Source organism: Elgaria multicarinata, chromosome 3 (assembly GCF_023053635.1).
Source record: "Elgaria multicarinata webbii isolate HBS135686 ecotype San Diego chromosome 3, rElgMul1.1.pri, whole genome shotgun sequence".
In the NCBI taxonomy this organism is placed as follows: Eukaryota; Metazoa; Chordata; class Lepidosauria; order Squamata; family Anguidae; genus Elgaria; species Elgaria multicarinata.
The window spans coordinates 66,258,076-66,330,164 of record NC_086173.1 but is presented as its reverse complement, the minus strand read 5'-3'; positions in this window follow the sequence as shown (position 1 = coordinate 66,330,164).

Genomic DNA, 72,089 nt, shown 5'->3' with positions numbered 1-72,089 from the left:
TCTGTCTCTCACTTCATCCTTACCTATGGGATGTACTCCATTAAAGGGGTGAACTGAATTCAGTCCTGCATAATTCTGCTTTTAAAAAACTGGACTCCCCCCATGTCCATCTTTACAAAGTACGAGGGTATGCTTAGGAGCTCTTCACAGTTAAGGCAATAACATTAATAACAATAATAATAATAATAAAAATAAAAATAATTCAATTTATGAATTGCTCTTTAGCCAAAGCTGCCAGGTTATATACATAATAAAAGCTGGGTGGGTGGGAACAGTGATAACAACCAATAATAAAACACGTTAAAAAGTATTATTTTAAAAGCATACAACAAAAATTCAGCATTGAAAAGAGAAAAAGCTCAAACCAGAGAATATAAATTTAAAATGCACACGTGCACTTACTAAAAAGAAAGCAAACAGCTGTTTAAAATCCCTGGTGCTGAAAAGTCAACAAAGTAGGTGCCAGGCGGACCCTCTAGGGAGGGCATTCCACCATTTAGGGGCCACTACAGGAACAAAAAATCTGTGAAGTGCTCTTGAGTATACAGTCATGCTTTAGAATATGAAAAGTGTCATGCTAGATCATACCAATTTCAACCAACCCAGCCCTCTGTGCAAGCATCCCACCAACCAGAGGGTGCTAGATGACTCATCATAAACAGGCTAGGGTCCACCAATGGATCTCTGTCCCTGCCTTTCTGCTCTACTGTATTTAGAAGATGGTTTTCTTCAAACTGACTTTCATTAGCAAAGGCAAGGGTATAATAACTAGCACACTATTACATCAGGACTTTGGGATGGAATGTGTTAGATGTTCCAATCACCCAGTCTGTTCGTCCTGCTTATTCAAAATGATATATGCTGTGTCATCACTGTCTTAGTGATGTGAAACTTTTGTCCCTGCTTATCTCACTTTCTTGATCAACTTTAATTTCAGAATTGGGACATCTCTATACTATGTAAAGTGCTATACATATACTGATGCTATCATATAAATAAGTAAGTGGAGATAAGGATAAATATTTGATAGCATTTCTTTGTATTTCCATGTCCAAGATCCATGCACATATGACTAAACTGAAGAACTCTAAAATGTTAATTTGAAAAACAACTTTCTTTGACACTAGCAAAGAGGTCAGAAGCTGTCTTGCAGCCAAAAATATTTTCCCCAAGGTTACTCATTGTCTCCCCCCTTTTATCTTTCTGACCTCCCTGTTTGATTTCCACAAGAAATAATCCACTTTTAAGTAATGCATGATCATCATTTATAGCACGACAAAGATTATAAGCATCCCTTGGGGAGCAGCAAGCTGTGAGTCAGTAGTACGTGGAATCTTAGAGCATAGTTTTGATGGCAAATTTAACTTTGATTTAACTCTGATACATGAACAACTTAAAAGGGATGACCCAATATGAGGCCTTGCATAAGGTCCTTTATATGAGTTTTGAAGATTCTTAGTCATTCTTTTTTAGTAGGAAGAGGGTAGTCCTGCCTGCATCCTGCCCCCTAGGAAATGCTGCATCTATGAACAGACAGGAACCACATTAGAGCCAATGGAGATTGGGGTGGGGGAATAAAATTGGCCACTGTCCTCTCAGTGACATCACTGCATATTTCAGTATGATAGCACCATGATGTCATACTTCTATCAGTAATATTAATACGATAGTACCACATCACATTTGTGTCAGAAATGCCTTAAATTTGTTAAATGATACAGTGAATGTCCAAATTGCAAATGTTGACAACTGTAGGTAAATTTAGTTAATAACTGAAAACCCAGAAAAACACTAGGGAGTATTGACAGTAACCTAAACATAATTGTCAGCATTCACTTCTGTTTGCTCAACATACAGAGATATATTTGTCAATGTTCATTAGATTTGGATATTTACTAAATCCAGATTTAGCCAGAGTAAACCCAGTTAATTCAATGGAAATTAAGTTCGTCATGACTGACTTATTTCCCATTAATTGCAATGGGTTTACTCTGACTAGATCTAGATCCAACCTGTAGTTTCTTTCTGGAATATGCCTTTGCTTCTAGACATCGGGCCACCAAAGACAGTGACTATAAGTAGGATTGCCATTTTTAAGTTGTGGGTGGCCATAAGTTTACTCTGACTAAATCTTGGATCTTAGGCTTGGACTTTACAAAATAATAATAATAAAAATAATGGGTTGCTAAATATCTATCCTGGTCAGTTTGCTCCTCTCCATCATCCCTAAGTTTGCTCATCTCTATATATGATTAGGGTTGGGTTAGAAATTCATTTCAATTTAGTTTTGACGCAAATGGTTGGGAACACCATTTTAGTTGGGAACACCATTTTTTGCATTTTCCCCAAAGAGTAAAAAAAGTCAGTTTTAAAGGGATAACAGCAATTCAGGAGGCTGCAATATTTTAGAGTGAGATGTTTTTGGAAGATGAATCGAATGGTTTGCAAGGCTCCTGTTACACTGAACTGTGCTATAGAAATGTTGACATGAGTTTTTTCACTGACCCCAGAGTGGTTGTTTTTAAATGGATGTCTGCTTTTGTTTGTATATTATGCTTTTTATGGTTTTAAATTTTGTATATTTCTTTTAATGTTCACTGTTTTAAACTTTTGTAAACCCCCCAAAGAGCTTCGGCTATGGGGCGGTATATAAATGTAATAAATAATAATAATAATAATAATAATAATAATAATAATGAACCATGCCAAAAAAAGAACATTTTAATAAAATTGATTTTGATAGTAGAGTTACATACGACTGATTCCCATCACTCATTAAAACCAATAGGCCTCAGAAGTGTATATATATGGCTGAATTGCAGCCACTATGAAGCAGGTTATTAATTTCCACTTTTATACAAATGTATTGAGGAGGATGGGGGACCATGATCGGAATACGTCCTTTGAATGTAAGAAGACAGGGTTAAAAGAAAAAAAGGCTGAAGACAAAGGTCAGTGCTGAAATAGTACAAGTTGAAACTTGGCCCTCATCTATATGACCACTGGATTGCATCTCATTATTTTTTAACCTGCATTTTCCTTGATTCGCTTCTGCTGAAAGAACATCGCACTGCCGCAGCCACGACAGCCCGCCCTTGTCTCAGCTCCTCCACCCACCGCCCCCCCTGCCTGTTCCGAGGCATTCGTTTAAGCACCCAGCACGGGTGCTTAAACGGGGGGGGGGGGAGGAAGGATGAGCCCAGGCACAAATTCAGTGCAGTCCTGCTTGGCGCCCCCAAAGCAAGGCATCTCTTGCTTCCCGGGACGCCGCAGGAGAGATCACCGAGTGGCTGGTTCACAACCGCCTCTCCACCCATTCACTCACTCACTCACTCCATCCTGGACTTCTCTCCTTTAATTTTGCAACCCTAAACTTTCCCTACTTTTACTACATGGGAGGAAACATCACGTAGCAGCTGGAGCGCGCACACGAGCAAAGTGCAAAAGCAGCGGTGGGTGGGACAGAGAAAAGCGAAGCTGGGTTCTGCAACGAGCAAGCTGGGGAAGCCCTTGCTGCTCCTTGGGGGGCATGGGCGTGAATCTTTTTTTTTTTTTTTTTAAGTAAATTATGTGAAACTCATAGGAAGGAATAAAGCCCAGTTCCAGCGGATTGATAAAGATATAATTTAAATTTCAGAGATGGGATAGGTGATCGTTTTATTAAAGTAGAAAGGAAGAGGAAATTGTTACATCAAAGTTCTGCCCATGATGTTGGGGAAGGTGGGAAATGTCAAGCTAAGCCCATATTTTAAAAATCAATTTTAGTCCCCCATGATACATTACCACAATGCGATTTAAAACTAATAAAAGTCTCAATAAGTCAGGAAAGTCGCGGTAAACCCCGTTTACGAATATGCACATTTTAGGGGGATTTAAACTGGCAGAGTGGCGAATGGATGGCTGCGTCATGTGTCGAGCAACACGGAAGTGAGCAGCTCAGGCGAGTTATAGAGCCCGTATAGATGTAGCCCAAGTTAGTGAAACCATATGACCTCTTGTGAACAAGCCTGGCTGTATCTCTTCCTCCAAGTCTCTAAATAGCTCATCTCAGAACCATAACTTGGTAGTTATCAAGACAATGACCTCTTGACATTTTTTTTACAGTTCACTGATAACTAAAGGGAAGCAATTGGCTAAACCGAGCAACGAAGATTAAGTGCTCATGTCATAAATATTACAAGGCTCTTTCAGTGGTTCACTTCCAGAGTATACTATAGAAAGTCATTCTTTAGGCATGCCAATGCTGGGCTTTCCCATTGATCTCTTCAGTCAAGAAACTTTTTGCGAAAAGATAAAGATCATTTAAGCACAGAGATCATTTCAGCTTTAGGAGTTGTTCGCAGAGGCCCTAGAGTGCTGCAGAATTTCGCTATGATAGGAAAGGTATCTTAAGAGGCATTGCCATGGAAACACAGGCTTCAGATTCTGAAACTCTTCAAACACTGAAAAAGAGACTGGGTTTGGTAGAGGAGCATATGGCCCTGCATGCAGAATGTCCCAGGTCGATCCCTGACACCTCCTGCTGAAGGTCATTGGGTAGGTGGGCTGGAGAAGACCTCTTCCAGGAACCTAGTTAGCCATTCCAAAGTAAACAGGACTGACCTACATGGGCTCTGTATAAGGCAGCTGAACTTCAAATGTCCAGATGTGCTTCGAATGCCAACTTCTTTTCTTTTGAGAATGGTCAGTGGATAGGTTTGTGCTTTATGCCAAGAATCCAACTGATTGACATATTTGGGATCATGAAGGAATCTTTTCCCAGAGCAGATGGGCTAGTGAACCTGCAGCTTCCCACCTTTGTGTAGTATATACTTTGGCTTGCTGAAATGAAATTCTTTATTTTCATGAACCCTTCCCTAAAGTCTTCTCTAGCACAAAGCCTTCTGTCATCTCTGCTTGTAACAAAACATGGAGAGAGAGTGTGTTTCTAAATAGGGCTGTGCATACCCCGCAGACTCACATTGGAGCCTCCAAAATGGCCCTGATTCAACTTGGGGCACTGCAGGACTTGGCTGCCTTGCTTCAGCACCAAAGCCAAAGTGAGATTCTAGCCCTTGTAGGTTCTTGGGTGACCTCCGCATGCTTGGTACCCAGAAAAGCCAGAAGCAAGGCCAACAGGGAGGCCATTGGACTCCCCACTTGCTCCCGCTCACTCTCCCACTCACATCTAGGGGAAATGGCCCTTTATGGCCGTTGTAGTTTGCAGTGATAGATCTATTAAAAAAAGAGAGTCCCTGTGATCTTACCTTTAATTCATGGCTCAGCGCTCAGGGAGGAGGACACCTGACAAGTTAAGTCCTGGGGAGGGAGAGGAGGGCAGGGAGGGATAAAGAGCTGAGTCCAGTGAATCCAATGGACTCATGGCAAGCCTTACACCAGCTTTCCCACATGGGGGAGTTGGGGGAGTGGACCACCACCACACCGAATCAACCCAAGGGTACTCCAAGGGTTTCGTTACCAATCCGCTTTGGCCTCAGAGTGCCTCAGCCGACCCAGTACCAGCTTGGATTCGGGCTGAGGCAGACCACATTGACTCTCCTTAGCTTAGATTCAGGAATTTGACCCAAGATGGTGCACAGCCCTACTTCTAAATGTCAATTGTTGGGGGAACTATTGCCTTTGTGAGCTACTTGTGGGCTTCCCGAAAGGATCTAGTTGCCACTGTGGGACATAGGATGTTTTGTTTGCTCCAGCAAGCTTTTCTTATGTTCTTAGGTGGATTCATTTAATTCATAGGGTGCAGACTTTATGTGGTGTGGATGTTCACTGGGGTGTGAAGGGGACTTGGATTTATATATGGAAGATTTCACTCAAAGATGTATCACATACCTTTTGACTAACTGGAAACCATTTTACATGAGTTAATTTGCTAAAACATTTGAAAGGTTTGGGAATGAGGGCACCACTCCTAGCTCAACTATTAGGCAGACATTTCACATTTCATTTACGGTTCCTGATAGGTTATTTTCTCTTTTCCAGACTCCTGCTCATCCTGACCAAAGCTAAAGCTAAATGCATAACAATGATCAACATTTATTTCAGATTGCTTGGAGAGCCCAATGCGGAAACTGTACTTAATGTGGCTTCCAGCGCCGGGTTCCTTTGAACACCCTGCAGCTCAGAACATGGTTTCTAGCTGTTCTCTTTAGCAAATGAGGCAGCAGCTGGGAGAGGTGCAACTGTGAAGAAATGTAAGATCCTGGAATCTGCTCTGTATGAGGTTCACAGTTTGCTCCACTATGAGTGCATAAAAGGGAGCTTGCTTCCTGCGTGGCTGTCTGCTTGATTGCTTCTTTGCTAATAATGCATGGCGGCAGGTGGTGCACAGAAGCACACGTGGCTAGCTATATAGAGTGGGTATGACTCAGTGTATGAGTCAGATCTGCGAGGGTCCTCAAATATGTGGCAGCCAGCAGCAGCATGGAATGGGGTTGAACCTGGACCATAATTCACTTTTCCTTTATCGTCATATGTTCTTTCTAAAATGGTATGTGCGTGTGCTTTGGAACAAAACCTGTCTGTGTGTGTTTCAATGCAATATGAATGATGAGATGAATTCAGGAAAAGTCTTTTTTACAGGACTTTAATACAGGGTGGGAGATAGGGGAAGACCATAAGAGCATTGCAAGTATAGCTAGAATAATGAGATGAGACATGTGTCATTGGGTTAACTAGGGTCACAACTTTATTTAAGTTGCATCTGATGAAATGGACTATGTCCACAAAAGCTTATGCCAGAATAAATTACTCTTTAAGGTGCCACAAGACTCTTTGTTGTTTTAACTTCATTTAACTTTAACATAAAAGGATCTGCAACAATAAGAATGCCATCCATGAGATTAGTAATGCAGGACTTGCTTTACCATGTATTAGGATGAGCCATAACTGGCCAGGAATGGGAGCTAGTGTAATAACTACCTGCTCCCCACTGGGCTGGCTACTCCTCTTCAGGTGTTGGGGAAGTTCTTCCTGAGTCACTTGCCCTCCCCTGGGCCCTGCAATACTAGGTGGGTGAGACAGATTGGCCTCATATTCTGCCCTGAGTGTCTCTCAGCCCAGTGTGGTGAGTCTAAGGAAATCTTCATCACCTTAAAGATGTGTCAAAGTGCTCACCTAGTTTTGTACTTTCCCCCCACACGGTCCTTGTTGACTGTGGAGAGTAGGCCAAAATCCTATCACCTTGTGCCAATCTGGTTAACAGGCAATAAAAGCCTACTCAGCCTCTACACAGCCAGCTATTCCTATACTCTAAACCTATAGGGATGCTGAGATTGCACCAGAAGGAGTGTGTTTTAGGGGCAGGGTGAGCTTAATCAATACTCTTCTTTGGATCACCCCCCACCAAAAGCATCAGGCCAGGTCATGCGTCAACATTTTCCTCTTGTCCATGTGCTCCGTCCCAATCCAGGTTGCCTGCAAATCTGCCCCAGTCCAAATTCATTTGGATGAGGTGCAAGGAGTGTGCATCAATTAGCACAGGAATGAAATTCATCCCAAACTCAGGTCTAAAATATTTGATTGGAAATCTTGGGGCAAGTGGCATTTCTGAAACCTTTGAGCTTGCCTACAGGAGGCTGTTCACTGGCTATTAATCCACTTTCAGTTGTCACACAGATTTGGGATCTGAGCACTACACAAGGATTGTTTCCTTTCCTGCTTTTCCACCACATAACCTCTAGGTGTCATTGTGGTATACTGGAATAGCATAAATACACATGAAAAAAAAATTGTGCTTTCTTTCACTTAATTAAATGACACATTTGCCCTGTTCTGTTTTTTGTTTTTTTTTAAACTTTCCAAAAGTACTGGTTAGACACAGAAATGAAACTGGAGGGTCACATCATTGTTCCCAGAACCCATAAACAACCATGACTAGGGAATGATGAGCACAAAATAAATGTCTCATTTAGAAAAGCTCTTTATCTTTTTTTGTCACTCAGAACTCAAGCTATATTACTGTACTGATATTTGTAACACAGCAGCCCTTTTCACACAGTTCACAATTCACACTGGCTGGATATGTGGATGGAGAACAGGATTATACCTGTTACCCCCACCCCCGCACTCCCAACTTCCAAAGGGCTCTGTAGACTTAGTTGTTCTTTAATTGGCATGTATGTTGGGAATGTGACCCAGAAATATTAGTAATACATATTTTTTTCCTAACGTTTCTTCGTAACACTAGCTAGAAAGTTGTGTTGTTGTTTTTTAAAATGACAGCTTATCCTTTGGATACTATGAAACATCCTGATAAATACCAGGCAATCAGCTCTTTCTCTGACTCTTCTAGTATGTGCCTTGATTTCTAGGTGGAAGTTATGTCCCTACTCTTTAGTCCTTCGCTTCTGTCACTCTCCATTAACTGGCCTTGAGTGGGATGCAGCCTCTGAAAGTGGAGGATCGACATAGCCTGGGGAACAGGGGCAGGGGGGAGTGGAGAACTGGAGGGGGGAGGGAATGGAATGGAGGCTCCTGGAAGAAGGCGTGGCTGACCAGCTGGAATCCTCAACAGAAGCTCTCCACATTGCAACCTTTTGTTGCAGGTCCTACTTGTCATTGACTACTACTAGTTTTCAATGACTACTAGTAGTAACCATGAATCTGTCTAACTCCCTTTCAAACCCAGCTAAGCCAGTTGCTACCATTCTATTCCATAAATTATGTGTTGCATTTCTTTTTGTCTGGCCTGTAGTGTTCAGCCGTCTTTTCTCTAATAATAGAGAATAAGGCCTCATCTACACCATGCAGGACATCATACTATGAAAGCGGTATATAAAAAGCAGGAGCCACACCAAGCAGGATATAGCGGTATGAAGGTGGTTTATGGTATGTGTCAACGGGCCCTAACAGTTGTCAGTGCACTCCAATACTGCTATAAAGCAGTGGTGTGGCTCCTGCCTTTTATATGCTGCTTTCATACCACTTTCATAGTGCAACATCTTGCCTGGTGTAGATGAGGCCTAAGCATCTGATAGGTATTATTGGTATGACTATTGATTGTGGTACTACTAATGAAACTGCCTGAAAATAGTTTACCCTTTATTCCTCCAATGCTGACATGCCTGCCTTTAATGAATAAGACTTCTACTTCATAAGCCATAGAGTACAAAAAAGCTCTTCCAAGTGTTCTATTAGTATTGCTCCTTTTGAATCAAAACCTGTTGCCAAGTGTCATCCTGAGCCATGAAATGCCAGGAATCATGTTTTGCCTTGTCAGATTTGTATCTACTCCGGTGGTGCAGTAGCCATCTTGCTGCTGTTCGTTATCAGGGTTTGGGGGAGGCAGTAGAAATCAACAGGAAACGTTTCAGGAAAATAGCAAGTTAAAAACTGGAGGACTTAAGAAGTGTGGAAACCTATGTTCTGTATCTGACTCAGAAAATAGTGCTTTTGATTATTTTGCAAGTTTCTTTCTCTCTCTTTTTTTTTAAAAAAACGTGTTCGTTTATCAAAGGTTCGCTTAAAGTGGTTCAGGCAATTCAGAAATGTTTTGAAAACTTTTTTTTTTTTAAAAATGGTTTGATAAGCTTTGTGAATTGCCTATGAAGAAAGCAACCTTATAATAAGAGCATAAGGCAAGCCCTGCTAGATCAGACTAAATGTCCACAATCAACAATGCTATCCAGGATAGGGTGACCATATGAAAAGGAGGACAGGGCTCCTGTATCTTTAACAGTTGTATTGAAAAGGAAATTTCAGCAGGTGTCATTTTGTATATATGGGGAATCTGGGGAAATTCCCTCTTCATCACAGGAGTTAAAGCTGCAGGTGCCCTGCCCTCTTTTAAATCTGGTCACTCTAGTATAGCTCCTGCAGCTTTAACTGTTGTGATGAAGAGGGAATTCCACCAGATTCTCCATATATATAAATGACACCTGCTGAAATTCCCTTTTCTATGCAACTCTAAAAGATACAGGAGCCCTGTTCTCCTTTTCATATGGTCACCCTAATCCAGGAAGCCTCCAGGAAGTCAACAGTAGGGCATGATGGCGATAGCCCACCTCCACCACCGGTAACTGATATTCAGTAGCATATTGTGTCCTGGGTAGGGTAGAAGTCCCGGGGAAGGAGCCACAAGCACATTCAGACATGAATGTTTCAGTGTCAGGTAGAAAGGGGTCATGTCCTGTAAAGCAAGGTGACAACAAGGTAAGAGACTGTCAGGAACCTGGGCAGGATACTGTAGAGCAGACCTGGGGAACCTCTAGCCCATGGGGTTTCCCATCTGGCCCACCAGCATCTTTCCCGGGCTCTGCCTTCTCTCCTGGAAGGAAAAAGTTCTTATCTCTGATCAATGGCTTATTGAAAATAAGAGCTTTCCCTTGCTTTTCTCACCACACAGCAGGGGAAGTGCTCTTTTCTCCAATTAGCTGCTGATCAGAAGTAAGAACATTTCCCTGTCAGGGAAGTGGGAGTGGGCCCTGTGGAGGAAGCGGCTAAGTGATTCAGCCTTGCTTACATGTGAGGAATGTCCTGCTTACTTTGGAGTAGACTTGCAGAGGCTTGATAACTGGGATGCCATTTGAATGTGCTGCTGATTGATTTAAGTCCTCATGTTTTCTTCTGAATAGATATGCAGAGGGTTGTCCTGCTTACTTTTCAGTAGGCTTAAAGTCAGTAAGAATCACTTTTGGGGCCAGCATACTCTGCCTTTGGCCATGCCCACAGATGGAATGTGGTCTGCAAGACATTTCCCAAATTGGAGTTTAGCCCTTGGACTGAAAAGGTTTCTTATCCCCACTGTAGGGGCTACTGACTAGAGTGTTCCCTCAAAGAGAGAGCAAGGGACTGCAAACAACTGAGGCCTTAAAAAGGCTGGCTAGTCCAGAATGTTTAGAGGCTGCATCCCCACTGGATGCTAGCTGTAGCCCTTAAAGGGCCTATCATTATTTCTAGCTAGCCTCATGCTCCTACATAGTTGAGGGACAGGAGAACCTGTGTAGCAGTCATCCTCAGGCTTAGAAGGTATGTGAGGAGGTGCACTGCAGGGGGTTGTCCCTGAAGTGGGGCAACCAGTGGCTCATCAGACTCTGGGTCCTCCTTGGGGTTCTGCTGAGCCTTTGGACATGCCTCCCAACATGAAAGTTCTATATAGTTCTTGCAGCTATAAGCCATGGCCAAGGACTGTCATCCATGACTTTGTCTAATCCTTTATAGAATAATGTGCTTTTAATGATGCACTGGTTTTAAACGTTTGAATTAGTTGTATGCATTTTATGGTGTTTATATTTGTGTTGTACCCCGCCTCGATCCAGAGGGATAGGTGGGTAACAAATAAAATAATAATAATGATAATGATAATGATAGTAATAATAATAATAATAATAATAATAATAATAATAATAATAATAATAATAATTGTGAGCTACTGGCCATAATGTCACTGCTAGGCTACCTGGCCCCTCAGGCAATTCAACATGAGACAGTACTTTTTGCATACAAGCTGTTATTTCCATAGATCAGGTTACACAATATGCATTCCATAGACTTGTGAAATAGCTTGCAGCACTTAAATTATGCACAACCACCAGCAGTTGGCTTCATCACAGCAGGGGGCCCTCAACTTGACTCAGGAAACATAATCTTAAGATAAAATCATTTCAGCATCATAGTTCCCAGAAAAAGATTGCCATACATAAACTTGATACTAAATTATCATAAACAGTTACCAAGAGAATTCAGACCTAGAAGATAATATCCAAGCATTAAAGACATCAATCTCTGCGAGGTCTTGTCAGCTAGGGCCTACATTAAATACCAGGGTAAGCCTAGTGAACACCCCTCTTCTGTCCACCATTCCCAACCTGAACATGTAACCTACAAACACAGAGAATGTTGCAGGGAGGGTCACTGATAGGGTGACCATATTTTGGAAACCAAATAGGAGGACAACATGGCTGTCCCCCAAAGGGGCATGCTCACCAAGATGGCCAGCCCCCAGGAGTATGCCCACCCAAACATGGCCTGGGTCACATGTCTAATTTCACAGCACATAATTAAGACAAGTCTGTTCTACATACACAACTATCTATGTTGGGAAATAATTTCCTTCATGACTCAAAATTCCTGATCCCAAGTATGATGACCCAGCAAAGGTTTTCAGAAATCTTGCTCATATTGGCACAGGTTGAGATATTTTGTTGGTCAGAAATGAAAAACCACAAAATCAGCCCATGGAACTCCCATGTTCAGAGTGATTTACATGATATGGGTAGTATCTTCTTTATTGTATTCTAATTTCTGGCTTTGCGGATGTATGGGGGGGATGGCTGTGATCATTTTCATGGAACATGACTTTTCCCATGCTCAGGGGCACTACTGTCTTTATTATTATTCACTCATTTGAGAGCTGAGTTAGGTAGGGCTTTTTGTTTTGTTTTGTTTTAAATGGTCAACTTTTTGCAACTGCCTATTTGGCTATTTGGGGCTGATGATATATTTTTTTTCCCATCACTGACTCACCCCCCAGGAAAGGCTTTACCTGCTGTGCTTCTAGTCCATTGAGAAGGAAAGGCTGGACAAGACCAGTCCACCTCCCTAGCTCACTTCCAGGGCTAGGGTCGCTGCTGTTGTGGCTCCAGGGACAGGCCTTTCTACTAGCCTCCCCTACAAGGCAAATTTTCCAGATTTGGGCCAAATAAAAGATTCCCCCCTGGACCCCAGTTTTGCCCCCCCATTTTCCAGAAATGTCCGGGCAAAACCAGGCAGATGGTCACCATAGTCACTGCTCCTTCCTGTTGATTTGATGTCTCATTTGGGGACATACCTGATTTCCCCCTTCTCCTCAGAATCCTCTTGTTCTCTGGTCCCACCACCTTGGGCAATAAATCAGGAGTGTGACCTGAAGCCTTATCTTGCCGCTGGGCCAGATCTGAAGTTGAACTGCCCCTTGTGATGCTGAGTCACAGGTAGGGGTCTTTCCTAACCCTACTGTCTGGAATCCTTTTATCCTGGACTTCCATGAAGTTGGTTGGTGGGAGATTCAGGGCAAATAAAAAGAAGTACTTCTTCACACAACACATAGTTTTAAATTATGGAATTTAATACCATAAAAGATAGTGATGGCCTCCAATTTGGAAGGCTTTAAAAGGGGGTTGGATATCTTCCTGTTGGAGAAGGATATCATTGACTACTAACCCTGATGGATATGCTCTACTGTAGTAGCAGAGGCAGTAAGCCTATGTACACTAGTTGCTGGGGAATTTTGGTGGGAAAGAGCTGTTGCTTTCATGTCCAGCTTGTGGGTTTTCCATGGTCAACTGTTTGGCCACTGTGTGAACAGAATGCTGGACTAAATGGACCCCTAGAAGAAATGCTTCAACCATCATCCATTTTCAAATAATGCAGTAGATCAGTGGTAATCAGTGGTTTTGTGTTTGGGATAGAGAACATTATCCTTTGCCTGCTACATTGCATCAACCAAGAATTAAATTCCTTCTCTCATTTTAAATAACAGTGTGATCATGAATGATATGGAGAGTGGTAAAATTGTTATCAGACTGTGATAAATTCATAATCCACAAAGCCTCCCTGCTGGCAGCTGCGGCTGAAGAAATCTGTACAAAATGTATCCAAGAGATAAATGATTTCTGTTGATGGTGTTTGTGTCATGATAGGAACTTTCTTATCTGTATCGTGAACTATTTATAAATTTGGGCCGTGAGCTACTCTTTGATCTGTTTAATCCTGTAATTTTATGCTCATAAAATCTGTAACTCCCTGTGGTTTGTGATGACCAATGCTTTTTAACAAAATAAACTTGAGCTTGACATTTCACAGAGGAGAGGGGTGTGTGTGCATGAATGGCAGGCAGGAACTGGGGAGTCAGAGGGCCCTCCAGAACGCACAGTATGAAGCAGCACAGGGCTTGGGGCCACAAAAGAGAATGGGGATCTCGGCCATGTGTGAGCGGGTCTTTGGATTCAAGCTGCAATTAACTACACCATTGGTACAATGCCATTGGTTAAGGATGAATGGAGCCATTTGGTCCCACTCTGAAATGTTTTGGCAAAGGATGGCATGATTACATTTGTATGCCATTTCTCTGGAGGGGTTCGTGGAAGTGGGAATGGATTCTGCAACCCAGACATGCAGAGACAGGCATATTGCACATGCAGAGAGCCCTCAGCTGAGATTACAGGTGATCCACCTCCCTTATTGTGTTGATGGCGCCAGGCATTAGAGGCAGAAAAAGGGCATCCTGGGACATCTGCTTTCACTCTATGCCTATGTCATATGCTATTATTGGAACGGGCTCAGAATATCCTGGAAAACAGTGTCCTCTATTCTAGAAAGGTGTTTGCTGCCCCACTTGTAGATGATGGCTCTGGTCTGGAATTCTGATGAGGGTAGCCATGTGTCCTACTTTGCAGAGTACAGTCCTCTATTTGAAGGTGCTGTCCAGTCCATGTCCAGTTTAAAAATAAAGAACCATTAGAAAGGAGAGCAGGGTCCTTGGAGCTGTCCATCAACATTAGCACCTGGACAACAGACTGAGGAAGCATGCCATATGGGATTCCTGGGCATAATTTTCTCCACTATAGTGAGATGTATTGTAGTTCTATTTTAATTATAGTCATGATTTCTAAATTTGCACATTCATATATAAATTAGCATATGCACACTGTATGCAAATGTCCTCTTTTGTCTTCTTTTTTCTGTTTCTTTTTTTGCAGGTGGGTGATATATCCTTTCCCCCCTCTTTTTTTCTTTTTTGAAGATGTGTAAATGGCTGCCCTAATTCTGGTTGGGGCAGAACCTTATCTCTTCCATGTGTATCATATATATATATATATATATATATATATATATATATATGTGTGTGTGTGTGTGTGTGTGTTGTTGTTGTTGTTGTTGTTGTTGTTGTTGTTAAGCATGCAAAAGGTAATATACAGTATATGTGGAGTATCAATGCTGCTTGTTACAGGGTCTGTGCTTGTGCTGCTATGCTTTCCTCTTTGTTGTGTGTAATGAGGGAAAGACCCACGGCTTCAGCTGGGTTTCTTTCCAACTAATCTCTTAACCAACAGTGCTGTTGTTCCAAGCACGGCATTAAATAAGAACCAAGAAGAGAATTCAAAGTCCGGAGCAACGTTTGCTGGCATGTGCCTCCAAAACAATTCTGCAAAACAATGTAGATAATCCACGGGACTTCTCAGCTGTCCAAATGCAAATACAGTTCTTTAGAACTAAAATATATAGAAGAGAGCTCTGTACTCAGGTCTTTTTCAATCCAGCACCTTGGATCTCACCACTGGGAGCCTTCAGTACAGAGAAGGAATAGTCTGTTCTTTCCTAAGCTGGGTTTTAAGGAAGGCAATCACTTCTGGACACTGATGTTGGATCCATCAGGTGAAATGCCCAGTCCTTCTCACTAGGGGTGTGCACGGACCCCCTGCTCCGCCCCACAGGCCGATCCAAAAATTTCGGATCAGCCCGCTCTGCGCCGCTCCGCCCATACTGCGCTCCTCTTCGCCGCGGAGCTCCGGCTCCGAATCGGAGCTCCGCAGTGGAGGGAAGTGGTGCCAGGTAAGGCCGGGAGAGGAGGGCGGGGGGGTTTACTGGGCCCTGCCGCCGTCATCGCCCGTGCGGCGATGGCGGCAGAGCCTGGTAAGGGACCAAGGGGGAGAGGGGCCTTACCTGCCTCCGTCCACGGTCCGTCGGCTTCTTCAGTTAAGCCCGCGGTTCAGCCAGGAAGTCTGGGCCGCAAGTGTGGCCTAGACTTCCTGGTTGAACCGCGGGCTCAATTGAAGAAGCCGATGGACCGCGGACGGAGGCAGGTAAGGGAGAAGAGGGGGGGTTACCGGGCCCTGCCGCTGTCGCCGCATGGGCGACAGCATAGAATCATAGAATAGCAGAGTTGGAAGGGGCCTACAAGGCCATCGAGTCCAACCCCCTGCTCAATGCAGGAATCCACCCTAAAGCATCCCTGACAGATGGTTGTCTAGCTGCCTCTTGAATGCCTCTAGTGTGGGAGAGCCCACAACCTCCCTAGGTAGCTGATTCCACCGTCGCACTGCTCAAACAGTCAGGAAGTTTTTCCTGATGTCCAGCCGGAATCTGGCTTCCTTTAACTTGAGCCCGTTATTCCGTGTCCTGCACTCTGGGAGGATCGAGAAGAGATCCTGGCCCTCCTCTGTGTGACAACCTTTTAAGTATTTGAAGAGTGCTATCATGTCTCCCCTCCATCTTCTCTTCTCCAGGCTAAACATGCCCAGTTCTTTCAGTCTCTCTTCATAGGGCTTTGTTTCTAGACCTCTGATCATCCTGGTTGCCCTCTTCTGAACACGCTCCAGCTTGTCTGCATCCTTCTTGAATTGTGGAGCCCAGAACTGGACACAATACTCTAGATGAGGCCTAACCAGGGTCGAATAGAGAGGAACCAGTACCTCACGTGATTTGGAAGCTATACTTCTATTAATGCAGCCCAAAATAGCATTTGCCTTTCTTGCAGCCATATCGCACTGTTGGCTCATGTTCAGCTTGTGATCTACAACAATTCCAAGATCTTTCTCTTTTGTAGTATTGCTGAGCCAAGTGTCCCCCATCTTGTAACTGTGCATTTGGTTTCTATTCCCTAAATGTAGAACTTGGCATTTATCCCTATTACATTTCATTCTGTTGTTTTCAGCCCAGCACTCCAGCCTATCAAGATCACTTTGAAGTTTGTTTCTGTCTTCCAGGGTATTAGCTATCCCAACCAATTTTGTGTCATCTGAAAATTTGATCAGCATTCCCTGCACCTCCTCGTCCAAATCATTAATAAAAATGTTGAAGAGCACTGGGCCCAGGACTGAGCCCTGTGGCACCCCACTCGTTGCCTCTCCCCAGTTTGAGAAGGTTCCATTGATAAGTACTCTTTGAGTCTGATTCTGTAGCCAACTGTGGATCCACCTAATAGTTGTTCCATCTAGCCCACTTTTAGCTAGTTTGTTAATCAGAATGTCATGTGGTACTTTGTCAAAAGCCTTGCTGAAGTCAAGATATATGACATCCACAGCATTCCCACAGTCCACAAGGGAGGTTATCCTATCAGCGGCAGGGACCAGTAAACCCCACTTACCTTTCCGGCGGAGCTCCGGATCGAGGCGAAGGATCCACCTTCACCTCGATCCTCTTTGCCATGCTCCGCCGGCCCCACAATCCTCTTCGCCTCCGCCTTAAGGGGAGGCGAGCACCCCGCTCCGCTTCTAATTCACCGGTCTGATTAGAAGCGGAGCACATCCCTACTTCTCACAACACGACCTGACTGAGCTCCTTCCTTCCTGGCCACTGCCCCTTCCCCCATGCTGCTGGATCTTTGTATCCTTTCGGCATGTAGCCATGGGTGCTTTATTCCTGGTTGGCATTTGCTGGCAACTGCAGCTGTGTTTATGAATGAACGCAGCTGTATGCCTCTTGCATGAGATCCCAGGAGTTGCCTGTCAGCTATTTTCTCCAGTAGACTGTGTAGATTGCTAGGACTGGGTTACAAGGAAGAAAGAGCTGGTGCCCCCTCTCCACTACACTGCCCAACTACACTTGTGTTATTTGGTGTACATGGAGCTGACCATGGCAGCTGCTTTGTGAGATGATCCTTTCTATTGTATTGTTATTTCTATTATAAAAATCTTAATTTAGTTTTTCCTTGTTTTTATTTTATGTTTTTTCATGACTGTATATGCATTTCTTGTCTTAAGCAAATAAACAAATGCTGCAGTTCTCTGCATATTGACTTGAAGAGTCAATGAGATTCCCATGTTGGTGGAATTTTCTTCCAACTAAATATGCAGAAGATACGGTAATAAGTGAAATGGTGTGTGTGCTCCATGGGAGAAATATGCTTTCTGCAATTGTGATCCCACACACTTGTGTGTGAAAATCTGAATTCATTAATTATCCTCAGAGCGTATCAGGGCTCAGTTCTGCTACAATCGCTGGTTCTGCATGACCACATACTGTCATCTCCTGAAGTATGTAGTTTTTACTTTCATATCAAGGTTCCTGCTGTTTAGTTCTAGAGTAAGGTGGGAAGAACCTGGGGAGAATCTACACTACTGCTTTATAAAAGTATTGACAACTGTTGGGGCTTAGGACACATACCATGTGTCGTTTTCAAACCACTTTCAAAGTGTTATATCCCGCTTGGTGTAGATCTGGCCCTGGTGTGTATTCCACCTACTTGCATTCATAATCTATTACATACTAATTTGTAACTCACCTACATATCAATTTAATGATAGCTCAGTAGTGCACATCTGCAAGGGGAAACTGATTGATTACATCATTATTAGTAAGTAGTAGAAGATTTCTTATTCAAGAGAAGAAGCTAGGAAACAGTGCCTCTGTTGTTTTCAGTTACATGAATATATTTAGAAAAGCATTGCAGCAGGTTTTTCTTGGCACTTTGATGTGTGTGTGTGTGTGCGCGCGTGCATGTTTTACTCAAATTTCTCACATTGACACTGAATAAATAAAATTCACATGAAACACTGCATTTTACTGCCAATAAGGGGGGGAAATCTATTTCAAAGGATGCTCTCCAAATCATTGGCAGATGCAGCACAACTGAAAAGTGCCTCATGCACATTTATTAGCCATCAAATGCTTCATCAGCGTGCTTACGTAAAATCGGCTTTTCCCCTTGAGGGCTTTCTTTTCTTCTTTTCATTTCTCAAAAGTATAATGATAAAACTTCTTTTTAAAAGAAGAATTATAAGCAAGGAGGACTCATCCTCTCTGATTCTACAGGCTCCCAAAGACATTCATTCCAATAAATTAGCAGCTATTTGCCATGATAGCCCAGCAAAGCAAAATATCTAACTCAGGCACTATAAGACCTAATAAAAATCAGCCGCAATATCAAGAGTTCATTCTGCTGCTCATCTTCCAATGTTCCATCATCTGCAATGCCTTTCTGCATTCTGCATTCTACATAGAATGAATATAGTTCCTACAGAAAATGGGCACAAGCCATAGATGAGAAACGGTGCTATTCACAATACTGTAGGAGAACACGGCATCCTTAAAGAATAACCCTGTTACTGACTTTCAGATGGTCAGTACTTCAAAGAGAAACTCCAGTATGAAACTGTAGAATTGCAAAAAGTCAAGTTCTTTTACATGTGCTTTGACTCAAGATGGGAGTAGAGGTAGAGCAGTAAAATAAAATTGCATTAGTAAAACAGTCTAAAATCACCCCAATAAATCTCCATAACAGTCTCAATGACATCCCCCACGCCCAGAAACAAACATAGCTCTCAATTTTGTCACAGTCAAGCACTTAAAATGATCACAACTTTAATCTTGAAGGTAGAGCCACTCACGTACTGAACTGGCCAGGGGCAATCTTTTCATAATTGTTGGAGCCGGTGAGAGCCGAAAGGAGTCACAATTTCTGTAAAATCTTGTTAAAACAGGGTGAAGAGTTCAGTGATGCTGGGCCTCATCACAACATGTCCTAAAGACATGGGGGGTACATTTGGACATCACTTTAAATCATGATGGGGTTAAATAAATGACTCTGAAGACCATGAGTTATCTGAGTGGATTATGTTAACTGAATAAACCATTTTGGGTTTAAAAAAATCTCCCAACAGGCAACACAATAACCCATGATGGGTTCAATAAGCAGTCATAGGTTATTTAGCCGATCATGGATTATCATGACATCTGAACCCAGGCCGTTCCTAGATGAAGGTATAGCCCAGGCTGATACCCGGGCTCACCCCTGTGCATCCAGATGACACACAGGGGATCCCGGGGTCAGCCCGGGCTAAACCCTCCCTTGCCCTGGGATAACAGACACTGGTTGTGGCCCGGTATTTACGCAGGCCCAGGCTGAGCTCGGGGCTGTGGAAGGTCTAGCCCATTCCACAGCTTTTCCTGGCCACGCGGCTTACTTGCAAGTAGCCGGGAAAAGCTGCTGAGCCCATCGGGCCGGGGGAGGGAGATTGGTGCCGGGGGGGGGGAAATCATGCGGGAGGGAGAGATGGGGGCTGGGGGGGGAAAGAGCAGACCCGGCAGGAGAGATGGGGGGAAGAGCGGAGCCTGGGGACATCGGGGGGGGGGGGAATCACGGCCCAGGGGCGATGGGGGGGATCGGAGATGGTGGGCGGGTGGGGGGGCATTGGACATGGTGGGTGGGCGGGGCATCAGATGACGCGGGGGAAAATTGGGGGCAGGGGGAGTGGGGAACCCTTTTTTTAAAAAAGCCTACTTTCTCGTTGGTGCACTCCTGCGCACATCGCCCCTTTAAGCTAAAAAAAAATGGCTGACGTGACGGGACTTTTCTTTACCCTGTCCCGTGTCCTGTGTGGACAGGAGCGACAGCCCACGCTATTTCTATCATGGGCTGGCCCCTCCACATGCTGGGATTTAAAGGTAGGTCTAGCAAGGCCCCCAGTCAAGGTTGAGTGGAGTGCATTATACAGAACATATTCCTAACTAGGCATCTGTGAATTGAAGAATCCTTTGCTTTTATGGCAAGGACTTAGATCCATTGCAGGATTCTCCTAGTGGAAGAGAGGTAAGACAATTTTCACTGATTCCACATCTTCCTGCAGTCCACCCACCACTGTTTCAAAGTGTTCACCAACCTGCCAAAACAGATTTTTAGGAGCACAGGAGGCTGAAGGGGGAACTGCGGAATTTGCCTTCTCCCTTCTACTGGTGGGAGCATCAGTGAATTGAATGCTCTGCAGGGGACACTCCCACCAGCAGGAACAAACTCAGCATCATGACCCATGTGTTTAAAATGTATCTCATGAGAGAACTGTAATGGGTTGTATATATTAAATGTACTGCAATGCTCATGAAGGAAAATTTGGCTTTGGATTGATGAGTTTGAAATGTGAGCAAAGCAGTCAGTTTTAGGCGTATTATAATGATGATGATGATGATGATGCAACTCTTTTGAACCACCCAGAGAGCTTTGGATATTGGGTGGTATAAAAATGAAATAAATAAATAAATAACTTTTGTGGCTGTTTAGAATCTTATTTGAAATATTCATAAATATTAATGTGATCCACAGGCAGCTTAAAATGGAATCAGTTCAGGTTATCAGGACAAGTGATTTGTGGATCACAGCCTATGCTATTGATGATATTGATGATGATAGGAGTGGGCAACACATGACGAATGCTTCTCCCCCTGCCCAGTGTGACCTCCATGGTGCTAAATATCAGGGCAGGGAAAAAGTAGATTTTAGTACTATGGAATGCTAATAGGGACCAATTACGTTTGTTCTCACATTAAACTCTATGCTTTACACACCTTGTTGTCACAAACCATCATCCCCCCTCCAGGTGCCCTGCAGAGTGTGTGGGGCCATCTGGGTGGCAAAATGGCCCATGGAGACCCAAATTTGCCCAACCCCCAGTCTATGCACACGATCATTGATTTGAAAAAGAGCTTTGGACAACTCAAAAGTATGAGTTACAGTGGATTTCTGTCTGTTTTACCCTGTCACATTTCATGCTTTTGTGGCAAATTTTGAATGCATTTAGGTGGTGGTTGGGGAAATCATTCCTTTGAGGGGTGACACCTGTCAGGTAGCTCTAGAAAGCAGCATGTTGTATGATGCATGAGGTATTAGGATTATTGATATTATATATAAGGAGAAGCTCATCTCTATCCATGAAGGCATTCTAATCATTAAATGACAGCCTGAGCCTCCACTTGGAACCAAATTCTCATTCTGTAATTATAGTCTATTAATATTCCATTACATTCTCTCATTAACTAAAGTTTTCCACCACCAGTTTTTGAGAAGCCTTTGGAAAACATTTTATCTTAATAAGAATAACCCATCATGCAAAGAAAACCAGGAGACTTCTCATTATCGCACTCCGTATACGGGAGTTTATCTCATTGTGGCTGCCACTGCTGAATTCCACACTGTCTGGTTCTGGAAAATATATTGTTTTAATGGGTGAATCTGAGTGACAAAGGCAAAGAGGGGTCACAAAACATGCTAGAATCAGAGCCAATCAAATCAAGATGCGTGATCGGTTAAAGAACTCCCAGGAGCTGCGCACTGAACATTGGCACCTCTGATTGGCATTAACATGAGTTGCCTACTTTGGGGCCTCTTTAAAATGCCATTTGCATTGACGATAGTATTATTGACATTGCTCCCTAAGGAGCACTAATGGATTGTGGAAAGTTGGAGCCTTAGGAAAAGCGTGCATGTTGCGGGAGGTGGCTCTTTTATAATTCCAAGATAATTTGGGGGTTTGGGACTGTTTGGGTCATGCCAATAAATGAGAGAGAAGCAGAAAGACTCTATGTTTTTTTTTCTCCAGCTTTCAAGCAGTGTTTGTGTTAAATTTAATTGGACACCTCATTGCTAATCACCAGCACTCCTTCGTTTTATTGGCTTATGAACTATGTAGTTTTACGTTTTCATTAATTCTCTTAATGTGGCACGCAGTAAATTTTTACAATGGCATGACAGAAAAAGCAAACTGTTAAAGAAGGCCTTCATTATTCCTGCCATGAAAATGCTCAGCTATATTACCACATTAGCATTAGAATCCTGAAGGCCAGATGTCAGTAGCTGCAGACAAACCAATGCCTGATGAGTTTAATTTATTGTTAAGAGATCTGGAGAATAATATAGGAGATTGGAAGCCTGTGAGTAGATGACGTTGACTATCCACTTTCTTACCTGCAATGAAAAGACCAGAGCCTTAAACATATGTTTTATTATTGTGTGAGCTTTCTGTCAGTAGCTACACAGCAAAAGGAGCCAAACTTACCAATGCCTTACAGAAGTTTACCTGAATGTTAATAGTCCTGTCCCTTAGTGGCTACCAAGCTAAGACACTTCTACAGAGTAATCAGTGATGATGTGAAACACTTAGGCAGGGGCGGCTGCCTCCTGCTCTTTTTAAATTGTCCCTATGTCTGAACTATGGGGTTTCTGGTGGTTGACCTTAGAAGGTTGTTATATGGAATATAAGAAAAAATGATGTGAAGTGCAGCACACATACGAAAAACAGCACTCTGTAAATTACTGAGTAATATATATATATATATATATATATATATATATATATATATATATATGTGTGTGTGTGTGTGTGTGTGTGTGTGTGTGTGTGTGTGTGTGTGTGTGTTCATATTCATTTGCAGTATCTTGTTTACTGTGCTGTTGTTGTTTTTCTAGTGACAATGATTTAGGATGTGGAAATTAATTATATCCTTCCAGGACCACAGAGACCCTCTAAATTTGTAAGTGGCATTCTGCAATCTAGTGCAGTGCTTTATTCTTGAAGTCGATGTATAATTCAGATCCCATGTTAAGTGCTAATTTTGGCTCTGCTGCTCATAGGCAGCCATTCAGCCTCTCCACGTACATAGGTGGTCTTTATATGCATCTTTTTGGCAGCCCACTTTAGAGCCGTCTGGGATGCTTCCTGCCACAGCAAATGCCAGTAAGCAGTTCAAACAGGCCATACTCCCCACATTAAGAGTGAAATCCAAGCTCTTGGCATCAGGTAACGTAAAGGCAATGTACTAATGGATGCATTGAACTTTACAACCTTTTTGTTGATGTTTGCCTGCAAATCACATTACAAGTTCAAGCTGTGCTGGCTAACACCAGCACTAGGTAGCCCCCCCATAGGCACTATAGCCCCTCCCCTCCTTAAATAGCACCCACATCTGTAAAATGGGGATACTGCTCTACCCTCCAAGGTTGTCATAAGGTACAAAACTGACATCGACTTATCTCCACTTATTTGTTATTTGATGAGAGTAACTCTTAAGTCCAGCTTCTGTGTTCTCATATTTGTGGATGAAAGCTTTTCATATTACATTGGTTTTAGATAATATTTTATGGTAATTGTTTTTATTTGTATTAATTGTGCTGATTATGGTTTATGTTGATTATACACACACATTATGTTAATAATGGATTTCTGTATTGTGTGTGCAAGTCACTTTGAGACTGCTTTTTGAGGTGTGAAGTGACTGATGAATTTAATAAATAATAGGAATGATGATGATGTCCTAATCTTGGACAGTAGGACTGTCTGTCTCCCAATTCTATGCCTCTTCCCTTTGTTTCTTGGGGTGGGGGAAAAATCTATCAAAATAAATAATATTGCTTTCCGGATAGTTGGCTACGTTTTGCTCACTACATTTTGCCTTTAGCTTGGGCATCATCACTCCTACGTTACAGAGTTCAGGGAGTGATGGCACCCATGTTAAAAATGGCACATGAAGGATCCACACACTGCTCCTGACCTGCTTCCCCTCTCCGCCCACCCCCCAAGTCAAGGAACTCCTCAGGTCCAGATGGAGGGACTTCAGCTACCATGATCTGTGCTTACTCAAGCCTCAGAGCCCTCTTCAGGCACAGGAGAGTATAGGAAAGGGCAACATCACCCTTTCCAATTGGCCATGCCTGGAAAAATGTCGATCTTATTCAGTTGCCTCCATACTGATAAGTCATGCAGACCATTCCAATAATAATGGTCACCTCTTTTGTTTTTGTTTTTTAAAAGCCTCTAGTCAGATTTGTTCAATCGTCATCTTTTCAGCTCCTGGTGAAGACCTTCTTATTTCCTCAGGCGTTTTGGCCTTTTAGTTTCTGATGTTTTAAACCTGATACTGTATTTTCAATCTTTGCACTGCTAGTAGGTTTTATTTGAGTTTGGGTTTTTCATTTTGGTTTTATACTGTAATTTTAAATAAATAAATTATTTTTTTATCAGATTGTATTTTATGGTTTTCGTTGTTGTGAACTGCCCAGAGAGCTTCAGCTGTTGGGTGGTATAGAAATGTAATAAATAAATAAATAAATAAAAATAGGAGGCTAAAGTAAAATTCACTGAGCAAGTGAATCCATCAGTCTAAAAGGCCTATCCTTGGCCTGCCTCTAAGAACAAGTGAATGGAATACTAGTTCAATGTACTCTATCATTCGAAGCACATAGCAACTAGAGGCAGCTAGATAACTAGCAGAAATGGGAAAAGAGACCTGTTAGAAGTAAGTAATTACAACTTATTTCAACAAATGTTGGTGAGACTTTAGCAAAGTGGAGATGGCTTAGTAAGCACTGAAGGTTATATAGTGAAGCACACTCATGGATGGAGCAGAGTGTATTCAGATCTAGCTTTTCCATGAGTCTCACCTATTTCTGGTCAACTCTCAGAAGCCCTTGCCAACATGGCAATGGTGGGATTTAAATTCCAAAACATCTAGCGATCTAACTTCTGCTCACTGCTGAAATCGGAGATGCCTTCAAACAGTCCTCTTGTAGCCCTTTATATAGAAGACTGTCATAGAGGATACATGGCCACCCTAACTCTCCTCCTCCTTGAACTATAAAATGTACAAGTGAGATGTGCAACAAAACATGACAGCATTGATTGTCCTGTTTAGGATCCCAGCCAGCCATGCCGTTTTCCTAGAGATTATTCCATTTCAATTCATTATTTCCATTGCCCCTTCCAACAGTCAGTCACTGTCAGCATTCTGGGGATTGTTAGATTGTTCTGTCCCCACTGAGCTGTTTTTGGATCCATCTCCATTCCGGTGCCCCACCCCCCACCATATTTCATACTCTGCAAACCATGGGGATTCCCTGAGCCTGCTGACATTGCCTTCCTCTTGTACATGAATGGCGATTTAGATACATCGTGACACTTGGAGAACAAGTTCATTATTACTAAGTAATAATGTAGCATAAGTAGCATAAACCAGCATAAACTGCTCAGCAGATCAGGCACTTCTCCTTAGAGACCTTCATATATTGTAACTTTCATCCATGGTAAGCATGCATTTGTCAGACTGTGCAGGATCTTTCTCCAGAGGATGAGACAGGGTTGGGAAATCAAAACTACAAGGAGATAGGAATGCAGATTGGAGGATGGTTGCATCTTGTCACACATCGCATAGCTTTTGCGGATGGTAGGTGAAATAATGAGATGAGACAAGAAGCTGGATTTAAAATAGGGCCACATTTATTTATGAATACCTGCAAAGGAAGATGGAGTCCTAGGCGAGCATTCTGTCTTGGCCAATATCTTGGCCATAATTGGGATTGGGCAATCCATTCATATCCCGACCGGTGATGCTTGTCTATCACCACTCGTCAGGATTCCCCTTTTGGGGTAGGTAGGCCTTCCAATGTCACTTCCCCTCAGCTTTTAAAACTCTGAGTGAGTGAGTAAGTTTGGCCTAAGAGGTAACCCTTATCCCATCATCTAGTGCTGTAGGACTCCCAGCTGAGGGCCTCAGGTATTTACCAATCACCACAACAGTGCCTAAGAATGGTCACCATCCTTATATTTGTCCCGATGCCCGCATGCCAGCCCCCAGTCAAAATGTGACCAAATCCAACCAATTAGTCTAGTTAATACTCCCCTGCTGTCTTACAGTGTGAAGTAGGTGAAAAACTCCCAAAAGAAATGACTGAGAGCAAAAAATTCCTACTTGGCCCCTTTAGGGGCAACCAGCAAACCCACACTGTCTACAGGGAGGGAGCCGCAAAAGACAAAAAACAGGCTGGGGAGGGGGAATGCTCCTTAAATAGGGCATCCTGTCCCCTCCCTGCATTGGTGGCGCAAAAATGGAGGCAGCCTATGGCAAGCCGCCACTCGTCTCTCTCCCCTCCCCCACAATTGCCTCACCATACACAGGCAAGTTGGGCGTGGTTGTAAGGCCTATGGGTTCCTACTAATGTTTAACCACACACATTTAGATATGGGTTAAAATCCTGTTCTTCTGGTTGCATAGCAGCTGGCTTCTGAGTGATGAGTAAGTTTCTCATCATTTAAAAAAGATTATTATATCAAATCCTAAATGTGCAGTGTGGGAGGGAACCTGTTTGAGGAAAAGTTCTTGCCGTACTTTAAGAAATGACAATTATTTAATACTTTTAAAAAGTTTTAAAGATACAGCATCAATTCTAAAGAAAAAATATATATTATTGTTTGCTATGCACAAGTGAGCATGGAGTTACAATGCAACCAGGAATGAATAGGGAAATACATTTTTCTGATTAGGGCTCAGTGCCGGCCCTACCTTTAGGCAGAGTGTAGGGGATTCCTCAGGCTGCTGATTCTGGGTGCCATGAAATCACAACAAGTTGGTGTAGAATCTCCTGGGGTCTTCTGGGGTCTCACTATGCCCTTCTGAAGTTTCAGAGGGGCCATGCCACCACTCCTGCAAACACCAATCATGCTTTCTTAAATTTTGTGCAGATTTTTTTCCCCATTTGAAAAGGTGGAAATGCTTCTCTGCAGGCTTAGTTACTGTCTGTAAGAGTTTTAAGGTACAATATGCTGGTGTTTTTGGCCCTGCCCTCTTTTGCCTTTGTGCCCCCCATTGCTGCAATGCAGCCCCAGAAGAACTTCTCCAAAATAGAGTTTGGCTCTTGAGCTGAAAAATGTTCTGCCCCCAGTCTTTGTTATTATTGGCATGTCTACACTAGGGGAAGGGAGGGGGAGGATCTTGTGATATGCTGATCGCAAGATCCTCTCCCTCAGTCTACATGGGCTATGCGACACCCTGGGCATTGCGCCTGTCAGGGCAGCCATTTTTTTTTCAGACAGAATTGCTGGAGTGCATGAGTGCTCCAGCAAAAATTGCAAGGTAAAAATAATTTAAAAAACCCAACCCTTCTCCCCTCCCCTGATGGGCACAGAGCTCCTGAAGAGCTCCGTGCCCCATGCCTGGTTCCTGGCTCCTCTCGTTTACTCATGAGGAGCTGTGACAAAACTGGGATGGCCAGCCATACCTCCTGCGGTCTCAGGATGATCCAAAGACCGTGGGAAAAATTGGGCTAAAAGCCATCGCGGTAATCCTGGGGAAATGGAGGGATCATCCCTCCCTGCCCCCGGGATCCCCTGTCTCATGTGGATGCACAGGGATGATCCTGGGGCAATCCCCGGGATAAGGCATCATCTAGACATGTGCTATGTGTCTTCAGTTGGGTCAGTCAGGCATTTATTTATTTATTTATTTTATTGCATTTTTATACCGCCCAATAGCCGAAGCTCCCTGGGCGGTTATTGTTCTGCCTGAGGTAGCAAAGTGCCTTCGGCCAGCCCGGCACTATGGATGTTAGTCTGCCAGATTAGCCAACGTTTTCTACTTCACCACCAGTGGAGGTTGTTGGTTCTGATGTTAGTAGGGCTGTGAATTTGCTCTGGGTTTCAGTCAGAACTCTAAAGGAACTATTTAAGGTGCTGAACCCAAGCCCCAAATAGGTTTCAGCATCTTGGGTAGCCCCTTTAGAGTTCTGGCTTATTTTGACTGAAACCAGGAACGGATTCTCAGTCCCATTGACATCTGAGCCACCAGCCTTCACTGCTCATCACATAAAAGGATAGAAAATAAGTGCCCAAGTAGCCTGAGATTATTTGTTCAGTGAGCAGCAATCCAAAGACTTCTTGCCATTTTTCTACAGTCCATAGAGAGAGGCATGCTATACTTCTCTCAAGAAGAAGCATATGGAAGGCTCCCAGGAGCACGTTTCGGGGAGCTCATTGCAAACAAAAAATGTCTAGTGAAAAAGATCTTCCTATCACAACAAGTATTCTTCTTCAAATGTATTTGAAAGCAAAGTTTGTGTCCCTGGATATTTTGTGAGTATCAGGAAAGTCATTCAGAGACTTTTCAGGAGTTCTAGGGGAGAAAAACCAGTCCAAAAATGAAATATTCAGTATAAAAGTGTAGAAGCTGAAAGTCCTTGTCAGTAAAATGGAAGAGATGATAACAGGATTTATTAAAGGCAATTGCTAACAGAGGACAAAGATGTTTGACTTAGGGACATAAAAATAAAAGTGGAAAAGGAAATGGACCAGCAGTTACAAATAAAAGCAAAGAAAACCCATGACAGCCTTTTGAAATGATTTTTTTAAAATCCAAAAAACCCCATAATCTGCTTCTTTTGACTTAGGCACTTTAGTTCTAAACATTCTGTGCTTACACTAAGAGACACCAAGAGCATGTTGACTTTGTGATATAGAAAAGGATGGGGTGGGGGTGGGGTAGGGAGAGAGGAGATGTCTGTGCATGAAAGAAAGCTGAGAGCTAGATAAAAAATCCCAGGAAAAGATCTTGTCAGTTAAAAATGGCCTGATTTTTCATTATCATGGGTAACTTTGTTCAAAGTGTACTAATCTAACTTCTTAATTATGTGGAGCTAGACTGTTTGCTATCTGTGGTGCCTAATTAAAATATGGTGTGGTGGGGGTAGGGATATTTTTTTTACAAACATTTTGTCCTGCCTGAAATATCCTCTTCTTTTCTGTTATTTTTTTTTCATCTCTTTGAAAAAGGATGTCATACTGTCATAGTGTTTGCAAGTAGGATGTTGGGGGGGGGGTAGGATGCTGAGTAGGTGGGAAAGAAGAACACATCCCTGTTGCCAAGGCAAAGATGGGGAGGGAATGTTTAATCCAGAGGTGGCTGAGGACACGTGAGCTCTTGGGAAGAGAAGTGAGTTTGGTGTAGTGAGGAAATTTTCATACCCCAAAATATGGAGCAGGAAAAATGGCTTCTTAGACCTAGTTCCTCTAGACAAACAGCAAATGGGATCTGCACAAAATGTTGCTCTACCCAAACAACAAATAAGAAGGTAAAACTGTTCCTGAACTATACGACAATAGACTGCAGTAGGGGAATTGCATAATTGGAAGCTTCTCCATATTATAAACTCCTTGCGCATAGAAGATTAGATTCAAGCCTAGCCTTTTCTTCCTCACATGCTAGTGTGTTCTGTGTGCTTTGCTGTGTTTCCTGAAACACGCTGGCTGTAAGCAGGCTCAGATGTCTTCATTTCAGAGGGAGGATCTGTTTAAACAGGCTTCAACTTCACCCTGGGAAGTGCAGATTTTTATTTTTTCAAGGGTGTTTCCAGATGAGGTTTTTATTATACCATCAGCCTGCCTCATTCACATAAGTTACAGGGCCCCCAGAAATCAAGCCTTTCTATTGTGCACTCATGAGTAAATGGTAGTTTGTGGGTGCTTTACCTGACGGCATTATCCTCCAGGGCCTCTCCTGTCATTTGCAACTATTATAGTGGTTGTTTTGTTGCTATTGTTGTTTTGTTTTCTAACAAGGGAAGTCTGTTATTTCTGCAAATGGTCGCATGAAACCCTGGGTGTTGGCACAATTCCACTATACCGACTGTGCCATCTAGTAGTTGTGTAAAGGAACATATTGAAAGGCAGAGAAAGAAAAGCTCTGTAATAAAACACATGTAAAGGAGCTGATCTTAATCTTGCAAAGAATCCTGAAGCAGAACCCTTGGAAAGGCTGTGGGTTAAAAGCCTCATTTTGAAAAGCCTGTTGTCTTCCACTCCCAAGTTTTCCCACCTCCCAAAGTTCATTTAGGCAGGAGCAGCTTAAAATGCAAGAATAGCTGAGAAGCAGACCAAAACTCCAGCTTTTGCTGCTGTTTTCCTTTCTTTTCCTGCTTCTGCAAAGGTATTTATTTATTTGACTGATATCATATCTTTCCACCACATAAATGGCACTCAAGCTGGCTAACAGTAACAAAACCAAGATTAAAATAAACTTAATTAAAGCAACCATAAAAATGAATACGCAAAAGCACAATTAAAATACAGAACAATAAAAGAAAAACAGCACCAACCAGGATATAACACTTTGAAAGCAGTTTGAAAATGGTATATGGAATGTGTCCTGAGCCACAATAGTTGTCAATACTATTTCAAACTGTTATAAAGCAATAGTGTAGATCCTGTCTAGCTTTCATGCCAAAGGTCTACTTCAATAAAAACATCTTTGACATAGGCGTGCGCAAGGGGTGTGCCTGGTATACCCAGGCACACCCTAATGTCTTAAGCATTAAGCACCAAACTAAGGGGGGCATTGAGTAGGAATCCAGAGGGGGATCCAGACACAGTGGGAATGGTTCTCTGGCTGCTCTCCAGCGGCTCTGCCACAGCACTGAAGAACTGCTGCCCCTGAGAGAGCACCGTTGCTCCCGGCAGCAGGTGCAAAAAGGAATCTCTCTGCCAGGAACTGCACCACCTCAGCCACTAGGCTTCTGCTGGAGCTTATGATACTTATGACTGAGTATTTATTTATTTATTTATTTATTTATTTATTTATTTATTTATTTCATTTCATTTCATTTCATTTCTATACCTCCCAATAGCCGAAGCTCTCTGGGCAGTTCACAAAAATTAAAACCATGAAGAGCATAATAAAACAACCAACAATTTGTATTCAATAAATGTTCACCTTTAAAAATATTCCTGGGTGCACACCCTAATGAAATGTGCTATTCACGCCCATGCTTAGCCATGGAACCCACTAGTAGCAAGATTGCTAAATGGTGATGTCATTAACAGGTACAACCTGGAGACACACAACACTGTTTTGCAAAAGATGTTGTGCACGTTGTAACAAATGGGCTTTGAAAACCCATGATAGAAAGGGACTCCACATGAAAACAGATGGTCTCTGTTTCAAACTGTTGTTTGGGAACACTTTGAAGAAGAAACCGTTGACACTTTACCAAAACCTGCTGTAGCAAAAATGAAGAAAAGATCTCACACAGCTTCTGGTTTGGAACTGGAACCATACAGGGATAGTTCATGGGGCTTCCAGACAGAGAGCTCCTAGCAGTATCAATCAAAGGCATTGTGCAGCTATTCTGTCTTTTCTCCTTAATGACTTATGGGGGGTGGGGAACAGATGAAGAATTAGTGGGAAAATACATGAGGATTACAAACAGAAGATGACAGCATCTGAAACCCCTGTAAAAGTCAATGAATGATTCAGGGTGACTCACAATAAAAGCTTCATCTGGAAGCACCCCAGAACTATCAAGGAACAGATTTGTACCACAATGATGGCAAAAGATCTGTGATTCTGGATAATTATGAAAATTTCACTGTGCTTGATATTATGTTGATGATGTCACTGGCATTTAAGACAGAGGGATTGGTTGGAATTCCAGTGTTTTGGTGGATAAACTTCTCCAAAAGAAAAGCAGGTAGAAATAGACCAGGGGCCTTGCTAGACCCAGTCGAAAATCTGGGGGAGAGGAGGGGAGAACTTGCGTTATGACTAATGTGAGATCTCGCCCTTATGCACATGTGAGCCACGACGAGCTCTGGAGGAGAGCCGTCGCGGCTGTTATTCTTTTGTTTAAAGTGGCAGCAGCCAGGAAAGGTAAGTAGGGGTTTTCATTTTTTTTAAAAAAAAAATTCTCCCCCCCCCATCCCCGATCTCGTCGCCCTATCCCCCTTCTCCTTCCCCCCATCTCTCCCACTGGGTCTGCTTTCTGCCCCCCGGCCCCTATCTCCCTCCCATGATTCCCCCCCCACCAGCCTGATGGGCACAGTGATCCTATGGAGCACTGCAGTCCATCCGCTGCTTTTCCTGGCTACTCGTGCATAAGTGCGGTAGCCGGGAAAAGCAGTGGACCGGTCCACACGCCCATGGTCCCGGCCTCAGCCCGACCTTCCTAATGCTTGGTGGATTTCACATCTTCCTGGCTTATATGAAAAGTGGAGAGGACAGCTACTCCATCAATAAAAGTCCCTGCATGAGACAGAAGAACCAACATTAGCCGCTGTGACCAGCAGTATGCAATTTGTAGAGTAGAAATTGAACAACCTTCTGATTTCATTGGAGCACTAAGGAATGATAACGTGAAAGAGGCACTGGTGTTGTTTCTAGTGAAAGTACACAAGTCTGATGATTAAATTATTCTTGGTCCAAAGCTATTGCATGGAGCCCTGAAAGAAATGAATTATGATTTCCATACTGTGGATTGTTGTATGCAATGCAGTGAAGGGGGTTCCTTTGAATGTACCCATAAAGAGGCAGATTCCCAAATGTTTTAGTGCTTTGCAGTGTCATGCACCTCACCAGGTGACATTATCATTCACCACACTGACACAGAGGGGTTGATCATTCTGCTGAGAAACATTTTGCACTTAAAAGATGAAGTAAATGTTTGGATGGAAGTAGGCCTGTGGTCAAAGAATAATTTGAGGTACACAGGTGTGAGAAAGCCAGCAGGCTCACTGGGATCATCAATGTGCAAATCTGAAATGGGATTTCATTGCTTCACTGGATGTGACTATATAGCAGCCTTTCCAAGATAGAGGAAGATTCTGAAAAGAAAAAACACAAATCACGTTTTTCTTCCTTAGGGCTTTGGGAGTGGAGTGGGGGTGGGGTGGGGAAAGGAAGCTTGGAATAGGGAGTTTTTGTGGACTTTTCCAGGCGTTGCATGCTAATTGTTTACAGTTTTCATGGTTGAAATAAAATGTATTCTTGTAGCAAAATAATACTTTAATTGATTTTCTTACTAAAATAGTCCATAATTTCAGAATCTATGTATGTAATTCCAATTAAGTATATTGAAAATGGTTATGACTCTGATAATATTAAATGGTCTGATTTGGGGTTTGCCCCACATAAAGCAGTCAGATTGGATATTTTAAGATACAGGAAGGTGATCGCTACCAAATGTTCAGCCATGTACTTTATCATGTAATTAATGGTCCCCAGTTGGGGAAGGTCAGAAAGGGGGGTTAACCCAACAAAGTCAGTCAGATGCGACAGTCTAGAACTATATACACTATCCCCCAACAGATGCTGCTTGTCATCCATGTACCTTATGGTGTAATTATTGGCCCTGGTGCTTCCCCAAAAAAGTCCCACCAGTCACGTATAACACTGGCCATTTTGGAGATGCCACCAGTTTTACAAGATGTCCAGATAGTCAAACCATTGTACCTTATGACATAAGTATTTTGACATGGGTTCTTGGACTATGAGGAGAAATTTGAATGGTTTTTTGGGGGGGAGCTCAACGCCTAATGGCTCAGGGATTTCCAAACTGGAGGAGTTTATTTCTGAACCAGCATGTTTTCATTTTTTCTCTCTCCTCCCTAGTTCAAACAGCTAATCGCCACCTCTATCCCTTGCATCCAGGAATAATTTCATCACCTCATCTGCTGTTTAGACCAGGCCACAGTCCCACTGCTACATAGCAATATCAAGGATGCTCTGAAGCCATATCAGTCCACACTCCTTTCCCTGCTTCTTCCCTTCCTCATCTCTGTTTACTACTCATGAAAGCAAATGAACAGATACTCTACTACCACATGACTAACTGCTTACAGAGGGTAACATGTTTTTACATGGAAGCTTCAGCTCTTTCACATTTACTGATTAAAACAAGTTGAGCATAACAAGTTGTCATATGCAGTATCACAGCCTGGGACCCTAAACTGAACCTAGAAATGTACCGAACAGGTAGAAGGCCCATTGACTAGCAAGCTGGGTGGCTACAGAGACAGTGGAAATCCCACTTTAGCTGTGTAGATGAGTCACTGATTTAGTTGCAGCAGCTCAACTGTAAATAATGTGGAAACAATAGTGAGTCAGTGAGGTGTGATGTCTAGAATATTTGATTTGAATGTGGAAAACTCAGGTTCATAGCCCCATTAAGCCATGAAGTTCATTGGATAACCTTGGGAAAGTCATCATCTTCCAACCATTCAGAGGGTGATTATGAGGACCAAATGAGAGAACCCCATTTCTTTGCTCATGGGAGGAAGAAAAGATGAGCTGGGCAGGGCAGTGGTTTGGGGGGCACTTTTCAGCCTCCCAAGCAGAAAATTTGCCATAACACACCTACTTGTATTAAGAGGAACAAGAAGTCACACCTGCAAGTGTGTGTGTGTGTGATGAGGGTTAGAAAACTAAGGCCTATGAGGAGAGACTGAAAGAACTGGGTATATTTAGCCTCAAGAAGAGAAGACTGAGGAGAGACATTGCACTCTTCAAATACTTGAAAGGTTTTCACACAGAGGAAGGCCAGGATCTCTTCTCGATCTACCCAGAGTGCAGGACATGGACTAATAGGCTGAAGTTACAAGAACTGTCCAGCTAATGTCTGGCTGGACATTAGGAAAAACTTCCTGATTGTTAGAGCAGTACATCAATGGAACCAATTCCCTAGGGAGGTCATGGGCATTCCCATACTAGAGGCATTCAAGATGCAGCTGTCAGGCATGCTTTAATGTGGATTCCTGCATTGAGCAGGGGGTTGGACCTGATGGCTTTATAGGCCCCTTCCAACTCTACTATGAGTCTATGGTAACCTAAAAATAAAAATCAGAACCATACCAGGCTTTATTAATAGTGTTATCAAGGCTAGATCTGACTTTAAATAATGGCAAATTGAATATGAGTGTGTCGGAAGAGAGGGTTTGGAATTACTTTCTGTTACTTTATTTTTTAACTTAATACTGTTTTTATGTGAACTACTCTGAGCTTCTGAAAAGTGTCATGTGGAAATAAATAAAATGCCAATATGTTGTACTTCCTTCCTTATTCTCCTCTCCATTCTAGGCTAACCTCTGTATAGGATGGCCAGGTACTAAAGATAAGCTACATCTTACTGATATGCCCTCTTCTACACAAATATTAAAGGTGTGGGTTCTTTTTTGCATCTTACCTCTGTGGCTTCCTTGAAATAATTTTCTCTAGGGATTTTGGTAGGTCAGAGGTAGGCAACTTCATGCCCTCCAGATGTTTTTGACAGCATGGCCGATGGTCAGAGATTATGGGAGTTATAGCCCAAACATCTGGAGGAAGTCCTGTAGTCAGTGTGGGGCAAATGGGTGTACCACCCAGACCTGTGTTTTACCCTGCCCAGGTTTTTTTTAATTGTCCATTTAATTTGTGAAAAGATCGACAATAAGAGCATGCATTTGAAGAATGACAGCTTGTTTTAAGAACAGGAGGAATTTAAGAATGGGACCATCTGAAAATTCAGTGAATAAGCCAAGCTGAATGTACAACAAAAGCCACCTCTGGAAGAGCCCCCAAGAGTCTGCTCATTCAAGACTTTCCCCGACTGAAGGTGGATTTTTCATGATCACAACCATGCTTCAATTTATTTAAGCGATCCTGAAAAAAAAACAGCTGGTGCAGTAGTATGACCCTTAAAGAGTTGAATATTAGAACTTTGTATTATGGGCTAGAGTTAAACTTTACCCTGGTACTTGATGGCAAAGGATGAAAATGGCCCTAGAGAAACAGAAACACTGCTGTGCAGACTTCAGTTAGCTGGCTGGCTGGCCACCTAGGCTGTAACTCAGGTCTAATTTCTGATTTCCCCAATGTGTGCAGCTCAGCATAAAACCTTTTCAGGGTTTCTGGGTAGAAACAAAAATGCCAGTCACTTAATTCCTGGTGTTCATACTAAATTTTATGTTAATTTGGCTGTTACATAGCCATTAAGTTAGTTAACACACTCTCTGCATAGCAGAGGAGTGAGGGGGAGGGTCTCGCCCCTGGCCTGGCCCTCACATCCTCTCCACTTTGCAAAGAAGCTGGCTCTAGGGCTGTCTGGATGGCATGAGGTTTAAATCCACACATCCTACAGCTGTGGACTAATTGAAAGGATTTTAGTCTGAAATAAACTTGAAATTAGCTTTAACTGAAGCAAAATCAGTGAATGTCCACATCACTCTATTTATTTTTGAAAAGTGCCAATGGGAATATTCCCTCAAAGGATTTCCACAATTGCGTTTGATTTATGGTTGTGAGAAGCCTTAACATGTTCAAGTCTGCTCATTGCTGTTTCTGATTTGTTAGGCTTTTTCTCTGGGGCGAACAGCGAGGCTTGAAAAAAGTCAGCTCTAATCCCATTTCCTTTCTAATCTACTAAATATCATAGGGCAAAACAATGCCAATTTGCTCTTAAAAACAGGTGCAAAAATATCTTGCATCATATTAAGAGGTGCAAATAACATGTGCAATTCCTTCAATAATGTATAACAACATGTGCTTCCATAGGCTTTACCGAAGAATCCTTTCAAAGCCTCATTTTAAAAATGCATGATTTATGGCCCTCAATAACAAGTTGGTGAAACATGTATCTACAGACCATAACCTTTGGATGCATGAATGACTAAACAATGCAGTGACTTCTAAGAAAACAGCTATACAGTTGGATGAAGAACTCTTGGGGATTCTGACCTGCTTAATATTTATATTGAACCTCTAGCATACTTCATCATAATCTTTCTGACAGTTCAGTGCTTTCCAAGAGCAAGCTCAGATGCTGTTTGTATGGGCAGATACTTTCACAAACAACCAATGTGCCTAACAAAGTCTGATATTTCTGACTTGAAGAACAATAGCTGCAAGGACATGGAAATTAGAATTCCTGCTATCCAGAGGTAGCAAATCAAGGTTAATAATCACACATAAAGAGTTAGTGTGCTTTGACTTGTCTCCTAGAGCATGAAATGCGTCTTTATTGAGGGTTTTGTTGCATCATCTGAAATAGCCAAGGTTGTGTCAGGGGTGTACAAAACGAGCAATCCTTGTTTACAGGAATTGAGAATCTGAGGTTAGAGCTACCACTGTGATCCCAGGCTTTATGTGCTTGCAGTGATTTTTATTAGAGCTGGCCTCTACACATGGCCTCTCAAAATTCTCCACCCTACTTTGTGGGTAGAGAAATTGGAGGGCCAATTTCACTGAATTTCTCCAGGGGGAGGAGAAATTCTTCAACAATTTCTCACAGGTAGACATCACCATTGGCATAGGGTTGTAGAACAGCTTCTTTCTTTTCCCCCCTAAGGATTTTTGGGTGGTGGTTTTTTGTTTTTTTGTTTTTTTGCACGGCATCAACTGTGTTGGCAGCCTGGCTCCCATTTTGCATCCTCCACAATGCCCCATATACTTAGCATCACTCCAGGGCATTGAGGGGAGGGAATGCAGGCACTACTTAAAAATAATGGTGAAGAAAATGTGGCAAAAATTCTGAAAAGTGTCCTTTGATTTCTAGGTGGTAAGAACAAAAAATATCTCAGGAATTTCCTGATGCTTTTCTTTCCTCCATGAAAGGGGCTTCCATTTTTCTGCCTAATTTTCAGGGCATTTTATAATTTACTTTGAATGTGTGTTGCTGGTGTTTTAGACCTTACCTAATCACTGTAAGGTGGCTGAGGATACTGCCTATCTTTTTCTATTACACAGGTCACCATTGGTCTACATTGCCCAAGACTGCCTGTACTTTCTAATGTGAAAAGGCCCTTATGGGAGGAATGCATTCATGATGTCTCCCCCTGGGCAGGAAGTGCAGGAAGCCAAGGAGGCTACAGGCTGTCAGAGAGATGACTGTACAATAAAAGACAGGACACTCACACATACTCCTCAGCCATCTCATATGCCAGATAAGCACAAGAAGACTCAACAAAACCCATGAGAATTTCTCCGAAATTTCTTCTCCTTTGAATTTCTTTTCGAAAGCAATTTCTTTTCTATCAGATTGAAAGAGAATGATTGAAATTCTCATGGGAGAAATTTTCAGCTCAGCACTAATTTTTATATTATATGCACACCTCTTCATGCCCGAGATAATGGCCATGTTTGGATTAAAACTGGCTACAGTCCTATGCATGTACTTAGGAGTAAACCCCATTGAACACAGCAAGACACATCTCTATGGGAATATGTATTGCACTGACAGTCACCTGAGCCCAAGATAAGAAGCAAAATCTTCAAGTTCACTAGGAGCTCTCATCATTTTCAGCTTGCTGCAGGCTCCTACTAATACTAAGATAGTACATACAGTTTCAAGATTGCAATAAGATAGGGCCTGGCTATCTACAGATATGTCAGCAAGCCTGAAATACGTACATTGTACCTGATAGCCTTAGGGCCAATGTTTGTCAATGTATGGCTGTTATTTATGGGAGGCCCAAACCAGATCAGGACTGTATCATGGGGTGGCAGTAAATGTTTCTTTAACTCCTTGCCCCCACCGCACATGCTATTTGCAATTGGAAGAAAGCATCAAGCTTTCCTCCCACTGTGGGGGTGGGGGGATTTCAATCAGGACCACGATGGTAAAAAAAAAGGTTTAAATCCCTATCCCACCCCCACCCCCCTGCTACAATCCCCACCTGGCTCAGACACATCCACATTGGCTATTTATTAAAGAAATAACAGCTCTGCATTGGGAAACTGTCAGACTTAGTCAGATCTAGCTTGGCCTTCACATTAGATGTGTTGAAGTAAACAGGTTGTCAATCATGGATCACATGGGCTGTAGCCCACATTTCATCTCCCCTGAGTGATTCTTCTGAAAGCAATGGGAGCATTTGAAGTCATTTTTAAGCTGTGTTCTCATTTTGACTAACGAAGCAGAACATGTGAGTAATACTGGTTCCAATCCAAATACATGTGTACACTGCAGATGTAAGCTTATGGGTGAAATGAGAATCTAGTCTGTTAACTTGATTCAGAATATGAACGCGAATGTGGTGGTGATTTGGATTCATTAATGGGTAATTAATGTAGATCTAAGAGGTGTGAACTTTTGCATAAGGTGAGGTAGAGAACAGTTGTATGTCACCTTCAGGTTATAATTTGCTCAAGGATGTAATTTGCTCTGAATTGTAGATTGTTCATGCACTGAAAACAAAGGCCAGTTTATATGATGATTAAAACATAATTAGTTAAAAGAAAGCATTTCTTTATTCAACTACAATTTTGCATGTTGCTTCCATGGAATAATACTAGGGATGTAATGCAGTGATTCAAGTGAAGCTCAGTTGACTGGAAGGCAGTGTCATTTGCTGAGTCATCCTAGCATTGGTCGTGATCGCACCAAAAAATGGAAAGTACACAGCAGGTCATGTGCTGAAGAACTTGTCTGATTGCTCCATCAAGTTTCAGAATAAAGATGAGCTTTGTCCTTGTTTCTATGGAACTAACCATCTGCTTAAATCAGATCTGGCTATGAAATGAAACAATGAGATGATCGCTTCTTCATGTGGCTAGGTGTAATGCAGACTCCACTGAGTCATTGTGCTGACTTAACGCCACATGCCTAAATTGTAGATTTTTCTTAAGTATAATTTCATGGAAGAAATATATTTGTAAAAGCTTAAAAGAAATATATATATATATATATATATATATATATATATATGAAATTATATTTAAAATTTAAACTGTGCACATTAATAAAAAAGTATAAAGGATATAAGTATGATCTATTTATGTTAATGAGTGCACTTCAAGGCATTTCCTTACCGTTTGGTCTTTTTCATTGTTCTACGGCTTCCTCTGGCCATTTCTCTAGGGGGATGGGGATGGCCTGCTACTGCCATCAAATTCAATGCTGTGGTGGCAGCAAAAACGTCTTTGATTTTGCTTGAAAACAAGGTGCATGGGAAGTGTGCCACTTGCTAAGAAGCAGAAACATACTCCTGGAGGCCTCATATTGTAGGCCACCGGTTGCCCACCTCTGGTCTGCCTGAATACAATGATGTGGTAATGTAGTGGCAGCTGCCTTGAATAATGTGTTACTGTGATTGGTTAGCTTCTTCCTATTCTTTGTCAAAAGCTAGCCTGGGCTTATTTATTTATTTGTAATAGTTATATACTGTCAAATAAAATAGAATTTCTCAGCAGTTCACAACATTAAAATACAATATTAAAATAATAGCTGTAAGAAGCTAGAACCCTTTAGATCAGCCTCTGAGTTAATGGAAAAAAGAACACATACTTCACTAGGTGGAACAGTGTTTCATACCTACAAGACTCTGGGCTCAAACTATAGGTTCTAGTGAAGGCAGTTCACTTTTCCAGACGAGCCAGCTGTTCTCCTTAAAGTAAATAAAGGGGCAAGAAAGGGAAACTACTTTGTTTCCTTCTCTGTGTTGCTGAAGCCTTGGGACATTCACAGTGTGGGCCTTGAACTGTCCCTGGGCCTTGCGCAGCCCAGGGACAGTTCAGGGACCCCACCCCATTCCATCCTAAAGGTGACTGATCCAGTGAAGGAGCACTGTTTTTACCTTCCTCCTCTCACCCAATCGAGATCTTCAGTCATGGGATACACAGACCATTGTGAATCCCACAACTGAAGGCCACTTGTCCTGTGAGCAGTAAATACAAGCACTACACCTTGGACTAATTTATTTTATTTATTTATTTATTGCACTTATATACCGTTCCCATAGCCAGGGCTCTCTAGGCGGTTTACAGAAATTAATCTACACCAAGCAGGATATAGCAGTATGAAAGAGGTATGAAAGCAGTTTATGGTATGTGCCAATGGGCCCCAACAGCTGTCAGTGCATTTCAATACCGCTATAAAGCAGTAGTGTGGCTCCTGCCTTTTATATACTGCTTTCATAGCACAATATCCTGCTTGGTGTAGATTAGGCCTTTGTTGCCTCAAAGGGACATTGGGGGGCTGTCTTTGCAGTGCTGGTTGGCACCGTCTCCCTCAGAAACCCTGCAGTTTCCCTCTCCCAGGGTGGGTAATCCCGATGTCAAGGGTTTTCCTGCAGCCATCCGAGTACCGGAGCTAATAGCCCCCCCCCTCCGCCCTCCTCCTGGTGGAAGGCAACCAATCGCTGGTCACCTTACACCAGGAATTGCTCCCAGGTTGCCCCCTGAGTGACGTCAGACAGCAGAAGAGCCATACTGACCTTGCTCCCATTGAAAAAGTTGGGGTAAGTCCTCAACTTTTTTAATCCGCAGTTTCACGGGAAAGCCTTGTGGTATAATTGATGCAGCGCAGATCCACAGCCACAGATAGCTCCAGGATAGGAAGTCTCATGCAGGCTCTGGACTATGTAACCCCTGACTGAAAGCCTCTGATCCAGCAAGAGGAAGATAAAAGACACTTTTCTTCTCCATCTTGGAGAGCCCTTGAGCAGAGTTCCCTAATACCCTTATAGGCAGATAAAACACATTTGCTTGGAGTTCAGTCTCACTGGAGTCAATGTGACTTGCTTTAGACTGCAGTGTTAATGTGATTGATTACCCAGTACCTATAAGGTAAAAGAGCCTGTCAGCAAAGACTCACACCTTCCTATTGATCCAGTCAGTTCACTTATCACTGATGTTACGCATGCCATTTTCGCTTGAACAATCTTTGTTTCTGTCTGCGGTGATGATAATGATCTTAGAAACAAGTTTCACGCAAGGGCCAGTACTCTAATGAGTGATGTGTGTTAGATGACATTAGCTATGCGTTGAGGGCAATTTGAGAAGAGATCAAATATTTACACAGGCTGCATTTGTCTGGGGGAATAAGCCCATGCAGAAAGGCTTTTAAAAATGCACATATTCTTGACGACATCCATTACTCTACCAGTATGGTGGCAATTACAAACCTCTGCTGAGATTGAAGTGCAAGGCATAGTGCTGTTCAAACAGGAAGCTGCATGATACCAGTTCGGACTATTCATTCATTCAGACCAGGATTGACTATTCTGATTGTCAGCAGCTCTCTGGGGCCTTTTCTAGCAACTGCTACCTGATCCTTTTAATGTAGGACCTTCTACACAAAAGCATGTGCTTTGCCACCACTGAGCAATTATCCCTCCCAACCTACCCTCACTCAGATCCAATGTTTTGCAGGAGAGATAGCAATATGCCCAGTCTCTTGAAGTATTATGGGTGGTAGAGCAATCCTAAATGGGGAGAAATGGAGTGGCAGATCTATTACTTCATCTGACCCTTGCTGGCTTATGCTAGCCAGGGCAGAAGTTGTGTGTGTACGTGTATGTGTGTTCAGCCTGGTGTATCCATATATTTCCCAGTGGAGTCCGGTGGGTCCGATGTCAGTGGGACTGTGAATCTGCTCTGGGTTTCAGTCAGAATGGTAAAGGAACTATCCAAAGTGCTGGATAGTTGGGGGGGGCATAAGCACCTTGGATAGCTCTGTCTGTAACCCAGAACAGATTCACAGCCCCATTGACAATGGACCCACCCCCTCCATTGTTATTTCCAACCTCCTCTCCTCTATTGACCACAGTGCGTGTGAGAATTAGTTACACAAGTGTTCAGTCTGGCATCCTGGAGAGCCCAAATTGACCCCATCTGAGAGAATGAAGTGGCTTTGGATGCAGCAGATTCAAATCCAGCTCCTCCCTCTTCCCACCCTGCCCACAGATCACCCCATTTTAGACCATGCTTCCTGCTGCTGCCAGCACTGGCTTCCTCCCAGACACAGAGGGAGTCTCTGCTACAGTGGAAGCCATAGGGCACCAATGCACCATCTTAACCCACCCACCCCAGCCATCAGCATTTGGGGGTTAGGAATAGGATTGTGCTGTAGGCATTTAAACTATTCCCTAGATTTCCCTTTTCAAAAATTAGTTGGCATGCCCAAATTTTGTTCAGCATGTGCAATGAATTAGTGGTCCAGGCAATACTGCAGTTGGATCTAGGGAGTCAGAGCTTGAAAGTGACAAAAAATCATTTGCAACCAAGGAAATCAGTCTTACTTTTTCAAATGTTACATCATCTAAGGATTATTTTTGTTCTTTTTCCTCCTCCTCCTCCTCCTCCTCCTCCTCCTCCTCCTCCTCCTCCTCCTCCTCCTCCAGTTGAAGGCAGAGGAGTCTGTTATATAGTGTTATATAGTGATGTCCTGTCCCTAACCTTGGGCAACCATCATGGGTTTGACTGTCCACTCTTGCCTACACTCCAGCAGTGACCAGGGGCTGTATAAAATCTTTCAGTTTACCTTGGGATCATATTATTGCGAAAGTAATTCCAAGCGAATTATCTGAACAGTACATAGGGTCTTGGCCACAAGTGGATCAATGGCCGTGTATAGATTTCTCTAGTTTGTTCTTATAGTATTGAAATTCTGAGGGCCAAATGCAGCCCTCTAAGTGGTGCTGAAATTACAGGTGGCGGTAGGAGGGGACAGCGCCCTTACCTTTTCTGTCAGCCCCCTTTGCTAATGTTTTCAGAAGGTTGAGGGAAGAGGGCACGAATTGGCTAAAATAGGGGGAGTCAGGGGGTGGGATGGAGGTTTCATTCAGGGCTCCCCTTCCTATCCCCATAATTCAAATACTGTTCCGAGAGTCACCAGCTGGCTTTTCCATGGTTAATCTGAAAAAAAGAGTATATATGGAGTGAATATAGTGGGTATGTGTGAGAGGACTCAGGCCTTCTAATCTCTTTTTTTTTTTTTATAATAATTTTTATTCATTTTCAACACTATATAAACATAGATAAACATTTCCAAAATATAACTGAAACTAACACAATAAGAAAAAAAAATACATCAAATATCTGCTGCATACATATTGAATAATTGTTGAGTACAAATATCAAAAACTATTACATATGCCTTATCACACTACAACATCTTCATTCTTAACATAAATGTGCACCCCCCACCTCGGGATCATTCTTGAGTCCAAAATCTAATCATTTCTTCTGCTGGTGGTTTCCCACTTCCCTTAGTAAACACAAACACTAGGAACTGTTTCCAGATTCCTTCGAACTCATTTATTTTAGTTACGCCTTTTCTCCACTTAATATTGCATGTCAGTTTATCATTAATGGCTATGTCCCATACTACTTTATACCATTCCTCAATAGAATATTCCCCTTGGATCTTCCAGTTCCTAGCTATCATCAATCGTGCTGCAACCAACAAACTCGATATCAGCTCTATAGTTCCTTTTCCACACTTTATATCTTCAAATAGTGACAGCAATGCTATTTTTGGTGTTTGTTCTATTTTCATTCCCACTATTTCTTCAATTTCTAAAAACACCATCTTCCATAATCTTTGTACATATTTGCATTGCCACCACATATGTAAATACGTTCCTTTTTCCCCACATCCTCTCCAACAATTTGCTGAATGTTGATCACTTATCTTATTCAATCTAACCGGGGTTAGGTACCACCTCCATAAAATTTTAAAATAATTCTCCTTTATTCTTACTGATAAACTTCTCAACACTCTTTGTTTCCATAGTCCCTCCCAGCTCTGTCGCCCTATTTGTATCTTCAAATCTGATTCCCAAATCATTTTCTCTGTATTCTCTCTAAACTCCTTCTCTAACAATATTTTATATATTTCACTCATTAATCCTTTTGAAACTATACTACTTCCTTTTCCTTTCTCCTTACTTACTACTAATTCTTCAAACCTCGTCATCTTTCTGCACATTCTATTATCTTTAATCCACTTTTTATTCCATTGTTCTAATTGACCATATTCTAGCCAAGATAGCTTCTTCTCCTTTAACAAATTTTCCATATCTTCTCTTGTTTTAATATCTCTTACCCAATCCTTTAATTTTATTTTATTTTTCTCTTTTAATATTTTACATAATCTACCCTTTAGATCCTCTGGGAAATTCTTTAACATTATTATCGGTGCTAAGGGAGAGTTGCTCGGAAGCAGCTTCCCTTTAAATTTACTCCAAATTTCCCATTGAGTCCTCAGGAGTGGATTATCTATACTTCCAACCCACTTTCTTCCTCCATCTTTAAAAAAAACATTCTCCAGATTCATCTCTACCTTACTTATGATTTTTTCTTCCATCCAATATAAATCTCCTACTCCCATAATTGCTTCTACAACATGTCTTAATCTATTTGCTACGTAGTATAATTTTATGTTTGGGAGACCCATTCCCCCCTTTTTTTGGCTTAGGTACCAATTATTTTTATTCACTCTTGCTCTCTTTTCTCCATTACAATATTTATTAATAATATTTTGCCAACTTTTTATCTCGGTTTCTGATATTTTTATAGGTAACATCCTAAATACAAAATTAATTTTAGCTAATATCTTCATTTTTATCAAAGCTATTCTCCCAAACCAAGATAAATTTAATCTTTTATATTTTTCCAATTTCTCTAGTACCTCCTTCTTTAACCTCGTTAAATTTTCCCTTTCTAAATTCTCTAGATTTTTTGTAATTTTAATTCCCAAATATTTAATCTCGTTCTTAACTTTCAATTCCATTCCCTTAAATTCCCAATCCTTTTCTTCCTTCTTAGTATAGTTAAACAACATCATCTCTGATTTAGACCAATTTATTTTTAACCCTGTAATTTCCTCAAATTCCCTCAACTGATATTTAATTCTTTCTAATTTTCTTAATGGATTCTTAATGGTCAATAAAGTATCATCCGCAAACATGTTTAGCTTTATTTCCCTTACCTCTCCAATTCCTTCTAATTCTTTATCCTCCCTTAGTGCCTTCGCCAAAACTTCCATAACCATTACAAAAAGGACCGGCGAGAGCGGACATCCTTGTCTTGTTCCTCTGGCTAGTCGTATCTTTTCAGTAAGTCCGTCATTTACCACCACTACCGCCGTATTTTGGGAATATAGCTGTTCTATTACATTTTTAAATTTATTTCCAAATCCCAATTTATCTATAATACTCTTTAGTGCCTGCCAGCTCACACAATCAAAAGCTTTAAAAATATCTAATGCCATAATACCTGCCTTAATATTTGCTTTTTTTATTACATTTATTACATTTAAAACTCTACCCACTAAATTATGCATATGTCTTCCTACCACAAACCCACATTGATCTGCTCCTATATATTCTACCAAAAAGTTATTTAGTCGTTTGGCCATAATAGATGTAAAAATTTTAGCATCCTGATTTATTAAAGAAATAGGTCTATAAGAATCGGGATTAGTCAAATCTTTATCTGGTTTTGGGATCAGAATTATCACTGAATGTTCCCATGATTCGGGTATCTTCTCTCCTGATAATATCCTATTATAAAGTTCCATTAATTTTGGAACTAAACAATCTTTGAAGACCTTATAATATTCTGGACCCAAACCATCTGCTCCTGGTGATTTACCCACTTTTAACTTATCAATAACCTCTTCAACTTCTCTTTGAGTTATTACTGACTCCATTAACTCCTTATATTCTGATTTTATTTCCTTCTTTATAAACCTTCCAATATACTCCTCCACCTTTTCTTGTTGAATTTCTTTACCCTTGTACAATTCCTGATAAAATTCCTGAAAAAATTTTATTTTAGCTTTCATTGCATGACAATAATTCCCTCGGCTATCTTTCAACGTTTCTATCCCATTCCTCCCTTTTTCTTTTTGTGTGAGCTTGGCAAGCAACCTCGAGTTCTTATCACTGTTTTCAAAATATTCCCTTTTCATATACATTAAATTCTTTTGAATCTCTTCTATATTTAAATTTTCTAATTGTTTCTTCTTAGCTTGTATTTCCACTAATTTATATTTATCTTTACTTCGCCAATATCTTTCCTCCAAGTTTTTAATTTCTATCTCTAACTTTTCCTGTTCTGCACGTTGTTGTCTTTTTAAACTACATGTTTCTCTAATACAGATTCCTCTTGCTACAGCCTTCATGGTGTCCCAAATGACTGACCCAGCTGTTCCTCCTTTTTCATTAATTTCCCATGACTCCGACAGTTCCTTCCGAATTTTATCTACTATTTTATTGTATTTCAATATCTTTGTGTTCAACTTCCATCTATATGCCTCTTTATAATCTTTCTTAACTGTAAATTCTAAACTTAACAAGGCATGATCAGTTACTTTTATTACCCCCATTTCCATTTTACAAATCCTCGTTGCAAAGTCTTTTGAAACAAATATATGATCTATCCTGGAGTATGTATGATGAACTGGGGAAAAGTATGAGAATCCAGGCCTATTCCCGTTAAGTAAGCGCCACGAATCTAAATAATCATTTTCTTTTACTAATTTATTCAATATAGTCATATTGTTCCTCTTTTCAGCATTAGTGGGATTTGACCTGTCTCTTTTATTATCCATAACCATATTAAAATCCCCAGCTAATATAGCATACCCCTCCTTAAATTCTTCTATTTCTTTAAACAACTTTATAAAAAACTCTCTATGCCTCTCATTTGGGGCATAAACATTAATCAAAGTATAGACCTTTCCCTCAATTTTACCTTTTAACATAAGATATCTACCCTTATCATCCTTTTTTACCTCTTCTAATGTAAACCCACTTTTTTTTGAAATCAAAGTGGCCACTCCATTTTTTTTTGATGTCCCTAATGACTTTTCATAATAGGCTAGCCACTTTAATTTTATCATATTCGAATTCTCGGAGCCTTGGTGTGTCTCTTGGATCATTATAATATCTGATCCCTCTTTATTAAGCATTTGTTCTATTCTCTTCCTTTTCACGACTGCCCCTAAACCTTTAACATTGAGTGTTGATACCTTTATCTTTTTATCCATAATCACCCTTTTGAAATCTCTTCCGATCCCTTGTGCTCAGCAGTTCAAACTTGCTTACATAAAAACACAAACTCCATACATAAAACCCCCACCCTCCTACCCCAATCCCTCCTCCCCTACCTTCCCCCCCTCCCCACCCCCCCACTCTAATCCCCCCCCATATCCCCGTGAGTCTAGTACTCCAGCCATCTACTTTAAAGGGGGAGGGGGGAGGCAGTGCTGTGCCTGGCCGGCAGGTTTCTATATTAGCATTTTTATTTGCAATTATCTCCAAACATAATTAACAATTCTCTTACTCTCCAGATGTCCCAGCCTCATTCCCTCCCCCACCCACTCCAGCCCCATCTGCTTCCCCATCCAGACCCAGCCTCTTCAGCAAATCTTTACCTTGATCCAATGAGGTTACTCTATGTTCCCTCCTCCCATATGTAAATCTTAAAAAAACCGGGTAACCCCATGCATAAGGAATTTTATTCTTCATTAATGTTTCCGTTATTGGTTTAAGACTACGTCTCCAATTTAATGTACGTTGAGAAAGATCATTGTAAATTTGCACTAGTTTGCCTTTATATTATATCTGATTCTTAAATCTCAATTCTTTCATAATTTGCTCTTTTTTATAATAATTACCAAATTTCACCAAAATGTCTCTTGCCCCTTTGTGGTTTTGCCCCCCCACACGATGGACTCGATCCGGATCCAATCCGTCTATTGATATATCAGGCATCAGCTCCTTGAACCAGTTCACGATGATTTCTCTAAGATCTTCTCCCTGCGACTCCTTTAGCTGCTTTATTCAAAAAATAGATCTACTAGATTAATCTTCCAAGGCAATCGATCACAGTACCCATTCTTTAAATTGTATATTAGTTGATTTCTCAAAAGCCTCTTATTTCTTCTGGTCCAAATCCGCTTTAGCCTCTATCTTTTTGATCTTATCCGAATTTTCCGCCTTTTTATCCGCTAAATACACAATTGATGTCTAAATTCACTCATATGCTGATCCATTTTTTTAAAATATAACAATGTTATTTTCAGCTATAATGGGCCTGATCTCCATCAACGAGGGAGGGTTACTACCACTTTCTCCTCCTTCAGTCATATTTTTTTCTTTATTTGGTATTGTATCCAAAGGGACTGGGTCTTTATCTTCCTCCTCTTGCTCAACTCCAGGGGCTGTCCTTTCCAGGAGGGAGAGGTATGCCAAATTATGATTTGAAAGTTCCTTTTTTTATGATTTGAAGGTTTCTTATTTTATTTTTCTTCTTTTTTTTCTTTTTTTTTTTTCTTTTTCTTTTTTTGTATATTGAGCTTTGCCCAACTTTTGATCTTTCTTTTAACGTTAGGCATGGGACTCTTCTGGGTAGGGCATAAATCTTAGAGTGTAACTCACTTCCTTAGCAACTTATGCTGGCTTCTCTGTTATATATCAAACACTTTTTCCTTCTTCATGAGGGGGGGGGGAATATCCAGTTCACAACAGCATTCACTAGAGGGGATCAGTTTAATCATTCGCAGCCTCTCAGCTTCCCACATCTCCCTCACCGAATGCCGAATGCAGCTTCTTCCACCTTCTCTCCCCCCCTTCTCACCACGCCAATAAATCCAATCAACAACTTCCACCTTACAAAGCCAGCATTTCAATCTTTCCCATGTGAGATAAGAATGAAAGGTTATAACACAAATCAATGTCCAGCAAGCATAAATTCCTTCTTTTTAAACTGCGTCAGTGTTACTTTCGGTTTCGATAGTGTTGCCGTTTACACAGATATTGTATTAAATATCAATCATCTCACCTCCCTTCTTCAAATCTCTCTGCTTTTCCAGCTCCTGTGACTTTTATAATCATTTTCTGTCGTTTGCTCAAAGATTTATGCCCATTAGAAGAGAGATAATTGCTTTTTCCGGCAAACGCCGCTTAGAGCCTCAGAAGAAACCCGCCATTGCTCAGGCGGCCAGCTCCGCCCCCAGGCCTTCTAATCTCTATTCTCTACTCAAAGTGGCTCTTCACTAAAACTAGCTTCTGACCAGGATCTTAGAGTGCCAAATATTTCACCTTTTTCTCTGCAAATGTACTAGCGACCCATTTTTTCTTCCACAGCTGCAAACAAGATACACTTTATGGCTACCACATAAAGAGCTTGGCTATTTCCTAATGGGAAAGAAAAATGTTCTTTTGAGTTTAGGAATGGAAATGGCTGTTGCATTCCTAACACATGAATCTAGTAGCTATCCTTTTCGATTATGTTTATGGCTTAAGAAAAGTAAAAGTAAAATAAAGGACATGCCTCTGCTCCAAGGAGCTTCCATTCTAAAATTTGATCGCAGAGAGGGACCTAAGGAAAGGCAAAGGCAACAAGGGCTGAAGGTGAGCAAATATTCCTAGCAAACAAGACCAAACAACCAGGCATCCGTTAGGCCAAAGTAGGGAGACACTGTGCTTAAGAATAGAAAGTGAGAGGACTGCTGTCAGTGAACACAGAGAATGTAGGAATCTGCCTAATACTGAGTCAAGCCATTTTGTCCGTCTAGCTCAGTATTGTTTACTGACTGGCAATGGTTCTTCAGGGTTTCAGAAATGTCTCTTTCCCAACCCTTCCTGGACATGCAGAGGAAGTGCTCTGCCACTGAAGTGAAACTCTTTCTAAGGTTTCCCATAGTTAACCCATCGGTGTCATATTGGAAGTAGGGAAGGTAGGAAATCCCCAACTTCTGTCTAATTCTGACAGAATGTCAAAATAGTTGAGATTTTTATTTATTTATTTATTTATTTATTGCATTCTTATACCGCCCAACAGCCGAAGCTCCCTGCGTGGTTCACAAAAATTAAAACCATTCAAAGTATAAAACAAACAGTATAAAAACACGATATAAAATACACATTAAAATTGATTAAAAAGATGCCATACATGATTAAAACATCTTTAAAGCATTACAACATCTTTAAAACATTCTAATATCACTTTCTCTACATTTAAATATCACTACTATGCATATTAGCTGTATTGCTCTTAGGTAGCCAGCCTTCTTTTTTCATTAAAACAGCAATGAACCTTGTGCCACCTAACATTTATTCTGGCATAATAATAATAATAATAACAACAACAACAACAACAATTTTATTTCTAACCCACCTCTCCATCCTGATTGAGGCGGGGAACAACAACAGGTATAAAATACATAAAATATTAATCAAAACACATAATACATTGTTAAAACTTTCTAAAAGCATCCTAAAAGCATCCTAAAATGATATCCATTGGGTATCCTGTCCACTTCATCAGAAGCATGAAGCGTAAACCTCAAATTGGCAGATTGATATACACACAGATGAGGGGAATGTAAAGCATGTGGTCAGAGGGAACTGAAATGCAAAAAGTACAGACAGTGATGCTGTTAACCATCTTAAGATTGTCTGTACTTTTTAACAACCTTAAGACAAACAGTTGCCATTCACAAATTGTTAACATAGATATTGTTGCAATGGTGAGCAGATTAACATAAGTAGTGTGATTAAAAACAACAACTTTTGTCCTTCTTCAAACCACAGTAAATAGAGTTGAATTTCTTGATGAATTGTACTTCAACAATTTTGTGTTGATATTTGATATCCCTTGGCTCAAGAATGGCGACCTTAAAGTCATTGATAGAGAGTCCTGAGAGGTTATAGTGTTCTCTTATATTGTCGTTCCAGATGTTGACATTCCCAATCTCAGATTTGTGCCCCTTTATTCTTTTTTGTAGCGACTGGCCTGTTTCTCCTACATAGAATACAGAGGGCATTGCTGGCACATGTAACACATTGGAGGGTGTGAACTCCTGATATTGTGAATGGCATTATTAGGTCCTGTAAAAGTGTTGTCAGTGTAGACATGAGGACAGAGTTAGCATCTGAGACTGTCATAGGGTTTGGTTGCTAGTAAACATTGTCATTGTTATTTATTATGGTCACAGACCAGCAAAATCAACACCAAAATATACAAAGGATAGATAAAAAGTGACATAAAAACAAAAATACAGCTTGGTGAGTTGCTTCTCTCAGAAGGATTGCAATGTTATTTTCCTAATTTGCATTGAGGTCATGCTGTGTCTATGGCCTTAGCTAGACCTAAGGATTATCCCAGGGAAATGGGAGGGGTCGTCCCTGCCTGCTCTTGGTATCCCCTGTGTGTCATACAGGGATGATCCCAGGATGATCCTGAGATATAGGCCTGGTCTAGCCATGGCCTGTATTGCAAGGGCTATTGTTGCTGGTGAGTAGGCTTGGGTAGGTGTCTGTAAGCCAGTACAGGCCTACCACCCAAGGCCTGTGTGTGAGGGAAATGACATTGTCCAGGTTGGCTAGTGGGTCATGAAAGAAAAGCTTGAGTGGCCTTAGCTGAGAATTATAGGTAAAAATGTGGTGCTCTGTGTATTTTTTCTTCTTCTGATCTATGTCTGTTCCTGTAGTAGATTATTCCTGGACACTAACCTGGCTCTGTTGACCATCATGGCAAAAATCTATGCTAAATAAAAATCCTCTTTTTGCTATGCATTTTCCTTTTAAATTATCACCTGCAATTTCTAATTGAGGATTTAACACATGTAGTTTAAAATGTGTACAGATTTTAGGAGAATATCTACAGTTGTCCATTGTACTGAGTTGGTAGTTTCTTATTTATTTATTTATTACATTTATATACCGCTCCACAGCCGAAGCTCTCTGGCCGGTTTACAAAAGTTAAAAACAGTAAACATTAAAAATATACAAAATTTAAAACCATCAAAAACATGAAAACAACAGTATCTATTTAAAGACAACAGTTCTGGGGTTCGTTAAAAAAACAAACTTAGGCCCTTGCTAGACCTGCCGGCTTATGCCGGCAGGGAAGCGGGGCCAAGGCGCGCTACCGTTAGCGCGCCTCCCCCAGGCTTCCACACGTCAGACACGCAGGGACGTCGTGTCCCTGCGGCGTCCGCCATTTTTTTTAAATTTTTTTTTGCTTAAAGGGGCCGGGTGCGGCCCGAAGACTCCGGAGACGGTGAGTGTTTTTTGGGGGGGGGTTGTACGGGGGGGGGGTGAAGGATGGCAGGGTGGGTGGCAAGGGGGGGGCGGGTGACAGAGGGAGCGCCGCACGCTGCCGCCGCCGCTTGCAAGCAGGCGAGCGGTGCTTTTCGCGGCTCCTCGCAAGTAAGCGAGGAGCCGCGAAAAGCCGCGGAAGTCTCCACACTTCCCCCCTGAGGCCGGAGCTGGGGAAAAAGCGCACCATAAGTGCATTCGCTTATGGCGCGTTGGAGGAGGCCTCACGCGGCCTGCCTCCGGATTCCCCTGTGCATCATCTGGACGCACAGCAGGGAAACCGGGTCGGAAGGCGCGCTAAGGCCTCGTCTAGGAAGGCCCTTAGTGTTGTTAAATGCCTGGTTTCTTACACATAGCGATGCTCAAGGCTCCTCCCACTCACCCAAAAAATTGCTCACATGTATTGCTTCCCCTAGCTCACTAGGCTACACTTAGCTACAACAATGCTGATACATAAACATTAATTAATGTTGAGCAAGCTACAGTCTGAGATTTGAATCTGAGGGTCAGAAAACAGAAGCAACAAACCAACCTTAAACACACAATGAAAACTGCAGAAGAATCCTTGCCAGAACAACCAGTTATCTCTTGCATGTACACAGCATGCAAAAGTTTCCTTCTACATGGAAATCATGTGCTCTACCATTGATCAATGTTCTATCAACTGTAAAAAAAAAAGAAAAGAAAAAAAAGGGGGGGAAGCCAAGTTTTATCTCACATGTACAAAATTGTCTTTTTAGTGCATGTGTATTAACTTGCTCCTTCTCTCTTCTCCTCCAGCACTGTCACAGCAGCACTGATTTCTCTCTTGGTTACATAACACTCGTAAAAAGGTGTTGTGATTTAGTTTATTTAGGCCTCCTTGCCATGATATTTCACTGTTTCTGCATAAAGATTGGAAAAACTTCTAGCAGCATTTCTTCAGCATCCAGGTCATCCAGCTTTTACCCAACCACACCTCCCAGTATTTATTACAACATTCAAGGAGAATTAATCAACCTGGAAAATGGTGGTAGTGAAGACAGGAAATGTAGCAAAGAAGACACAATGCTATTGGAATGACTTAGCTTGTATAATAATTATCTGGCAGCATTACAATGCTGACTCCTCTAAACAAAGCACAACATGGCTTTGCAGTTAATCCATTAGATTTATGGCTCTTTTTACATCTATTCTCTCAACAGATTTTAAACTGTTGACATCTGAGCTGAGGCACAGGGTCTTAATTCTGTAGAAGAGAAACCCTTCCTATTTTGTCAGCCAGATACAAGGCCAAAGTAAGCAATTTGAATTTGAGATTTTCATCACCATTAGCAAAATGATGTTGGCCTTTGTCTGCCATTTTTCGTATACAACTCCATAAAGCCAACTGGGAGTTGAGTTCTCAAGGGGAGAGGAGAAGGAGCTGGCACATTTGATTTGGGAGCACCTCAAGGATGCATAATGACATGGAAATCTGGACAACAGAAAAGCATTTGGAAGAAAACAAAACAAATGTGTCACATTTTAAACTTCCTGAATTTAAATCTATGCCAAATTTCTCTGCCATGCCTACCATAAAAGAGTGGGAGTGGGAGCAACTCCAGCTTGGCCGGATCTACACTACTGCTTTAAAGCGCTTTATAACAGTTTTGACAACTGTATATGGAGTGTGTCCTGGGCCCCAACAGTTGTCAAAACTGTTATAAAGCACCTTAAAGCACTTTAAAGCAGTAGTGTAGATCCTGCCCTTGTCTCCACAGAGGAGCTGGGGCACCTCAGCTCATACCATGCAGATACTGGTGTAGGGCAGGGCTTAAGGCTCTATATACAAGGCAGCCCTCTTCACAATTTACTTGTGCCCAGCTCTATAGGGCACAGTGTAAGTTTAGCTGGTTGCATATAGGATGAGTATATATAGGTTGGCTGAAATTTGCAGTCATCCCCCCACACCTCTACTCTACACTCTACATTGTGGCCTGGACATTTAGGATGGAATAGAAATTTAGGATGGAAGGTTCCATCTTAAATGGGAAATAGGATGGTTGATCACATTTGGCAGCATTGTGTTGGGAGAAAGACACTATAGGTACGTAGTGGTTTGCGAGAGCCCTCTGAGGCATCTTTAGGGTGAGGAAGAATTTTAGAGTCTTGCCAGTCAGGGCTGTGGCACCCAGGATTTGGGCCCAGCCTGTTTCACCTATTCAAAGCTGTGGGGCCTGGGGACAGGGTGACTCTGGAAAGCCTTCCTTAGTACTGGTGTATGGCCAATGGTCCTAGTTTATCCGATAGTTTTGAGTTCTGTATGCACACAGTCACGCACCAGGAGTGGCTCACAACAAAAGTAAAAACTTACAAGTCATAAAAAAGTGTTAGACGTCATTTTGTCTGGGTTTGGGGACAGGGCACATTGCTTAAACGCAGTGCAGTCCTAACCAGATTTACTCAATATCTCTCGAAATCAGGGGTGGGCAACTACTTGTTTTGGCTTGTAATTCCCATCATCCCTCACCATTGACTATGCTGGCTAGGCCTGATGGGAGCTGTAGGCCAAAGAAGTTTGGAAGGCCACAAGTTGCCCACCCCTGCTCTAAGCTCACCTTTTCTCTAGTAAGTGTGTTCGTGATTTCAGCCACAGTCTCTCTTCACTGATCGACCTCATGTCCCCTAGGAATATGGCTATAGTGTAACATGAATTGCTCTCTCCCTGTTGGTGTTTACGTGTGAATGTACATGCAGTTGTTCCATTTGTGAATATCAGATTTAAATCACAGCATTGCTAAGCTTTTGTGTATTAATCCTCCTTTCATTTCAAGCAAGATGTTAGATTTACAGAGGCTTTAGAAAGCAAGTAAAAGGAGAAGAAATTGTTGCACCAAAAATCATTAGAATTCTTGGGAACACTTTCCATATCTTCAAAAGTAGGGGCGGGTGGTGAAAGGCCTATCTGTAGCGTATCTTGTGGGATACTCTTGTGCATGTGGGGTTACGGAATAGAGAGGAGCATAGGTTGCATGTTGTACAGCAGTGATCTTCTTTAGAAAATGGAAGCCAAGCTGCTTTTCAGAAGCCATGATTAAATTGGTCTTCTTGTTGCTTTTTCATATTTTTTATTATTTTATTTATTTTATTAATTACATTTCTATACCACCCAATAGCTGGAGCTCTCTGGGCGGTTCACAATTTGGAAAACATATTGGTGCGTGAAAGATTGCCAGGCTATTTCTTTTATCTGATATTGATTCATAGGAAAACCTGGAGCTGGCTTATCTTTCAAAGACATTTGTGTCTCCATATATGAGCACTCGGTCTGGATGCAAAGCAAGCAAGAAGAAACACATGAGAGATGGCCAGGTTGGAGCAGTCTGAGTCTCAGAGTAAATTAACATCAAATTTATGCGGCAAAATGCATCCAAGCAGATCTCTTCAATCCATATTGAACTGAAATGGTGAATGTTCTGATACATTTCCAGATAGCAGAGAACCACATTTTACTTCAATTTTTTTTTCTGGATGTAGTGGTCTGATGATCTGGTCACATGTTGGAAGTTTTTTTACACATCTAGTATAACACACTGTAATGACTGAAGAAATGAAAGACTGCAATCCTATAGACTGTCAGGGATGCTTAGGGTGGATTCCTGCATTGAGCAGGGGGTTGGACTCGATGGCCTTGTAGGCCCCTTCCAACTCTGCTATTCTATGATTCTATTCACTTACGTGGGAGTAAGCGCCATTGGACTCAGTTGCATTTACTTCTGAGTAGACATTATAGGATTGTGCTGGCCATGTGAATTGACTCTTGCTCCTTGAAGAGAATGTAGTTAAAGACAAGTGTGACCAGCAACAAAATGTTTCTGGTCACACAAAACAGTATTTCTGTTCAAGTTCCAGCTAGCCATACCCTATTCCAGGATACTCTATTCCATTCCCTCTCCCCTGGTTTTCCACACACCTTTACCTGCACACATTCAGGTTCCATATCTAGTGAGTATGCTTAGTTCTTAGGGGGATGGAGGAGTTTTCAAGGGTTTTCCCCATGAGACTTTTTTTTTCTCCTAAAGAATTTTTGTACTTTTGCAAATCATGGGGTACTTATTTATTTATTTATTTATTTATTTATTTATTTATTACATTTTTATACTGCCCATCAGCTGAAGCTCTCTTGGCAGTGCACAATTAAAAACCATGAAATATAACAAGTATAAATTTAAAACATTAAAAAGTTTAAAAGGCAATATAAAACCAGCTACATTAAAGACCAGGGCAAGCCTGTGTAAAAAGGTATGTCTTCAGGAGACGTTTAAAAGATGTTACATTTTCTGCCTCCCAAACCTCACGAGGGTTTCCAGAGGGTGGGTGCCACCCCAGAGAAGACCAGCTGCTGAGGTTCTTCATGGCGGCATTCTGTTCGCCTCAGAATGGCCAGCAGGAGCTCCTCTGAGGATCATAGTTGTCATCTGGAGATATATAAGAGAAGGTGCTCTGCTAGGTATCCTGGTCCCAAGTTGTTTAAGGCTTTGTACGATAACAGCATAACCTTGTATGTGGCTCGGTAGCTAACAGGCAGCCAGTGCAGGTCTTTTAATACAGGTTTTATATGAGCAGAGCTAGGTGTCCTTGTGAACACCTTGCTGCAGCATGTTACAGTAGTCTAGTCGTAAAGTTACCAGTGCATGAATTATCATGGCAAGGCTATCCCTATCGAGGAATGGACGTAGTTGGCATACCAACCGAAGATGGTAATGGGTGCTCTGGGCCACCGAGGTCACCTGGGCCTCCAGTGACAAAGATGTATCCAGGAGCACCCCTAAACTACAGACCTGCTCCTTTGGAGGGAGTGCAACCCCATCCAGAACAGGCAAACACCCCAATTCCCAGACCTGGGAACCACCAACCCACAAGGCTTCTGTCTTACTGAAATTCAGCTTCAGTTTGTTGGCCCTCATCCAAGCCACAACTGTATCCAAGCAGCGGTTCAGAACGTGCAGAGCCTTTTTTTATGTTCATACTTCCCCGTTGTTTCTCAATGGCCCCATTTTGGTTACAGCTCTGTTGGCACTCACCTACTGAGTTCATTATTAGAAGGAAGGGTGGGCAGGAGTGAAAAACACCTTCACTTTCCTCCTGATGGAATCAGGTCCTCTGAAGCTGAACAGGGTGACATCTCCTCCAATTATCAGAAATGCATTGTGTGGACCACAGGGGCTTAGCCCAATTTCTAAACATTTATTTAATTCTACTCTTCCTAATGAGTGTAAGATTGAATAGTCACTTACCCTGGTGCTGACATCACAGTGTAGGAGAGAAGCAAGGATTTTGACAATGTCCTTGCTCTGTCTGTGTATAATCAAAGCTCCAAAGTTAAAAGGGACATTTCATATTTCACGTGCGCACTAGAAACACGTGGGTGCATATTTCAGATGAAACTATCTGAGAGCTGTTTAGCTGAAAGGACTGTCATTTCAGTATCTATCTACCAAGATAAAACCCTCTATTTCTTACAATAAATAAATAAACAACCTGAATGAGATCTCTGATAATTTACAGCGTTCGTTATGAAGTATTATGTTCAGCCATTGCCTTGATATATTTATTCATATTTATATATGAAATGAACTGTAAGGAGGAGAAAAATGTGAACAATCTTAGAATCCAGGAGCATATCTCCTAGAGCACTAAAGAAATTGATAAGAAGTGGGGCATGAATATGTAGAATTTATAGAGAGTGTATTTTTTTTTAATCATGTCTATTTAATCTCAGTGTGCTACATCACCTAAACGTTAATCTGCTGTCCACAGGTAGAGTAAAGTTCTGAGTGAAAGTATTTGGAAATGAAAAGATAATTAGGACTGAATTTTTATGGGGCATACACTATACGTCTCGGTTTCTTTCTACATTTTGGGTTCTGAAAGGGAGACTTTCTGGCCCTGTGTCCTGCAGGTGGCACTGTTGTGCCATAACATGCCTCAGACTTCTAATGAGCTTCGGAATTATCAAGGGAATGGGAAAGAAAACACACACACATGCACGCACGCACACACACAAGCACACATACAGTAAAGCTGGCAAAAGGAAATAGAAATGTGGGGTGGTGATGGGGAAGGCTGTCTTATTTTGAAACTTGCTTATCACAGAAGATTTTTTCGTAACTTTTTGACTCACAGAGTTCTTTGCATCTCAGGAAAAAAGAGAGAGAAAAGATTATGTCTATGCAGTGATTACTCCATTACAAGGCTTAAGCTGTGTTCACAGGAGGCCAAGTCAGAACTGGAAGGACTTCGACCCCTCCCTCCCCCACTCCTGCCCTCCATGAATCTCCACAGCCTTGCATCACAAAGAGGATACTGATGGGATTCTCATTCCCTTCTCCAGGGTAGGAGCCAGAGTTCAATGTTGGCTCACATGCTTTGCATGCTGAATATCCCAGGTTCCACCAAAAATAATTTCCTTTTTGTTTCATTTATATACTGAATATAATATCATCTCTCAGCAGATACCATTTAAATGATTGTGTCATTTAAGTCTGCAGGCAACAGAGTACTTTTGTGAACCGCCCAGAGAGCTTTGGCTATTGGGCGGTATAAAAATGTAATAAATAAAAATAAAATAAATAAAGAGTACAGGATAGAATGCTCTCCATTGGAGTGAGGGAAGGGGTGGACCTGTACAAAGAAAACTAGCATAACACAGGGAGAAGGACATCTAGAACTTTATCCCTGGCATTTCCTTCTTCCTCTTTTTTTGTAGGAATATATTTTTGGCATGGAGGAACACAGAGCCCCGTGTGCAGTATCACGCATCACGGTAGAGCTCCTACCCAGATTTACTGCCTCAGGGGGAACAAGTCCCAAAAGGGAAATAGAACTGAATCATCCTGTTAAAGCACAGCCTTATCCAAAGTTGAGAGTCATAGCTCAGTAGGAGCAGGTTTGGTTTTAATCTTTGAGGCCCTAAAGCTATGTTTAGACCCTGTCATTCGTAGATTTCCGTTAGCAAGGCTGGAGAATGGGGATGTCAAATCTTAAACAGTCTGGGTCAAGGTAAACTAAAGTTCTAGACTCAGTGAGTTGGATCCAGATATAGTCATGCTTTAGGGCAGGGGTGGGCAACTTCAGGAGGTCCATGGGCCATTTTCACCTCCTGGAAACCCCTCCAGGCTGTAGGCTGCCCCTCCAAAAGCAAAATTACTTGTTTGCTGCAGAAATTTATTGGCAAACCACCCTGTAGCACTAGAGAACACTGCTATGGTTAAATGTAGCTTGTTTACAGGGGGTGAAAAAAGCATTTTGCACTATGTTTTGTTGCTCTGTAGCTGCTATAGCTGCCTTTTTGTTTTTAAAATTAGGGGGACATTGGGGAGCAGCAGGGGTGCCAGAGGTTAGACAGGGATGGGGGATAGCAGGGCCCCCATGCAGCCTGCATGCCAAACATTGTCCACCTCCTGCTGTAGAGTTAGAACACAGTGAAATGAATGAGACTTAAGTTAGTCATGACCCTCTTTATTTCAATGGATCTACTCTAAGTGTAAAGTAAAACTGAATCCAACCCAATATAAGCTGGTTTTTCATATCTGTATAATGGCACAATCCATTAAACTAGAATGCCTTGATAATGCAATTTGACCATCTGTGGGCCCACACCAACAATGAACCTCCAGTCCAATGCTTACCTTTAATGAAGATGGCAGATAGGTCTGATCCTGTTGGAAACCCTGTCTGATGCCAATCACCCCTTTGGTCTCTGTGCTGCTGCCTTAGGATCAACTTACAAGGTGCAACAGTAAGCAACCCTAATGAATATTGGCCAGAGGGACTTCCAGTATATCCACTTACAATTCCCTTCCTCTTTATTGGGGGGAGATCCAGAGCACAGAGCAAGCTCAGTGACTGGCAAGCACCAGAGAAACTTACGTGAGAGCAGCAACACTTTGGGCTCCAGCAGCTTCTCCTAGGCTTCTGCCCTCCATCCTTACCTCCACCAACCTTCTTGGTGGCTTCAAAGAATGGACGTTCTGCTAGACTACCATGGGTAGGGTCAGGTGAAGGCACTGCTGATTTGAGTTTAAGTAGCCAAATGACAGCAGGCTACGAGCATCATCAGATGAGCATTTTATAGCACGCTCGTTACTGGCCACTTATGGGTTTTGGTGGGTCTTTTTGATGATGCCATCCACCTCCCACTCCTTCTGATCCTTTTTCTGTGAAAAAAAAAAGTACATCTTTTTTGGTTTGAAGAGAAAATTACTGCCATTTCCTACTATGTGCAGGAAAGCAATGCAAATAAAATAATAAAATAAACGCCCACTGAATGCCCACTTGGCATTTGTTTACTTTTCTTTCTCAAGCATCTCAAGAAAGAGGAAGTTGCTTGTTCCTATTGTGGGACAGAAGCATGATTCAAAGCAACTGGAGGGAAACACGAGTCCCACCGACACACCCACCCACTCTGAAGATGCTCTACGAGCAGTTAACATCTAGAAATTCCCCTGGGCAAATGGATCCTTGGAACTTGTGCTGTAACTGCTGAAATTCATTGGCAAACCACTCCATGGTTTGCTAATGAATTCTTCCCCTGTCATATTGCTGTTGTTGTTGTTGTTGTTGTTGTTGTTGTCGTCATCGTCATCTTCCTCCCAGAACTCCACCCCACTTTTTCTGTTTCCAGTTTTCTTTTCTTTGGCAAATAAATGTAAGCAAAGTAACAGCTCAGCTTGAGGCCCTTCCTTTATCATCTCTATTGTGGGGATGACATTTTGGGGTACCTGGCACATCTGGCTCATTAACAGATAATTGAGAAAAGATTTTTTTTAAAAAAACAACTTTGGTGTCCCCCCCCCCCCCTTTGCTGGTAATAAAATTCCAAGACTGTGTTTGATTCCAAAAGGCTGCCTGGGATTGAAAAATCTGTTGTGCATGATAATTAGTCTTCCCCAATTGCTTCTGGAAAGAAGTGCTATTTATTTAAATGAGTGCTCAGCACAAGGTGTGCCTCCTGCACTCTCAGGTCTCAGCTGTGCACACATGAAGTATACCTTAAGGTGGTCAAATTGCATGATACGGTTAAGCTGGAAAATCTCATTTTGATTAGAAAGGATAGAAAGTAGGGATCAAAAAGTGCTTTGAAGTACTGCTGTTTTCTGACTCTCTTTCAAACGAAACGGACTCCCAGTATTGGGAAAGAGAGCATATTGCTGAACAGCCATTTCAGAAAGGATTGTTTTATCTCACCCCAGAGATTTTCATTGTGATTAATGTTGCTATAGTGTCAATATAGGCAAGTAACTAGAATATGAAAAGTATGAGGGAACAACTTGGAAAAAATGCTGTCTCTTAGGAGACAGCCAAGAACCACCATCTACAATTCAAACATTGTTGAGTTATTTTAGGGTGACCATATGTAAAGGAGGACAGGGCTCCTGTATTTTTAACAGTTGCATTGAAAAGGGAATTTCAGCAGGTGTCATTTGTATATATGGGGAACCTGGTGAAATTTCTTCTTCATCACAACAGTTAAAGTTGCAGGTGCCCTGCCTGCTTTTAAATCTGGTCCCTCTAGCATAGCTCCTGCACCTTTAATTGCTGTGATGAAAAGGAAATTTCACCAGGTTCTCCATATACACAAATGATACCTGCTGAAATTCCCTTTTCTATGCAACTGTTAAAAATACAGGAGCCCTGTCCTCCTTTTCATATGGTCACCCTAGTTATTTATTTCCACTGTGCCTTTCCACACCTAGCTGTCTTATCAAGTCTCTCTTCAGATGATTGATTTGCTGGGATTGGGCCAACAAGCTTCCCCTTAATTAATGGCTGATCCTTTCCCCCTTCCAGCCTAGCCAGGAGGAGATGATTCTTTACATGCATGTGGATTGCCCTTGGTTGGTGAGGAGGGTGTTGACCTCCACCTTTGGCTAGTCATGATAAAAGGATGTGGAGTTCCTGTTTCTTTTGAGACTCGGGCAGGGGTCCTTTGATAGCTGGATGAGCTATCATTCTAGACTCTGGCTCCTCTCCCAGCAAGGGGGTGGAGATGTATGAGGACTTGGGAGTAATATTATAGAATCATAGAATCATAGAATAATAGAATAGCAGAGTTGGAAGGGGCCTACAAGGCCATTGAGTCCAACCCCCTGCTCAATGCCGGAATCCACCCTAAAGCATCCCTGACAGATGGTTGTCCAGCTGCCTCTTGAAGGCCTCTAGTGTGGGAGAGCCCACAACCTCCCTAGGTAACTGATTCCATTGTCATACTGCTCTAACAGCCAGGAAGTTTTTCCTGATGTCCAGCTGGAATCTGGCTTCCTTTAACTTGAGCCCATTATTCCGTGTCCTAGACTCTGGGAGGATTGAAAAGAGAACCTGGCCCTCCTCTGTGTGACAACCTTTTAAGTATTTGAAGAGTGCTATCATGTCTCCCCTCAATCTTCTCTTCTCCAGGCTAAACATGCCCAGTTCTTTCAGTCTCTCTTCATAGGGCTTTGTTTCCAGACCCCTGATCATCCTGCTTGCTCTCCTCTGAACACGCTCCAGCTTGTCTGCGTCCTTCTTGTATTGTGGAGCCCAGAACTGGACGCAATACTCTAGATGAGGCCTAACCAGGGCTGAATAGAGAGGAACCAGTACCTCACGTGATTTGGAAGCTATACTTCTATTAATGCAGCCCAAAACAGCATTTGCCTTTCTTGCAGCCATATCGCACTGTTGGCTCATATTCAGCTTGCAATCTACAACAATTCCAAGATCCTTCTCGTTTGTAGTATTGCTGAGCCAAGTATCCCCCATCTTGTAACTGTGCATTTGGTTTCTATTTCCTAAATGTAGAACTTGGCATTCATCCCAATTAAATTTCATCCTGTTGTTTTCAGCCTAGCACTCCAGCCTATCAAGTTCACTTTGAAGTTTGTTTCTGTCTTCCAGGGTATTAGCTATCCCACCCAATTTTGTGTCATCTGCAAATTTGATAAGCGTTCCCTGCACCTCCTCGTCCAAATCATTAATAAAAATGTTGAAGAGCACCGGGCCAAGGACTGAGCCCTGCGGTACCCCACTCGTTGCCTCTCCCCAGTTTGAGAAGGTTTCATTGATAAGTGCTCTTCGAGTCTGATTCTGTAGCCAACTGTGAATCCACCTAATAGTTGTTCCATCTAGCCCACTTTTAGCTAGTTTGTTAATCAGATTGTCATGTGGTACTTTGTCAAAAGCTTTGCTGAAGTCAAGATATATGACATCCACAGCATTTCCACAGTCCACAAGGGAGGTTATCCTATCAAAAAATGAGATCAAATTAGTCTGACAGGATTTGTTCCTGACAAATCCATGTTGGCTTCTAGTGATCACCGCATTGATTTCAAGGTGTTTACAGATTGACTTCTTTATAATCTGCTCCAGAATTTTCCCAGGGATGGATGTCAGACTGACTGGTCTGTAGTTCCCAGGTTCCTCCTTTTTGCCCTTTTTGAAGATAGGGACAACGTTAGCCCTCCTCCAGTCGTCCAGCACCTCACCCGTCTTCCATGATTTTGCAAAGATAATAGACAAAGGTTCTGAGAGTTCTTCCGCTAGCTCCTTCATTACTCTAGGATGCAGTTCATCGGGCCCTGGAGATTTGAACTCACTCAAGGAAATTAGGTGTTCTTTGACCATTTGTTTATCACTCTCAAACTGCAATCCTGCCCCCTCAACTTCTGCTTCACTTTTTCCAGAGGGGTCATAGACCCGCTTTTGGGAGAAGACCGAGGCAAAGTAGGAATTGAGCACTTCAGCCTTTTCTTTGTCGTCTGTTATCAATTTGCCATCCTCATTAAGCAGTTGAACCACCATTTCTTTCCTCTGTCTTTTACTACTCACGTATCTGAAGAAAGCCTTTTTAATGTTTGTGTTGGCCAAATAGATTGAAGATCAGCTTTTAATTTTGCTGTGTTATGTATCCTCTGTTTGCCTTTCATCTCTGTGTTCTTTTGAAAACATTATCTTTTGCTTCTAATATGGATGGTTACTAGTCTTGAATGATAGCTATATGCTACCTCCTGTATTGGGGCAGCATGCCTCTCTTATGCTTTGCTTGTGGGCATCTGGTTGGCCACTGTACACACGGAATGCTGGACCTTTGGCCTCATCCAGGATGGCTCTTCTTAAGTCTCAGAGCAGTTGCCAGTTCCATTCCCTGATCCTTGCAGCCCATGTACCAAAGATGTGCTGAGAGAGACCAGACTGTATTGCCCTCCCATGAGAAGAAGTGTCTTGGGTTAGATGAGACAGGCAGACCTGAAGGGATTTTTGGTCTCAAATAGACACAGATCTAAGGGAAACAAATAGCCCTTAGAGGCAGATCTAAGGAAAACTTCTTCACTTTCAAAGTGATGCCTTTATTTATTTATTTATTTATTTATTACATTTTTATACCGCCCAATAGCCGAAGCTCTCTGGGTGGTTCACAAAAATTAAAACCATCATAAAACAACCAACAGGTTAAAACACAAATACAAAATACAATATAAAAAGCACAACAAGGATAAAACCATGCAGCAAAATTGATATAAGGTTAAAATACAGAGTTAATGCCTTGAATTGCCCACCAGTGCATCTTGATGAAAGTGCAACCAAATCCAAAGCACAAACCACAACCTGACACTGCAGTGCTGAGTAGGCAAAATTATCCTTGCTACCATGGCCAATTTTGCCCAAAGTGTGTGTGTGTGTGAGAGAGAGAGAGAGAGAGGGGGAGAGAGAGAGAGAGAGGGAGAGATAATAATTGGCCCCATCAGGAAGTTGGCTGATTCCATACTACAAAACCAAGGAAGGGTAGACAAGGGCCAAGCTAACCAAGAACATCCCTGGGAGGCAAGTCTTACTCCCTTGAACAGCTAGCCAATAATCACCAAGGGTTGGCTTGCATGAGGCAGGAAACATTGCCAAGTCATCATCTTTCTCTTCTCCTCTTCTAGCCCCAAAACACATGTGCAAGGCTGCCCCACATCCACCCTGTGATGTGGCAGTGGAAGTGGTGGAGTTGTGGAGGAGAATTCCTGCAGGGAAGCAATTAAAAAATAATAATCCTACTTCTCGGTTAGCTACAGCAGGGGAAAAAAAGTATATTCAAGCTTAGCCGGAGTATGGATTGGAGGGAGGGGAGCTCTGAGCAGGAAAAAGAGAAAGCTACCAGGCCACATTTAAAACTCCATGTGAATGGAAAGAGACTTTTCTCATCCAAAGGCCAGCAGTACTGCAGCTGACTGAAAGTGCTCTCGGCGGCCAAGCAAGTACACAACACAGTATCAGAATACAAAGCTCACTTGATTTTTCATTGAAGTGATTTTTCATTAAAGAACTAGTAAAATTTGGCATTCTTAAGCTGTCTGTTATTTATACAGCAGAACCCCTGGCCTTGAACTACTAGATTCAGGAAAACTCAAAGGATGCACCCAAATCGATGGATATGGGGTGGGGGGATTGCTTTTCAGCTAGAACCACCACCTAATTATTAGTTTTGAAAGTAGGCAGGTATTTTCTCCTTCTTCCTCCTCTTTATAGAATTGGAAATAGTGAGTGGGAAATAGAGATTTAAAATGAAGAATGCTCCAGAGACATACAGCATAGTCACACATAATCTCATTCTTGTGCTGATAGACAGGAAGACTCGACGATTCATTTTTCAGGCAGTTTTGTATCTTAATCACAGCCACCCCTCAGAAACACTTTAATTTGGGCTGCAGTCAGTAAGAGAGTAAGTCCAATTGAATTCAACACTTACTTTTGGGTACTCATATATAGGAATGTGCTGCAAGGAATTCTTCTTTTGTGGTGCATATTGCTCCTATAAAAATGCTTCATATGGAAATTTTAATGGCTTGTCAATTAACAAATATTATAAATAGTTATTATGAAGCCTCACTGATGCAGGAAATTGTGGGTTATACCAAAATGACCACGGTACCCTTGAAAATGTCTATTTTCCCCTGCCTATGTTAGGAAAAATTGCATACTATTGTGGGTAGAACATACATATATCTACTTTATCATGTGCATGGATATTGGAAACTGCAGTCTGCATTGCATATTCTGAAATCAATGCATGAACACATCACAATAGGTGCATACTCAATTTTCACACCTGATGGCATACATGGGGAGAAGATTATGGTCACAGTCCTTTAAAAAGTAGTTCTGTGAAATCCCCATTGAAGAGAACAGGAGCTGGTGAAAAAGTTAAGAATCAGATTAGATATTTGGGAATAAAAATTACGCAGAAGTTAGAGAGTTTAGAGAAAGAAAATTTAAATGTGCTAAAAAAAGAGATTTTAGCAAAATTGGAAAAGTATAAAAGGTTAAATTTATCTTGGTTTGGAAGAATAGCATTAATAAAAATGAAGATTTTAGCAAAGATTAATTTTGTGTTTAGGATGTTACCAATAAAAATCTCAGAATTAGAGTTAAAAAGTTGGCAAAGGATTATAAATAATTATTGTAATGGTGATAAGAAAGCGAGGGTAAACAAAAGTAAATGGTATTTGAGCCAAAAAAAGGGAGGATTGGGTCTCCCGAATCTTAAATTATATTATGTAGCTAATAGATTAAGATATATAGTGGAGGCAATTATAGGATTAGGGGAATTAGATTGGATGGAAGAAGAAAATATGAGTAATATAGAGACTAAATTAGAAAATGTCTTCTTTATGGAAGGGGAAAAAAAATGGGTGGAAAGTATAAATAATCCGCTTTTGAGGTCTCACTGGGAAATTTGGAGTAAATATAAAGGGGTGCTGCTGCCAAGCAGCTCTCCTTTGTCACCGGTAATATTGTTGAAGAATTTCCCGGAGGAACTAAAGAGTAGATTAAGTAAAGTTTTAATAGAAAAAAATAAAATGAAATTAAGGGATTGGTTAAGGGGAATGAGTACAAGAGAGGATATGGAAGAGGTTCTGAAGGATAAAAAGTTAACTTGGTTAAATTATAGGCAATTAGAACAATGGACTAAAAAGTGGGTTAGAGATAATGGAGAGTGTAGAGAATTAACAAAGTTTGAAGAATTATTAGTTAAAAAAGATAAGGAAAGGGAGAAAAGAACAGTGTTAAAAGGGTTGATGAGTGAAATATATAGAATATTGGTGGAGGAAGGGACGGTGGATAATTCGGGTAAAATGGTTTGGGAGACAGATTTGAAGGTACAAATAGGACAACAGGGTTGGGAGGGATTATGGAAACAAAGAGCGTTGAGAAATATGTCAGTAAGAATAAAAGAGAATTATTATAAAATTGTATGGAGGTGGTACCTAACTCCGGTTAGATATCAAACACAGCTAGAAATATTCTCCTGTATCTTGCTATAGCTTTACTTAAAACATGTTATAGGTTGTTGATAGGCATAAGAAAATTTCTGGGGTTTTTGGCTTTTCCTTTCAAGGTTTTCTCCCAGAATTACTCCTCTCCATGAGGTAAATGTACAACTATGTTGTGCTAGGCAGATTCACACAAGCATCTTGAGTATTGCGTCCAGTTCTGGGCAACACACTTCAAGAAGGGTTCAGACAAGCTGGAGCAGGTTCAGAGGAGGCCAATGAGGATGATCAGGGGTCTGGAAACAAAGCCCTATGAAGGGAGACTGAAACAACTAGTCTGGAGAAGAGAAGACTGAGGGGAGACATGATAGCACTCTTCAAATACTTGAAAGGTTGTCACACAGAGGTGGGCCAGGATCTCTTCTCGATCTTCCCAGAGTGCAGGACACAGAATAATGGGCTCAAGTTACAGGAAGCCAGATTCCAGCTGGACACCAGGAAAAACTTCCTGAGTGTTAGAGCAGTACGACAATGGGACCAATTGCCTAGGGAGGTCTTGGGCTCTCCCACACTAGAGGCATTCAAGAGGCAGCTGGACAGCCATCTGCCAGGTATGCTTTAAGGTGGATTCCTGCATTGAGCAGGTGGTTGGACCACTGACACCTATAAGTGGCAATGCCAATATGACAATTGAAGGCAGCAACAATAATGTCCAGCCACCTACCCTAAATTAGACTTCTAAAATTAAGAAAACCAATAGTAGTTTTTTTCCCCCTGTGAGAAAAGTGTGAAGTTAGTTCTGGTACTGAAAACAAAAAGGGAGACCCTGTTTCTTAATTGTAAGTGTAAGATCACCTGTCTCCTTCTCCCCACCATTTTGCACCTGACTCAGGTTGGTGGTTCATGGGTCTCACATGAAAAACAGAGTAGATCCTGTAAGACTGAAGTCTTCCCATCTCTGCTCTAAAGGAAGCTAAAGGAAGAGTGAGGCAACCTGTTTCTACTATATTTGGAAACTTCACTATACATTCCAGGAGAGCATCAGTGCTACACCACAGTGATGACAGTGGACCCCAAATTTCATGTTTGGGGTAGCGGCGATCTGTAGTAGCAAGACACTGATAAATACTGGCCTCATCTATGCCAGGCAGGATATTGCACTCTGACAGTGGTATATAAAAGGCAAGAACCACACCAAGCAGGATATAGCGCTATGAAAGCAGTATGAAAGCAATATATCGTATGTGTCAATGGGCCCCAACAGTTGTCAGTGCACTTTAATACCACTATAAAGCAGTAGTGTGGCTCCTGCCTTTTATATACTGCTTTCATACCACTTTCATTGTGCAATATCCTGCTTGGTGTAGATTAGGCCACAGTGAGACATGAGAATATGGATACATTATTGTGGCACAAGCTTTTGTAAGCACCTTTATACCTTAGAAGACATATATGTTCTAGTTTTGCAAATGCATAATTTGTTTATATGACGCCTCCTAGGGGCTTAAAAACTTCCCTAGTTTGTTATAATTGTAACGTTACTGTTGCTTCTGATTTCCTATAAGAGCCATGCCCAAGCGACAATCCCTCTTCATATTTTGATTTGCATTGAATCCAGAACTATTAATACATGTTTAATAAAAGGTGCATTTAGTATTGATTCATTCTTCTCTTGTCTCCTGAACAGAAATAACATAACAATGTGCCATCATATTATATCTGTACAGAACCACCTACTGGAAGTACAAAATTTTACAAGTTTTGTGTACTTCATGATGTTTGTTCAGTTTGAATATTTGTTCTTTATATACCCTGTGAGTGATGTTTGCTAGAAGGAACCAGTCATGGGCATAAAAGCTTGATCAATATGAGTGAAGCCCCGTTCAAAAGGGTCACTTTTGTTTTGGAACAACACAAACAGTTTTGCTCTCTGCTGGCAACAGATAGCTGAAAATGAAAATGTAGGAAGGAAACAAATCACAAATGACTTAAGAGTCACTGATGCAATGGAACCACAAAAAAGGAAATTAGCCACAGAATTTCCAATAGGTATAGAGAATTATTAATACCATTGTACAAAAACTAGGACAAAACCCCTATATTATTTTCCCCTGAGTGCATTAGTACAGTACATGAAGGGAAGCAGTAGGAGATATGTTTTGTTAGATAACCTGAGGATGCCAGTGGAGAGCTGGAATATAAATATAACAAATAAATCAAACTCATGAGCCTCAAGCCATTTTACTAAACATCTCCCCAACTCTCCATATTTTTCTGGTATGGTGAACCTCATCTAGTGATGTTCTCTGTTGATAGAATATACTGTATTCAAGTCAAATATGGGTTTGCAATCCTGGATCAGTGCTGGGCTTTGGACTAGATCAGTGGTTCTCAACCTGGGGCACTCCAGATGTGTTGGACTGCATCTCCCAGAATGCCCCAGCCAGCAGAGCTGGCTGGAGCATTCTGGGAGTTGTAGTCCAACACATCTGGAGCGCCCCAGGTTGAGAAAGGCTGGACTAGATGATCTCTGAATGCCTTCCAGCCCTGTGATTCTATGCATCATTTATTATTGACTGCTGTCAGAAACTCAGCTCTGTACATATCTGATATGGCAGGTCTCAGCTTTATCAGATACGGCACTTCGTATGTCACAGTTGAATATTTCAGTGACTAGGCCCATTTTACCCTGACAGATTGCCAAAAGTAATAAAGTGTTTCCAACCAATAGCTTTCAATCTGGCAGATGTGAATGATACAGTCTGAACATCATTATGTAGAGATGTATGTTTATCTCGCTATTACTCACAGGGGAATCTGCATAATGAAATCCTAAGTCACAAACTCTGGATGAAAAATAATGTTGATTTGATAACAGAGTTGATAGAAAAGAGTTCGTCTCTGTGGTCCAGGAATTGTTATGCAGAATGACTGTCTGAGGGAAGTATGGAAGCAAGAGATGAAGGTGGTGTGATAAAACAAAATGGGGCTGTTGTGCAGAACAGGAAACGCTTCAAGCAAGAAAAGGAGTAAGAGGCTAATATTAGATTCATTTGCTCAAAATGAGATAACGTATAGGGAAGTAAAAATAAGAAAAGCGAAATAGTGAGTGAAGGAACAAAAAAGAAAGGAAAAGAAGAACTTGAAGCAAATACAGAAATATCTAGGGATTAATCTTGAATCTCATGTTAGTTGAACAATGGGGCTGTCGTTTCAATCCCAAACCGTGTAGAAGCCAAACCACATGGAAGTGAGTTGATGCAAAACATCAGAGTTAGGGTGATGTGTACCATATGTGCAGAACCACTTATTTGTGGGTTCTTTCTCAAATTTTGAGCAAGTTTCCCCTCCCAGCTCACTGCTGATTTCTTTCTTTCTTTCTTTCTTTCTTTCTTTCTTTCTTTCTTTCTTTCTTTCTTTTGTTTTTATTGTTCATTGAGAACATTCTCTTTCCAAGAATTATCAGGAAAAAAATTGTAAAAACTGAAGGGAGTTCACCCCTCTGTGCCGGTCTGCCATGTTGCTAGAGAGCACTGGCTTGCCACCATTTTCAGTCCCTGCTCTATCATCTCGTCTTTCAGGCCTCTATTTTTTCTGGGAATGTTTGCGTTTCTAACAAATTAGGACATTTGCTGTTCCGGCTGACCACCTCCATATGCTGGCTTGGGGACTCTTATAGGTGTGAAAGCCAAGTCTTTTCCGCTTTCTATCAGCCACAGAGATTTAAATATCTCATGATGTAATTTGG